The sequence below is a fragment of the Solanum pennellii genome, chromosome 7 (assembly GCF_001406875.1).
Source record: "Solanum pennellii chromosome 7, SPENNV200".
Classification (NCBI taxonomy): domain Eukaryota; kingdom Viridiplantae; phylum Streptophyta; class Magnoliopsida; order Solanales; family Solanaceae; genus Solanum; species Solanum pennellii.
Genome location: NC_028643.1, coordinates 45,166,091 through 45,238,179, shown reverse-complemented (window position 1 = coordinate 45,238,179; position 72,089 = coordinate 45,166,091).

The window sequence follows — 72,089 nt, the reverse complement described above, 5'->3', positions numbered from 1 at the left end:
TTATTAAAAACATTTTATGCAACAACATATGGCTAGAATTTAAAATAGAAGAATTCATCTTTTTGATCATCGTTGAAATCATAAAAATTGACTCCTTGATTGGAAGAGAATTCAATCATGAAATACTATACCGTAATTTTGATGAAAAACCCACTAAATTGATGGAGAAAATTATCTAAAATCAGTCTTCTTCCTTGGAGCATCAAAGCTTCATCAAAGTAGGTTTTTGGACAGAAGAGATGGAGAGGTTTTCTTTTAGAATTGATGGTTTTTATTTGAAGGGTGAATTGGGGTTTAAAAAGGTATAATAACCTGCAATACTAGTCCCTTAAATACCCAAAAGACCCCTGAAATTACAGGACCCTTAACGATGTCAAACTCAACTTAAATTTCCAGAATTATCATCGGGAAACAAGTTTGTGACGCGGAGCTGCTCCCGCATGATTTTTGAAATTAATTTGTAGAACAGTAGATTATTCCTTGTTTCCGCGAGGTAAAGGATAAATTTTTCCTTGTGAGGAAATTTCTACGACACAGACGTGTTCCTTTCATGAACAAATTCTTCTGCCTTGGGCAGCTTTGACCCACAAGTTGGGTCCTTCTCAAGGACCCTTAAAGTGGTCCTTGGGCTCTCGGAGGGTTTAACCCATATATGTCAGAATATGTGTAGGAATCATGTAAACTCAATATCACTCTCAAACCTTACTCAAAAACTCCACTACAAAACAGTACGACACACTAGTTCAACTTCGACTACTTTCCATAAATCTTGGACGTTTGACCTCCAAAATTCACTAAACTTTAAACAATGCCTAGAAACCTCAATAAATTTTTTTTTAGGACTTTAGAACCTCATCACACATGTGATCGACACTATTTCAACCTAAGTTATTTTGGAGGTTTTACAAAGATAAACATTATGTAATGGTACTTTAATCATCTACCACCTCAAACAAAGATTTTGGTATTAACACCCACATAATTCTACCTTCTTAGAATGTATAAAAGTTTATCTAGGAGTTGTTTGATAATATTGGAGGCTTCTATGATCACACGTATCTCATTCATAGAGTTTCTACCACATTCACCTCTCTTTAGTTGAGAGAGTTGTTCATATTCTCAAAGAACCAATCTTATGAAGTTAGTAGGTTCCCAAAGACATAGTTAAAAACTAAATTTATAATTCTATACTAAAAACTATAATTGAGTCATTTATAATTTAAAAATATGCATTGAATCTTCTCCAAATTCAATCCCACCCAATTAAATATTTCTAGGGTTCAAATCCCATAAATTCCCCATATGATTATTTTCTTTGAATCTATAAGGAAATGGTTGAAAATATGGATAAAGAACATTTACCGATAGAAATAAAATTCCCTAAATGTAAGTAAAGTGGATATTGGATTCTCTAAGTGAATATTGTCAGATATGACAAAAATTGTGTAGAAAATAGATTTAAAGTCACATTACCCGTTTGTAACCTTTATTTTGGCAAACTTCTGCGAGATATAGACCTTTTCTATGTTAACTTTCCTATAGCGGAAACCTCTATGATATAGTGAAGCCTTGACAACGATCTAGAACCCAACTCCTATTTTCTTATAATCTTCTAACTCTTACCCCAAGAAAACTTATATAGAGGTAATATGTTCCTAAAAACCCATAATAAGGAGACATTTCATTATATTTGAAACTAATTAATCACAAATCATCCAAAAATTTATTACAAGAGAGGGATAATAAAAAAAAAATGTACCTGATTCCATTAAAACTTGAGGATATTGCTATACATGTCTCATTCGGTTTCATAAGTGGCCTTCTCTACATGTGGTTCTTCAATTAGCCTTTCACAAAAGGAATCACTCTAGGTTTTTTAAACTTACAAACCTTCTTTTCTAGAATAGCAACACATTTATTCGTATAATATAGGATATCATTAAACAACATAGAGTCCAAAATAATTACATAATATCCATTACCATGAAACTATTTCACTATAGACACATGAAAAAATAAGTGAACAACTGACAAACATGGAGGTAGAGCCAATAAACAGGCTACCTCACCCACTTTCCTAATGATCTTTAATGGACCAATTAATCATAAATTCAACTTACCTTTCCTCCAAAACCTCATCTCACCCTTATGGGAGAAATGTTAACCAAGACTCTCTCTGTAACACCTCGGAAAATGGAAAATTGAATTAGAAAGAAAAAGTGTAGAAATTTTACCGATACAATAATCTATCCCATCTACAAACCGTAGAAGGTTGTACGAGCAGTAGGAGGCGAATCAAAAAACCTAAGGTGAGTTTGTATATTTATGTTTTTGAGTTTGAACCTACGACTTGAGATGATGATCAATAGAAGATTTAACGAGTCATAGAGGACACTCATAGGATGGAATAGAGATTTGCTTTAGGACCTCAAGCCAATGAAAGGTTATGAAAGTTTGTAGTAAGTTTCAAGAGTTGTGGGAAGGGTCTCGTAGAAAGTTTCCATACTAGGTAAAATTTTAGAGTTGAACTTATGTTCCGTGTATGGGTTCTATGGATCTTAGAGTTGACGATAGACCGTAGAAAGGTCTCATGGAAAATTATTGAATTATGGGTTTTTGTAGTTGGTTCTATGGTTGATCAGTACGGGTCGTAAGTCAAAATACTAGGACGATCCGTAGATATTTCTTAAGAGTATTTATGTCTTTTTATATTCATTTAATACTTATATTATGTTATTTTTACCATGGTCCTAACTCCTATAACTAACCTTATACCTCTAAAAGTATATAAACTCTCCCATTCTCTTAAATTTCAAAAACCAAACAACATACATATCCTAATTCTCTGTCAAGTTCAAAGAGAAGGCTATGGTTTCCATTTGTCTAGTCTCTTATTGATAATTTTTTTTTGGGCTTTCATAGTAAAGGTTTGAAGGGTTTTAAAAATGGGTTATGTTCACTCATTGGCCCCAAGGATTTCTAAATTCCTCCAAGTTCAATGTTATCACATTGATTAGGTTTTCATTCAATTCTTCATAGGTTCTAATTGTATTTTTTCAATTATTTGATTTTTTATCTTACTATGATTATTTTGACTCAATTACATGCTTTACAATTGATTTCATATGAAGCCATGCATTGATAATGACTTTTGACTAAATACTCTCAAAGACATGAAATTATGAAGAAACTATGAATCTATGATTGATGTATTCATGAAGAAAGTATTATTTATGAGAAGGAAGGTTATATTGTATTTGTTTTAAGATAAGAATGTATGAAATTGTGAAAAAAAATTCTAATATATTAAGGTATAATGAATTGTGAATGATTTTCTCACATATGCTTGATTCATTATTAAATGTGCTACTCTATTATATTTTAAGCTTGGATGAGTTACTTAATTGTTCTCTTCTTCGTATGATATTGATGTACCATCATTTACAGAATTTCTAATGCATTTAATTTAAGGGTTTTGTGTGTTTAGATCCTTTTTGTATTGGTTTTGATAGTTATATCATGTTTTGCAAGAAAGATGTTCAGGTGACAAATGAAAGAGACAACTGAGAAATTGCAGAAAAAGGCATCTACAGAGGTAAACGATGGATTGTAGATCCATTGAGGCCCGATAGAGGAGTATCATAGATGGGAAGCCGAGGATTGGATGAAATAAGGGAAAGTGACCAAGTGTGGAACCACGATGAACATTGACGGTCCGTCGATATTGATGGACCCAACTAGTAGATCGTAGAATGATACTGTGAGGGTTCCAATACTTGATGTTTGAAGATGCTAAGTATGGAGTCACGGAGGGGCATTGATGGACCGCCGACTGATTGACGGACCATAATGGTGGTCCTTCTTTTGATTAAGAGATAGTGATTTATGGAGGCTAAAATATTTTCTAAATCCTGGCTGACGGAAGAGACTAACGGACTGTCGATCCGTTGACTGTCCGTCAGTCTCCTAGATCGAAGACGCGTGTCTAAACAAATTTCCCTTATTATATTTCCTGTTTAATTAGGAGTTTTTTTTATATATAAATAGGGTATTAAATCTCCTTTTTGGAGTTAGCAGCTATTACTATTGTGCTATCTTTTGGCTTTGGAGCTTAATTCTTTGAAACTTTAGCATATGAGTGATTTCTAGATTTTATTTGAAGATTTTTGTTTGCAATTCAGGTTGGATTTCTGGGTTTCTCATTCTTATTACTTAAGTTAATAATTTCTTCCTCTATAAACATGAATTGTATAGTTGGTAATATAGGTAACTAAATCCATGATTAGGGTTGTGGGAACCATGAGAGATTAACAAAGTATTAATAGTAATTAAGCAATTCTTGAATAGTGGTTTTGCATGGAATGATAATTCTTTCGTTTAGAAGTCTTTTTAACGCGTGCACGCGTTAGAACTCTCCTTGTTTCTACTTGCCGGACAAAGGAGGTTGTTAATAAGAGGAGAATTATCAACATAGATTTAGTATAATACTATCTAATTGTGTAGTATCGATTGGTGAGAGGGTAAAACTAAGCCATACATTGATAAGATGTCTAGTATAGGTAAAGGTAAGGGATAGTAAATTTTACACACGTAGCCAGACCAAGGTGTGGGGTGAAATTCTCTAAATGTCGGACCAAGGATTTAAAGATACATAACTTATCACTTTGCATGTAATAAACTAGGAAGGGGTTGCTATTACTAGTATTACCGCGTTATGAGCTTGTTGGAAACACTTATACCCTATTACTTTCTCACCGTATATCAACTGAATTGATCTTTCCTTACTTAATACTCTAATAATATTAGGAATTTGTTTCACAAACCCTCCTACTTTACTTAATTGTTTCGAAAATACATTTCATAAAAAGATATAATTGTGGGTTAAAGTTAAGTCTAACCCATATTACTCGTGGGATCGACCTCAACCTACTAGTTGGGTTCTTTACTTGATAACGATCGCTTATAGCTCTTCAGGCAGCTGTAATTTGAGCATATAAAATATTGGCGGTGCTGCCAGGGAATAAGGCTTTTGTATTTATTTTAACTACATTATTGAACTTTAGTGAAATATTTTGTAAATTTTTATTTTTATTTTATTTTTTTCTCACTGAGGTTCTTACTCTAGTGTATGCCAAGTAAATGTTGAGGTGAACCACTCACTCTTTACGATACAGAATTAGGTGGAACCTTGCGTAGAATGAATTATCAAGGAGTCCAGATTAGTCCTACCGGATGAGAATTAAGTGGTGGAGCAGGGATGCAACCACCACGGGATGTCAATGAGAACATCCAGATTCTATCTTAAAATAGAGTGGGAGAAACAAAAAGGTACCAAGACCCCAAAAGAGCACTTATGATTGATAATGGAAGGGTAAATATAAATATCGTCGAGTCTGATGAACCTCTTGTTTTTCAACCTCTACCTCTATGGCATACGTTTATGGTGACTAGTAGCTTGATGCAGATGCTTACAACAAGGGGTTATTGGTAGGGCTGCCAGTGGATGACCCACATGGTCATATAGCCATTTTTGCAATAGTTGCATAGGTCGATCAGACTGAGATATGAATGTCATTGGGATGAGGGTGTTCCCTCTATCATTAACTAGAGATGCTGCTATATGGTTCATTTAGCTCCCCTATAAATGTATATATACATGGGATCAGTTGGGATATGGATTCCTAGTATGATTGTTTGCAGTGTCTAAGAAGCTGAACATGAAGGACAAGCTCAACAACTTCGTACCTCAACAGGGAGAGTCGGTGAATAATTCTTGGGAAAGATTCACTGCCTTAATGAGAGGTTTGGAAAATCACCATATCGATGATTTGTAATTGAAGGGGTACTTCTATCGGGGGAAGGATGAAAATGGTAAGGCAATGCTTAATACTATTGTAGGAGGTTTGAATGGCGAATGCTCTTGGGCGTATATCGCTAAGAAAGTGGAGAAGATATTTCACAACAACAAAGCTTCGGGCACTAGAAAGTCAGAGACCTGGAGAAACACCTTTGCTGTTCAAGCTACATACAATTCAACCACAAATGAGATTCGGGAGGAGATGGGGGTAGATGAGAACTGAGCTAGGATTGGTGCTAAAACATGTGAATGGAGGGGCAGAGAAGATGAATGCGGTGAACTATTTGACTAGACCACCACCACCGTGGGAGGAGTATTATTATTAAGAGGATATGTATGCGGTTAATGATTAGACAGGGGATTTTCGACCAAATGCCCATGTTTTTAACATGGATAATTAATCCAAAGTCAAGGAAAACAAGGTCAAAACTATGGAAATCAAACCTAAAAGGGCCAATGTGTCCACAATGGGAACTAGAATCGCGACAATAATTTCAACAAGAACAATTATGGCAACAAAAATGAGCGAGTTGGACGTTATGTTCCTGGTCAAAATAGGGACGCTGCCCCTAGGGATGCTAAGGGTAACGTGGCACAAATTAAGGATATGATGCAAAAGATTATCAAAAGATTCGATGTGACTGATGATAATGTGAAGGAAAAGAGGAAAAAATAATTCGGTATTCATCAAAAGGTTGGTGCCCATGTAGTGTAAATCAATAATTTTGAGCTATAGATGAATCATTTGTCCACCAAAGTGAACCAAAGACTACCAGGCACTCTCCCAAGAAACACCATCAAGAATCCAAAATACGATGGGAATTGTATCGAAGTGATCACCTTAGGGTGCAAGCAAACAAATGATCCACCTATGGGATGGATATTGGTACTAGAAAAGATACTGAGGTGACAGAGGGTAGTGAAGAGCACATGAATGCTACTGAGAAAGAAGAGGTGGTGATAGAGAAAGTGGTTTCCTTGTCGATTCCTCCACCTCCCTTTCCTCAAAGATTACCAAAGAAGACCGAAGAAGTAAATTACCGCAGGTTCATCAGTATGCTAAAAAAGCTATCAATCAATGTTCCGTTGATAGAAGCTCTAGATCAAATGTGTGGTTATGCAAAGTTTTGAAGTATATGGTTACTAAAAAGAGATATACGAGTTTTGAGAATGATGATAAATTGCAACATTGTAGTGCTATAGCTACAAGATCCCTTTGTATAAAAATGGAAGATCCTATATCTTTCACTATTCCTTGTACCAGTCGTTTGTTGTACTTTGTCAATGCAATGTGTGGTCTTGGTGATAGCATTAATTTCATGCCATTGTACATTTAGAAGAAGTGAGTATTAGGTGATCCAAAACAAACTACGATGCGGTTGCTCATGGTAGATCGAACTATGAAGCGGCCTATTAAAGTGCTCCATGACGTGCTAGTGAAAATGGATTCATTCATCTTTTTGGCCACTTTTATTATTCATTATTGTGAGGTCGATATTGAGATTCCCATTTTTATTGGGATACCATTCCCTTCCACGGGGCATGCTTTGGTTGACATGGAAAAAGGGCAGAAGAAATCAGAATTACCAATGAAGAATCGACTTTTGATATTTGTAGGTCCATGAAGTAGTATGGCAGGTCCAATCGATATCTACTATAATCGTTAGAATCTAGAGAGCCTCAAAGGTGCAAATGAGTAAATAATGGGTATCGACGCTTTCACAGCGATGATGATAAACTTTAAGAGTGAGTTCATTGAAGGGTATGAAGAGTTCGTGGACATACTTTATAAGTATGAATATCGGTCAAAGCCTAAGAAATAGTATTCGATATGAAAAATTATGAGGCTCCACTAGCGAGACCATTTGTGGAAGAGGCACCAAAATTTGAACTTAAGGCCCTAGCCCACATTTGAGGAATGTATTTTTGGGGATGTATGATACACTTCCGGTCATTATAGCATTAGATCATACTGGGTGTCAAGTCGCGTATTTGGTGTAAGTACTGAAGAGGTTTAAGCGAGCCATGAGGTGGACTATTCTAGTTGTTATTAACATCTCATCAAGTATTTGTTCTCAATAAATTTAGCTCATTCTAGATCATTAGAAAAGTATAGAACATTCAAGAAGATTAAATTTGCCAATGCAAGAGGTAGTGAATAAGGATATTATTATATGGTTGGATGATGAAGTCATCTACCCCATTGCAAACAATAGTTGGGTGTGCGCTGTCCAATGTGTTCCTAAGAATAGTGGGATTACTATGGTTTCAAATTCAATAAACAAGCTAGTTTCACTGTGACCAGTGATCTGATGGAGAGTTTGCATAAATTTCTAGAAGTTGAATGCCTGACAGAAAAGTACCATTTCCCTATGCCCTTCATGGATCAGATGCTGGATAGGATTCCAGGAGAGGGATTTTATTGCTTTCTTGATGGCTATTCGTGCTACAATCAGATCTCATCTCTCTGAAAGACCAAGAGAAGGCCATGTTCACTTTCCCCCATGGGACTTTTGCATTCAAGAGAACGTCATTTGGTTTATGCAATAGCATTGTCTGATGTCAATGTTATCTGAAATGGTGGATAAAACTACTGAGGTGTTCATGGATTATTTCTTTCTGGTGGTCGATTCCTTTGATCGTTTTAAATAACACCTAGCCGAGGTACCCAAAAGATGTGTATATTGTAATTTGTAACTGAATGGAGAAGTGCATCTTTATTGTGAAAGAAGGTATTTTGTTAGGCCATCGATTTTCGAGTAAGGGTATTGATGTTGATAGGGCCAAAGTTTAGGTCATTGAAAGGATTACACCACCCGTATACATAAAGTGTGATATAGGTTTTTTTGGGCACATTAGTTTTTATAGAAGGTTCGTAATAGATTTCTTGAAAATTGCTCACCCAGTTACACCTAGGAAGTTCAATGACCTAGTCTAGCTACTCACTTGATAAAATATGACTTAAAATAATGTTTCTAAGCTTAAACAGAGGTAATGAAACAAGTTAGGAAGTATTAAAATCAAAACGTCAAGAAACGATCACGATATCTAGAGACTAGTGAAAGTGAAGTAGTGTGCATTTATGTGTTTCAAGTGGTTTTATGAGTCGTATAACAGTAAAATTTTGTTTAAATGCTTACAATACACCTTGGAGTGTGTTTAGGTTCGAAATTACAGTGTGCAACCACAAGGGGAAACGACAAGCCATCATTTGAGAGACTCTCCGTCGTGGGGTCTCTATAACACTCCGTAAGTGCAATGCATAACATAGAGCCTAACATGTTGTTATAAGGTTGGTAACACTATTTTTAAGCCTAAAATAATGTATATAAACCATTTAGGAATTGTAAGAATCAAGACGTTAAGAAATGTCCAAGACTTGCGAAAACTTGTGCACCTGAATAGAAAGACATCCTTAGGTTGTGTGAAGATTTTGAGATGTTCTATGATGAATTCTAGAACTTGAAAAATTAGCTTTAAATAGGTAAAAATATGTATATAGAGTGAAAACATCTAGGTTCGACCCCCCAAGGGTTGCCCTAGGGGTCCACGAAGGGACCCCAAACATAGCTAAACAAGCTGCCAAAGCAGCATCCAAATTGCACTTTGCTGAAATAGGTCTGCATATTGGAATTGGTGTGCCTTGGGAAAAATATCAAATCTACATCAAGGTAACGTCGCGGACTCTTCTATATCAAAAATTAACTTAGAAAATCTTCCGAGAGAAGCTCCACGTCGCGGACTTGTTCCCCGACAAAAATCTAAAATTTGGAATTCAAGTTTGATTTCATTAAAAGGTAAAATTAAGTGACGGGTATTTTGGGTATTTTATGTGAGGTTTATATATTGATTTTAAATAATTTTTACCTCTTATTCACTCACTCAAACATATTTCATAAATAAAAACCCAAAAAATCTTATCTCTTTCTACTTTCTCTTTCAATTAAACCTCCATTGAAGGAACAAGAAATATGAATAAGACCAAATTCTCTAAGATTTCACATGGATTTCGTGGATTAAGATTAATTAAGGTATGAGTTCTTCATTCTTGATATTCCATTACCCTAGAGGTCCTTTCAAAGTTCTTTTCTAAATCACCCAATTCCAAGGGGTGTTCATTTTCTAATGGATTTTCTTATAAACTTGAAATTGATATTTGATTATGTCTAATTGTTACTACCCATGGATAATTAATTATATATTGTAGAGTTATTGATGGTGATTAATGGAGATTTTAATAGATCATATCATTTTTCCCAATTTCCCCAAATGTTATATCTTGTTATGAATTGATTGGAATTGAAGAATGTATTGATTGCTAAACTTGTTTTATCTATTTTAATTAATTCATAGACTTCCTAGGGAAGTGTATTATTTGGATTGAATCTAAGTCCTATTCCCCTAGACCTAGGTTATAACATCATGTTAAATTGATTAATATTGATTCAATTGACTTAGTTATTGTGTTAATTACTATTAAATGATGTTATTGAACCTATTGATGGATGAAATTTTATTGGTTGAGGTTAATACCAATGATGATGGATATTTGAAGGAGAATTTGTAAGACCTTATGATTTTGAACCCTTTACTTCAATTATGATGAATTCTAACTGGTAATGAATTTCAATTGAAGCATGCCTTATGATTATATTAAGTGGGTGTTGGTATGATGATGCAATTGAAATGTCTTTATTATGTGAAGATGTGAGATTATGTTTATGATTAAATGATATAAGGTTGGTTATGAATTGCCTATGTTCCTTATTATGACATAATGATATAATGTGTTAATCTTACATATGAAGGTTGCATTGAAAGTATATTCTCATGAAATTCCTAATGAGCTAATGATAGGAATAATGAAAGGGTAATTATCCTAGCATATACTAATATATAATAATAAATAAAGTCTTAAATACATTTAAAAAAGGGAAATTAGCTTAACATTGAGAGGACTAGAGAGGAGAGTCGTAAGGTAGGTTTACCATGATTCTCATGAAATGGTGACAATAATACAATTGTGCATCAAGAGGGTCCCAAGTATATCTTCTAGTTCTTGAACTATATTGCCACCATAGTCATACTAGATAGTGGATCTACCTAGAATGCTATGTTCATGTTTTTGTACTACCTTGGCACGTAGTCTACCTTCTTTCGATGTAGGGTTTCATGTCACCGGATTCCACATTTAGCTCAAGTGGTTTATGTGATTTAATGAAAGAGTCACGAAAGTAAAATGAAGTAATAAGGTGAACACTAACTAGGGCGACTTAAGTGGTTTGACTTTGTCTAGGTAGACGTATGGGACTCTACCTATACATTGCACTAGTTATCCTTGAGGGAAGTCCTAGAAGTTTGTTCTTATGTTATATAAAGTAAATGATAATATATATGTTGACTTTACATGTTGATGATTCTATATGATGTTAGTTTCATTTATGAACATGCTATTAGTCTATATTGCTAAATATGATGATGACTACTCATGATGCTATATTATATAAAGTTAGACATTGCTTGTTATCAATTTTTTGGTTTACTTTGTTGAGTAAGGTTATGGGGCTTTACTTGGTCATTGTACTTGTAAACTTGATGGTGGGTTATGAGTTAGGTTCTTGGATATGTTATAATGCTATAATCTCTTATACATGCTTTGTTGTTATAACCTGATGTTGGAGTTAATTTGGTTATGTGGTAACTATTCAATGATACATGTTGACTTGGTTATACTTGATGTTGGTCTTGTCTTGCATATGATCTTGTCTTAAGAAATATGTGATTATTGGCTAATATGGATTCTTTGTTATGCATAAGGCTTTTCATAGTAACTTATCATTGTTTTGAACAAATGTCCCCTTTAGAATGATTTCAAATATTTTATGTGCATACTCCCATACTTGGTACAAGTGTGTACTAACCCATATTTCTATTGTTCTACAATTATGTAGGTTGCGACCATTGATCTTCAAGACGGGCCATTTGAAGATAACTTGGAGTCTCATTCTCCAAGTTTGGTAGGTCCTCACATTCCGAGGACGATGCCACTATCTAGCTATTTGATATTGTTTTAGTTTTAATGACATTTGGTTCTTTCCCTTTCGTTTGAAGACGTTTATTTATATGCCTATATGTGTCCTTGTTACAAGGAAGTAAGGTCTATGCCCGAATGTTGTATTCGATTTGGATGGTTTAAATGTGAGACTTATCCTAGACTACCTATGATATTATATTGTTATACTTTGTATGTGAAATGAAAGTAGAAACTTATGTAGTGCTTCATATGTGAGGAGTCTATGGAAACTCCCTACGTATTTATTTTATGCAACCGAGAGGTTTATGTAAACCACAATGTAGAAGCAGATGAAAATTTTTAAATTTTTCGTAATTTATCATATGAAATATAATGACGAATGCTAAGAGGTTAGTCATAATCCTCTCCGAGGATGATGACACCGGTGACTTCTAGGGGGTTCCCCCCGGATCTGACAGTCTCGTTGGTCCACACTTAGAAGCCTCCCCAAAAATCACCCATAACCAGCCTCTGATCAAAACCACGAATGAGATGGATGGTCTGTGGTATGACCAATGGCCATTGATGTGGACTTGTCGTTTGGACCCCCGGTTCACTGTCCAATTTTGATTAAGTTAGAGGTGATTATATAATTAGTTAGTTAATTAATTTATGGTTAGCCATAGTTTAAATTAGTTCGTTTAGGACTATATAAGCCCCCTAAGTCATTACACTAATCTAACACCTCATAAATCCCCAAACCCAATTGGCTCTCACATTTCTTTGGTTTCTTTCACTACTCTAAGACACCATTAAAGAAGAAGAACAAGTTCATACTAGGGCATCAAGATTCATGTTTTCCTCCATCATTCTTCAAGAACTATCAAGTTAAAAGGCATGTTCACACTCGAGAATCATTTCCCCAAGAACTCTTCAAAGTTTGTTTTCAAAGATCTTAAATTTCCATGTTTGCATCCAATTTCGTGGGTTACTTTCAATGTTGAATTATGTTGTCTAAATTCTATCATTATTGATGATTTACAAGTTTTTATGTGTGTACTGATGTATTACTTAAATATTTTCCCTAAACTTCTATAAATGTCCATGAACACCCATCTTCCCCTAACTCTAGTTTATGAATAATGTTTATTATGATTGAAGGGGGTTGAAATTGAATTTTTTCTTGATAATTTACCAACATGTGATGATAATGTCTTAATTAAGGGTTAAATATTATGGAATGGATAGTTATATACTTGATGAGATTCTTTGAAGCCATATTTTAAACTTCTAAGATCATGAATACTCTATTCTGTTGATGTTGACCTATACTTGATGTTGTTATTCAATTAAAGTGAAAGTGATGACTCTATGAATGTATGATTAGTCTTTGATTATCATGAATGTCAGATCATGATAACGTAAGGTTATGGAGGACAGAAAGGAATTCTCTTGTGCATCTTATTAATGTGACTATGATGTAATGTTCTCACTTATTATTGGGTTGTGATGTAAGGAAGTTCTCATTGTATAACCTAAGACATATAATCATGTTATACAAGGAGTTAGTCTCCTAAGAACTATGATATAATCTTATGATTAAGGAAGACTCTAAGTAACTTCAAAAAGGGAACAATTATCTTACCACCGTGTAAACTTGACAATGAGAAGGGTACCTTCCAATGAGGAAGGTAGGTTCACCTAAAGTCTCATACGGTGGAAACTCCAATACTAATAAGCATAAACAGGGTTTCTAGCAACAACCTCCTAGTTCCTTAACTATGTTCCCCATAGGAAACCTTGCTAGTGGATCAACGTAGAAGCTATTATGATCTTTATGTATTACCTTGGCAAGTAAAATACCCTTCTTTCAGTTTAGGGGTTGACACAGGATTCCATGTTTAGCTCATATGGTCTATTGTCCATTATGGAAAAATTTTCCGGAGGTACAATGAAAGAATGAATTAAAATAAAAGATGCATAATAACTACGATAACTTGATAGGTATGATACTATAGGTAAGAGTATGGGAATTTACCTATACATTGCACATGTAGCCCTTGAGGGAAGTCCTAGGGTGATATTTGTACATATATATGTTATGAATGAAATGTTTAATGATGATTCTATATAATGGAGACATCATATGATGTTGCAATCACTTGACATACATGTTGTTGGTTTAGGTTGATATGTATGAGACTTTAGGTACTTGACATGAACTTATATGATGTAAATACAATGCTTATGGTTTATTTACTAGTTGACTAAGTTTATGTGGGGCTAGTTGGCTTGATTTAGAATTGTGAATAATGTATTATTATTTGTCGATTAAATATGTTATATACATGAGTTGTTCATTATGAATTCATAATGATGTATTGTTGAACATGAAGGTAAATATTGTTCATTGTTGTGATGTTGGACTTATATGTATGTTTGGAACGTGCGTAAAGTCCTTTTAGAGTGATTGTAACACTTCGAAATTGTAAGACATTTTATAGAGTGTAACATAGGTGTCAAAAGGTTTAGACACTGTTTTAAATTCTATTTTAATGAATATAAGTCATTTTAGGATGTTTAATAAACAAAACGTCAATGAACATCCATGACGTCCGAAAACTATTTCAAGGAGGTGCTAGTGTGTCTTAGCCTATTTGACTAAGTTTTACGAGTCAGAAAATGATGAAAATCGGTGGAAGCGTGTCTAGCTCGTATAAAAGTTGATTCATGATTGAAACATCTAGGCACGACTTCCTAAGGACCAACCAAGGGCCCTTGAGTAGGACCCTTACATTTTGGGGTCAAAGGCTTCCCATGGCAGTGTCCACAAACGGATGCAACCACGTTCCATTGTCCAATTGACGGGGTGTGGACTGATTCAGTCAAAGGAAATTTATACAAAATTTTGGATGCTTGAAAATGGAGTGTCTCTGAACTTATCGATGAGTCTGCAGCACACAGGTGAACAATGCTTGTCGATGGACACACGATCCGTTGATCGTGGTCTTGTCTTTGGAGCCACTGTTTTGCTGCACGTTTTTATTTAATTCATTGTCTTAGTTAGGAGGTTAATTAGGGATTAGGGGAGGTATAATAAAGATAACTAACAATCTATATAAAGACCCTAACCTAATAAGACTAACCTAAGCTCTCATAATTCCATAAACCCAAACTCTCTTCCTTCTATCTTCTTTATCTGTCCAAGTTGAAGAACACCTTAGGAGGTCAAATTTAAAAATTTCTAGGGATGTAATCACCAAATTTTTCTCCATCAATATTCATCAACACCAAGGTATAATATTCCTTTAACTTTTGGGACTTCTTTCCCCAAAGGGTTCGATCAAATTGATTTCTAAAGTATGAAATTCAAGTGGGTCTTTTCCAATCTCAAAATTGATCGCGTGAATTGATTTTTTACAGATTATATTTTGATATTATGAATATAATAACATGTATTATAACTCAATTATGTTATTTCTTGATGTATTTGTCTTGTTTGTACAAGGTGACCTATTCCCCTTAACCGTGAGTTAAGATCTTGATATAAATTGTGTAGTGTTAGTTCAATTGACTTGGTTATTGGTTAAATAACTACTCTATGATGTTATTGTATCAATTATGAATAAATTAATATGAATTATAGTCATATCATTCTAGTTCTTGACTAATTGATCTAGATTATGACTTTGACCTAAGTCTTTTATCTTAACCTATGAACTAATGATGGACTATGATGTAATGGTTTAATTAGCTTCATTATTATTTTGGTTTTAACTTTTTCATGATAATACACCCTTATTGGGTTTATATAAGGGATGATGGTAAGACCTCGATGGTGGATTATGAAGGAGACTTGGTAAGTCTTGTGATCTCTTTACTTTAAATATGGTTAATTGTGATTAAGTGATGATGTTGTATTAAAGTATACCTTATGTTAAGATTGATAGGGTTGGTATGATTTTGAATTTAAATGTCTTGACTATGGTTTTTGACTTGTTGTCTAAGATGTAAATGTCATAAGGATGGTGTCAATTTACTAATGTGCCTTATCATGATGTGATTATGCAAATGTGCTAATCTCACTTCTATGAATTGTAATGAAAAGACTAGACTCATGCAATTCGTATAGAGATATGATGATGTTGATTATAAAAGGGATAGACCCTATGACCTAGATAAAGAGGGTCCCAATTATATCTCCTAGTTCTTGAACTATGTTTCCATCATTAAAATACTTGCTAGTGGATCCACGTAGTTGCTATGTTCATGTTTTGGTACTACCTTGGCAAGTAGTCCACCTTCTTTGGGTGTAGGGTTCCATGACACCGTATTCCACATCAGCTCATGTTGTGTATGTTGGTTAAGGGAAAATGTTCCCAAAAGGTAAAATTAAGTAAAGAAATGAATCCTAACTAGGACAACCTAAGGGGTTTAGCTTAGTCTAGGTAGGGGTATGAGACTCTACCTAAACCTTTCTAGTTAGACTTGAGGGAATTCTTAGGAGGATGTTTATATTTATGTATATGCATTTAATTGTACATGATATGCATATGGTAATCTGGCACATAGGTGATACTATATGATGATTGGTTTCATTAGTGAATATATATTTCGTCTCTAATTCTAAAGTATGATGATAGGTATACTTAAATGTCATGCTATTTGATGTTAGATGTTGGTCATGATTCTTATTCGGTTTACTTGATTGAGTAAGTTTATGGGGCTTTGCCTTGTCATTGCACTAGTTGACTTAATGAGGGTTCATGCGTAATTGTTTTGCTTTGGTTATGTTGTAATGAACTCTAATCCACCCTTGTTGCTATTATAACTTGATGATAGAGTTGCCTTGACTGTATTTTCCATTATGTAATATGCATGTTTACTTGACTAGGCTTAGTATTGTTGGCCTTGTGATGTACATGCTTTTGATTTAATGAATATGTAATATTGATTGGCATGTCCTTATTGAATGTGCATAAGGCTTTTCAAAGTAAATTGCATACTCTAATGAATTATCCGTTTTTAGCATGAATTCATGATGTGTGTGCATATGGTCTCATACTTAGTAGAAGTGGTGTACTAGACCCATTTTATCCCTTTTCCCTAACATTTTAGGTTCCAGTCGTTGAAGGGCTTTTTAGAGGACTTTGATGGAAGACTTAGAATTCTCACTCATCGAAGTTGGGTAGGTCCCCACTTTCCAAGGTTAATGCTAGTATCAAACTAATGAAATTGTTTTAGTTTTACAACTCTTATGTTCTTTCCTTTTCATTTGAGTACTAAACATTGTATAGCCTATGAGGCCTTATTACATTTATGTATGGGCTAGGCCCAAACTTTTATACTCTTGTTAGATTGTTATGAGATGGGACATCCATTTGAGACTATGTTATATCTTGTATATATGTGCAATAGAAGTAGAAGACTAAGTAAGCTTCCTAAAATAAGGGTCTTTGTATACTCAATTTAAGTATTATGTGTATGTAGATGTCTATGTACACCTCAATGTAGAATTAATGAAAAACTTCTTCGCTTTTTTTAACCTAAGAATGTAATGATGTAAGATAAGAGACTAGTCTTAGTCCTCAAACAGGACGCCGACGCCGGTTACATTTAGGGGGTGCTCCCCGGATGTGACACACATGGTATAAGAGCATGAGGTTCTAAGACCCTGAAAATAACTTAGATAAAACTAGAGTCTAACATTGTTCTCATGATGGTATAAATTCATAAAATGGTTTATAATGTGTGTTTTAGGTAGTGTCTAAGAGTTTAGGTGCATTGGAAGTAAAAAGTCAAGGAATGACCATTACGTTCGACGACTAAGTCACCTTTGTGCATCATATGTGGTTTTATGTGTGATTAATGAGTTTATAAGGTCCTTAAATAATTTTTTTAGTGTATATAGGTAGTTTTTCAAGTTTATGAAGTTTGTAAATCAAACGTCGAAGAAGGTCCATAACGTTCGAATGGTTTACCTTGGAACGACCTGTGTGTCTACGTATGTTTCATCAACTTTTACGTGTTTATTTTTGATGAAATTCATGTGGTAGGTCCAAAACTCGTATACAAACATATTAGGTTTGGAAATATCCGGGTATGATACAATGTAGGACCTGCAGGGGCCCTAAAGAGGACCCCTACTAAGAACTCAACACTGCAAGGCAGTGCCAATAGATGACCCAAACGACGGCCTGTCGATAAGGTGATGGCCCGTCGATGGGTCTGGTCGATGGAGCCTCAAAGGTGGATGTTTGACGAGTTGCATGAGAAACCAGTGAGACCCCATCGATGGGGCGTGGGTAAGACTATGGACCGTCGATGTGTGCATCGATGGTGCAGTCTGTTTCCTTCTAGCCTTACCGTTAAGTCGAGGGGTGAACTTGTAAATTAAACCCAAGCCCCTATAAGTCTTTGGAAGGTTGTTTTGCGTATTTACAGGTATTTTAAGGGTATATAAGTCATTAAACTCTCATTATATCCCTACAACCTAAATCAAAACATATTCCTTCCAAAAGTTTCTTCAAAAACCTCCATGAGAGTTCAAGGTGAAGATGGAGCTTGAAGATGGTTCTTCAATGGAGTTTCTTCTTAAATTATGATTGGGTTCTTCCAATAAGGTGTAGGAGTTCTTCATCTGAGGATCTCTATCACCTTAGATCCAATTTCAAAGATAATTTTCAACTATTTGAAAAAGATGAAAAAGTCCAATTTCTACTCTAAGTCTTGTGTTCTTGCATAAATGGTTTTCAAACGTTAAGATATGATGTAAATGATGTATAATTTAAGTTCCCAATGAAATTATCCATGAACCCTTTACCTTGACAATTCTCTCAATTTGTCTAAAATATGGATTATGTGATCATGCTTTGATATTGATGATTTCTAGTGTAGATTGTTGTGGGATTTTGATTCATGTATACATTATGATTGATTGGTTTATAGTATGATTCAATTTGATCAATTGAATATTGAACATTCTTAGATCTATTGAATGTTAAGATTATATAATTGATATTGATTTAATACTTGTGATTTCTAATGTAGTTTCTATAGGTTATCTAATGATGAAATAATTGTATCAATATATATCTAGGTTGTAGTTCATCGAATATTGATATAGTTGTATTGATATGTGGGTTATTACCATGGGTAAAGGCCTTATGATATCAAATTGGATGATTTAGCTTCAAAATTCAATTTGTAATATGGAATGGGGGTATGTTGCCCTAATTCCTTCTTGGGGAATGTTGCCCTAATTCCTTTTATTTCATGTTAATTAGACTATATCTATCTTATGATTGGTATGTTCCACTTATGGTGTCAGTGTTATATGCTTTACTTGGAATTGATGTGACCTTGGTTGCGTTACTTTATGAAATGCGATGATCATGGCCTTATTGGCACTACTTTGAATATCATGATGATTTGTATGGATTATATTATGTGAAATATGATCATATTTATCTATATGTGAAGTAATGTGAAAGCATGTATTCTCTCTATTATGTTAGGAAATCATGTAGACTATGACTATACGGTTGTTTCTACTTGGGTATATGAGTCTATAATGGTTATATTTATAATGATATTATAGTATATAAAATAGATTAAGGATGATAATGGTTATTCCAGTGTGCTTAATAAAAAAAAGGTAATATGTGTTAAATTGAAGTATGTGGTGTCTTGTCTTTGTTGATCTGTGTCCCTTATTTGATGCTTGTATGAAAGTGAATATGTGATGTCCTGACTTAGGATGCTAAAGTGTTTTAGTCTTGAATGTATGAATAGTATGTGATACCTTGAATGATGTTTAGAAGGTCCTTTATGTAAAACCTTGAACCTAGTGGTAATTTTATGAATGTTGAAGTCGAAAGCCGTAACACTATCCTTTATGTAAAAGAATGATGGACATAAGGTTGATTGGCTAGAACGACATCATATCAAACCTTAGGAAAGTCATTATCAGATTCTTGTCTCCATTTAAATGTATCCTTACGAGGACCTCTTTGGTAGGGTAAATGTGATTGGGTTATGAACTTGATATGGAAACAATTTTTTGAACCTTTAATTTGAATTACTCTTTGAGAACGAAGGATAGAACCGAGTGATCATGGTAAAGGGAGTAGTTCTAATTAAGTATGAGACTAGATTACAAAGCCTGTCGTTCATATTCCTTAACTATGTGCCTACATGGGATGTGTCCAAGTTCTACCATTGGCAAGTAGAACACCCTCATCGAAGTAGGTTAGAACTCTGGATTCCATGTGTTGCTACCATGGCCTATGTCATTTATTGCCCATTCTCATCATATGGGATACGTACTAGCATTAGAGAAGTTCTATGAAGTTTAGGTGGTGGTATGGGACGCTATCTAAATATTGCATAATAGGTTTTGAAGGTGTTAGTGAGAGTCCATAGGTTTTGTCCAAGACCATTACTTTAATGTCCTTTATTTGATGAATGTCTCTTAATGAACTAATGAATGTAATGACTTAAGTCAAGTGTAACGTTCCTGAAAATGTACTTGTCTAGAAGAGTCTATTAGGCTTTAAGAATATGTATTGGGGTACATAGGCATCCCAGTGCCTAATATTGAGTAAGATTGGGCATGTTAGAGAATATTGGCTTAAGGTGTTAGCCAATTTCTATGTATTAACAAGTAACTTAAAATACACTTTGATGTTCAAATGCTCCAATCCAAGCTTGTTTAGGAATTGTACCTTCAATGAAGACCCTAAGCTAAAATTTTTGTATTCTTTACACATATTTGGTACGAGACATCCAAGTGTCAAGCCTAGGTACCATAGAAGATGATCATGTAGATTAAGTAGTGCCCAAGGACATAGTGAGGATCCTTGGGAAAAGAAGTGAACTTTCAAAGTGCAACTACAGAGTGCACGGTTAGGAAAGTGCACGGAAACACATGTGCAAGCACATGTGCTACCGGCCAAGAGACCAAGCGACCAAACCCAACCGATTCGGTTAGAGCGGTTACGGGGCCGTCACGCCTTGGGACAAGTAATGTGCGGTCGAGCTTCCTAGCCAATCCTAGAATCTAACTAACTTACCTAATTATAGAACTAACCTAGGACTAACTTAGATGAACTAACTAGTGTGCCCGAAATCCTAAGACCTAACCGTGCGACACTGCCAAGTAGCTTATTAAAAAAATATCCTAGACCAAACCTAGGATAGTCCAAAGGGGTTTGTTATGGTCCTAGTGTGTTAGGGTTACTTTAGTAATTACAGTAGGTCAATTAATTAAATTAGAAACTTAATTAATTAATTTATATTCATGGTCAAACCCGAAACCCTTATAAAATTTTTAGAATTTTGCTAAGTCAAATGCTGTCCTATTTTAGTCAATTTAGCAGGAGCATTTTGGTAAATACACAATTGATTTATTTAATTTAGTTAATTAGCCTAAGTTTAATTAGTCAATATAAGTTATATGACTTAGACTCACGTTTATCCATTAGAAACTCACAATTGAAATTAGTGAACAAACATAAGAAAATAGAAAAAATACTCTCAGTTCTCCCTAGGCGATTTCAACGCAACTCTTCAAGATTTTCGTTCAATGTACAGGGTTATCTTCGTAGATTAAATTATACACTAACGTATAGGTTTCTCTCTTGGATTCCTTTACCCAGGAGGCTTTTCAAAGGTTTTGAATTCAAGAAAACCGAAACTAGGGTTGTTCCCAATGAAATTGTCGAATGTTCATCTCTCTAGTTTTTCGTATTTTTGATTCTAGTAGTATGTATAAGGCAAATATCGAGCATGTTGGTATATGGTGCTAACTGATCATTATGTGTATGTTTTGTCATTTGATAATGTCGAATGTGACCTATAGGTTAGATCCATATGAATAGAGTATCATTTACATGAGATAAGAAATGTTGTAATGCCTAATTGTGTTCGAGAAGATGAAATTTTTATAAGTCATTTCTTAAATTCAGTTTATTGTTTGAAATTAATGAAGGTTTAGAGTGTTGTGTGTGCTTACAATAGATATGTTTGTAAGTTTTCAGAATGCAATGTTTCCAAGAAGAAATAAGAATGAGAATCAAAGCTAGTTAATGAATCTTCAATGCCAAATAAACTTTATAGCTTGGCCAAACTAAGCACTGAATTGTTCTTATAAGCTAATCAAATTTTAAAATTTGGCTTGCTTAAAATGATGAGATTATTATAGAATATACATGAAGTTAATTGACCTAGCTAGTTATAATATCATGACAAGTGTTTAGTGAATGTTTGGTTTATGAATAAATTGGGCAGCAATATTATTTCGAAAATACGTAATAGAATTGGCCAATCACGAAGTCATACCAATCTTATATGGACAATCTAAATTATAATGTTTCTTGTAAGGACAAATACATGTTAAATATTGACTTTACAAGATGTAACCCAATGAACTCATAACCTAGGGTATGCCAATGTTTTGGACAAGCCCTAACAAACCCTATCTAAATGATCTTTTGAACATAGTAGCACATTGAACAAGTCCTTATAACTTTCATGAAGAAAGGTACTAGACTACCAAATAACATTGAATGAGATAAGGTGAGTAATGAAATAACTAAAAGCTTATGAGTTATCAAATTGACCTAGAATGGGGTGTTTAAGGAAGTGAGACAAGTCTCACTTGCATCTAAACATTATGTTAAATATATTCACATAAAAGGGTGTTAGAAATAGTGAGACAAGTCTCATTCGCACTATAATGATGATGTAAGATTTAAGTTCACATTCATCAAGTATTTAAAGGGATGACAAGTCAACCATTGATCTAAGCATACCTCATACTAGAAGAAATCTTCTATAGTGTATGAGTCAACTCTAAAAGTTTTAAAGAATAATAAATTGAGTTGTGCACCGATAGACTAATAACGAGCTTATGCAAACACATGTAAGCCTCACGATATGAGACTACCACCAAGGTGTATAAGGATCTCCAAATTCTCATAGTCTTTGATCTATGTCGCCAGCTTAGGTTACTATCTAGTTGATACACCTATGATTTTTAGGAAGTATTGGGTTTCACTTTGGCCGGTGAACCACCTCTTTTCAGTGTGGGGAAGACATTGGATATCATGTTAGCTCACATGATCTATGTCGGTGAAGTGCTAAAGATTTCTGTAAGAAAGTAATAAATAAAGCATGAAAGATCTAGGAAGATGTGGGGTGTTTGGATGGGATGACAAAAGGGTGAGGTTAGACTTAGTAATGATGTAAGTCATTCTTAGTCATTAAATTTAACTATCCCAATTGAAGTCTTAAAAAAATATCCTATGTCAACCTAGCATGTTTAAAGTTAACATGCGACCAAACAACAACAAATGTAAGTTTAAAGTGAACTACGTAAGCAAAAGCATAAATATATGAAATCATTAGTGTTTATTAAGAATGAAGTTTTAACAATCATTGATTTTTGCTAATAAAGGGAGCAAAACATAATTACTTATCAATTGGAGTATGAATATGTTCCCCAGTATCTTCATGTTTTACAAATGATCAAATAATGGGTTTAGCCAATAAACATTGGCTTAAAAAGACTTCATTCCCATTTTAACAATAATGGAAAGAAGAACTTGTCAGTAGGTTAGTCAAATGGTTTCCTTGGTCTTTTGGATTACTTACATGAGTCATTGTAGTAATGGGACTATGATGAATTTTTGCACTCGTAAGTAAAACATAGGATCAAAGGAGATCATTGAACTACACAACCAAAGGAAGAAAATACTGAAAAATAAACTAAGTCTTGGAGAGGGAGCACTCGGCCTAAGCGTACAAAAATATTAAATTTTGCTTAAGTTGTTCTAAAAATTATGTTCATGATTCCAAGGTCCTATGTTAATATGTAAAATGAGTTGTGTGCTTTAAATGCATTAAAATATGTCATATTCATAGCAAGATTAATAAATAACGAATTAGGAAAGTGAAGTGACTTCACTTTCCAAAAATGGTATGTTGCTATAGGAAGAACTTTCCTTGATCATACCTAAACCTTATGTGTTGTGCATGCGCCCATGCATAGTACAAGTGTGTAATAACTCATATACAATTACTATTTTTATAAGTGCAGGTCCTTGAAGGAGATTGAAGATCAGTTGAAGCTGTTTGGACTAGTACCTCAAAACTTTGGTAGGTCCTCTTGAGTTCGAGGATGCCTACCATTTGTCTCAAGACTTTGGTAGGTCCTCTTGAGTTAGAGGATTCCTTCCCTTTAATCTCTTGATTTAGTAAATTAGACATAGCTAGTGGATGTTGTCCCTAGTGTTTCCTTCCAAATATTTGTCCAAACATTTGTATTAAGGCTGGTTTGGAAAATATTAATGATATCATGAATTCTTCATTTCAATTGTTCAATCTATTAATAGATGGTTTATTATTTCGAGCTGTTAGTATATCACACTTATGCAAGAATTATATGAAGTCTAAGTACAATTCAGTAAATTTAAAAATTCTAAATTTTCCGTTAAATTTAACTCTATGATTGTCATGAAAGCTAAGAAGAGGCTTGTCTACAACCTCTAAGAGGTTAACGAAGCCGGTCCCATCTAGGGTCTAGGACCTGGGTGTGACATTAATAATGTATGTTAAATCAAGTAGTACTTATCTAGAGTAATTAAGAGTTGTCTAATTAAGGTGTGAAGGGGGCATAGGAATTGTCACTTCTTATCTTACCTAGATAAGTCATATGAATGACTCTTGTTAGGGAAGTTAATTGATTATGTACACATGATCTAATCCTTAGGTAATCCTCAAGATTACATAGGTAATCTTGAAGAGGTCAATCATGGATATTATATTCTTGATTTACTTAAGTAACTCTTTGAATATACTTTGGACGGAGAATGTCATATTATCTATGTGTATGCTAATGTGTTATGTGAGAATTATCCTATATTGGAAAGTCTAGAGTATCTCTTAAGAGTGTGTGTAAGAAATTATATGGGCGGTCTCTTCACAACTCACTCAAGAGAATCTTAGAATCACCTTCGGTAAGAGGATCTCATGTTCATATGTTTGATGTCTTGTAAATGTATGTTGATCTAATTATGGGTTGTCAAAAAGATCTTTAAGGTGTGCTAATAGAGGGTGTATGTGCGGTCTCTTTTAGTATTACTTAAGAGAGTATTAGGATATCTTTTAGTGAGGGACTTATGTGCAAAAAAGGTGTGCAAAGTGAATCCAAATAACATCACTGTAACAGTAAATGTAGTTCACATTACAGTGAAGTGAGTTCACTAGAAAGTGTTCTGAAAATGTGACTTTTTCCTCAATGATTTCTTATGTGTTTCTAAGTTGTTGAATTTTGTTATTATTTCTTATAGTATGATGTTTTAATCGAAATTCAATAAAAGCATGTTATTTACTAAATTTCCCATTTTTCATGGTTTTTGCATGGCTTCCATACTTAGTACATCTAATATGCTAACCCATTCTTTTCCCTTTTTGACTAAAGTTTAAGAAATTGGAAGTCTTGATGTGCCATGGAGGATGGAAAGGTTTCTAAGTCTTTGAAGATAATGTATTGGTGAGTCCTCATCGATTTGAGGACAATATCCACAAGTTCCTTATGTAATAGTCTTTATTTTATGGTCTTGTATGGGAATAGTCCTAAATGTTGTATACTCTAAAGTTTTTGTTCAAGTAAATATTGTAAAAGTTTAATGTTTTAAATGAAAGTCTTCTGCTTGCGTATTGTTTATGTAAGAGTTCTTTGTGTGTAAAGAATGTTTTAAATTTTTACTCATTTTAGAATATTTATTATGCAATGAATAATATGAGAGGCTTATATGAGACTTCTTGAAATCTCATTTGCCGTGTGACGATGCAAGGATGCTCTAACTTCTAGGGTGTACTTGCGGGTTATGATAGAGGTTGAATTTCTTTAGAGTCGATCTCTCACTTAACCTTGTCTATGTAGATACGTATTCATAATTGTGAAGCGCGCCACACTTATAATGAAGAGTGTATCAGATTCTTAGGAAACTCTCACTTCTTTGGAAATCCGACATCGTGCCACTAGACTCTTGACTCTATGTACCTTTAGCATCTAATCCTTTTATTGTGAATATAGGCAATGAATATGCTAAGGAACATGGAACAAAGACTTGAGGAAGAGATTGACAATGCGGGAGCTCCTCCCTGAGGCAATGAAGTCCCTCATCTTGAAAAGAAGAAGTTAATGATGACCAATATATGGTCAATCCACTTCCTTTGACGAATGGTGACATAAGGGATTCTCTTATCCACATGGACCAAACCATTACTACTGAAGCATTTGCACTCAATACCCAGCTAAAGCCATGAAGGCCAAAGTTTATCGGGAGGGTGTACCCGGAGCAAACCAACATGTTTCTACCATGGCCTCCAGTTTTAGGGATTTCACTAGGATTAATTCCCCCTATTTTCTATAGGTACAAGGTTGAAGAATACCCCAAGAGTTCATTGATTAAATCTACAAGATACTCTATGCTATGGGGTTGACTACTAGTGAGAAGGCAGAGTTAGGCACTTACCAACTCAAGGATGTGTCCCAAACTTGGTACGTCCGAATGGAACAACAATAGGAGTTTGAGAGGTGGACCGATGACTTGGAAGGTGGTCAAAAAGTTTTGTTGATATATTCTTTCCTAGGGAGAAGCAGGAAGCTAATGTGGTGGAGTTCATTAACCTTCTTCAAGGAGGTATGAGTGTACTTGAATAATCTTTGAAATTCACTAAATTGTAAAAGTATGCTCCTTCATTGGTTTCCTATTTTAAGGATGAAATGAACCTCTTTGTGACGGCAGGTTGGATGACATGCAAGAGGAATGTCATTCGTCTATCCTACATGTTAATATGAAATGTTCTCATCATATGGTTCATGCCCAACAAGTAGAAGAGACAAGGGACAAGAGTAAGAGTAGAGATGCATAGAGGGCAAGGTCGTTCGATGGTGGATCTTCAAAGGGTAAGCTTGATATGCAAAACTAGCCTAGGTTCAAGAAGAGGGTTTCCAACCAAGTTCCTTCCATGTTCCATAAGGATAGGAATTATAGCGTGTCTAAGTCTAACTCTCAAAAGGGTAAAGGTACTATCTCACTAACCAAGAAGCTAACTTGTGGAATGTGTGGGAAGAAGCATTAATGTGATTCTCTTAAGGGAACGGATAATTATTTTCGTTGTTGTATAATATTGCACAAAGTTTGAGAGTGCCGAAATGTGAAGAGGCAAGACAAGAAAGAGCGGGCAATAAAGTGTTTCTAATGATGCTCGGAAGAAAAATTGCTTTATGCTCTCCACTTTAGGGGTGAGAAAAAACTTCCCCCGACGTGGTTACCACTATTTTGAAAGTCTTTTCCATTAATGTATATATTTTACTTGATCTCGGTGCAACCTTGTCATTTGTTACACGTCTAGTAGCTAAAAAGTTTTACATTTTGCCCGATATCTTGAATGAATCTTTTATGGAGTCTATCCCGGTGGGTGAATCGGTTGTTGAAAAAAGAGTATATACAAATTATCCTATAATGTTTCCCAATAATGTTACTCATAGTGAACTAGTAGAACTTGATATGTTTGATTTGGTATCATACTGGGTATGGATTGGTTGCATGCTTGCTTTGCCACTATAGATAGTAGAACAAGGGTGGTGAAGTTTTACTTTTAAAATGAGCCCGTTTTAGAGTGGAAGGGGGGAATTCTATTCCTAATGGTTGTATCATTTCTTGTTTTAAAGATCGTATGATGATCTCTAAAGGGTACTTATACCATATAGTAAGAGTCCAATATAAAGACTGCGAAATTCCTCCCATTGAGTCGGTCCCCGTAGTGAGGGAATTTAGGAGGTCTTTCTTAATAATCTTCTTGGTATTCCTCCCTAATGGGAAATTAATTTTGGCATAGACTTGTTACCAGATACAAATCCGATATCAATTCCTCTTTATCGAAGGACTCCTGATGAATTGAAAGAGTTGAAGGCTCAAATTAAAGATTTAGTAGACAAATGCTGCATTATACCTAGTATTTCTCCATGGGGTGCTCCAATTTTGTTTGTGAAGAAGAAGGATGGGTCTCTTAGAATGTGCAATGATTATCGCCAACTCAATAAAGTCACTATTAAGAACAAGTATCCTCTTCATCAGATTGTCGACTTGTTTGGTCAACTTCAAGGGGCTAGCTACTTCTGTAAGATTGACTTGAGATTGGAGTATCACCACTTAGGGTGAGAGGTGAGGATATACCAAAAATGGCATTTCAGACTAGATATGGCCTCTATGAGTTATTAGTAATATAATTTATTCTCACTAATGCCCTGACGAAATTTATGGATCTCATGAATAGGGTGTTTCGAAGTTACTTAGATTCATTTGTCATTGTCTTCATTGTTGACATATTGGTATATTCGGAAAATGAGGGTGATCACATAGACTATTTGAGGGTGGTGCTGAAAGTGCTTAAGGATAAACAATTACTTGACAAGTATAGCAAATGTGAGTTTTTGTTAAGGTAAGTGGCGTTTCTTTGTCATGTCATCTCTAGTAAGGGAGTTTAGGTTGATCTATTGAAAACAGAGGCGGTTAAAAATTGGCCTAGACCATTTACTCCAACCGACATTAGAAGTTTCTTAGGTCTAGCGGGTTAAAATAGGAAGTTTGTTGATGATTTTGTGTTCATTGCATGTCCCTTGAATACTTTGACAAAAAACTGTAAGAAATTTGAGTTGTCGAAGGCATTTGAGAGAAGCTTCCTAATCTTGAAAGATAGGCTTACTTTTGCTCCTGTGTTGACTTCACCATAGGGTACAAAGGTTTTCGTTGTGTATTGTTGTCACGACACACAAGTACACTCTATATGTTAGGGCATCCTTCTGTCGTCACACAGCAAATGAGACTTCAAAACGTCTCATCTAAGCTTCTCATATCATTCATTGCATAATAAACATACTAAAATAAGTAGGAATTTAAAACTTTCTTCATACACGAAGAACTCTTTCATAAACATTACACAAGCGGAAGACTTTTATTTAAAAAATTAAATATTTACAACATCTACTTAAATTATCTAAATTTTGGAGTCTAAAACACTTGGGACTAAGCCCATGCCAGACAATAAAATAAAGACTATGACATAGGGACATGTGGATATTGTCCTTGAATCGATGAAGACTCACCAATACTTCATCTTGAAGCCGTAGAATCCTATCTGTCCTCCATGGCACACCAAGACTTCCAATTCATTACACTTTAGTTAAAAAGGTAAAAGAAGAGGTAAGCACATTATATGTACTAAGTATGGAAGATATGAAAAAACCATGAAAAAGGGACATTTAGTAAATACCGTTCTTTTCATGAATTACGATTAAAACATCATACTATAAGCATAAGAATACATTTAATAACTTAGAAACACATAATAAATCAATTAAGCAAAGAAACTAATTTTTAGAAACCTTATAGTAAATTCACTTCACTGTAGAGTGAACTCAATTCACTGTTACAGTGAAGTTCCTTCACTTCACATTAAACACCCTTTAGCATGTAATCTTCTCACTCAAAGCTATCCTAAGATTCACTTAAGTCACACAAAGAGATACCTCCCATACACCCTCTCTAGATGTCCTTAACGACCCTCAAGATTACTTATAATGTGTCACATACACACTTAAGATACATTAACATAAGAACATGAGATTCTCCTACAAAGGTGACTCTAAGGTTCACTTGAGTGAGTTGTGAAGCGACCGCCCATAGAATCCCTTACACACACAATTAAGAGATCCTATAGACTACCAAAGATAGAATCATTCTCACTTAACACATTATCATATAGGTGATATGACATTCTCCTTCCAAAGGCTATGAAAATACTTACTTAAGTTATTAAGGAAGATAACGTCCATGATTGACCTCTTCAAGATTATCTAAGTAATCCTTAATACTACCTAAGGCTTAGATAATTTCCACATAATTAACCTACTACCCTAATTAGAGACATTGTTAAGACTTATCTAGGTAAGATAAAAAGTGACTATTCCATGCCCCCTTAACACCTTAACTAGACGACCCTTAATTACTCTAGACAAGTAGTATTTTATTTTAACATACTTTCTTAACTTAAGTCATTACATTCATTAGTTCATTTAAGACTCATTCACCACATAAAGGACATTGAAGTAATGGTCTTGAACAAGACCTAGGGACTCTCACTAACACATTCAAAAGTCTATTGTGAAATGTCTACATAGTGTCCCATACCACCACCTAAACTTCATAGAACTTCTCTAATGCTAGTAAGTATTCCATATGATGAGAATAGGTAATAACCGACATAGACCATGGTAGCAACTCATGGAATCTGGAATCCTAACCTACTCCAATGAGGGTGTTCTACTTGCCGAGGTTAGAGCTAGGACACAACCCATGTAGGCACATAGTTAAGGTATATGAAGGGCATGCTTTATAATTTAGTCTCTTACTTAACTATAACTACTCCACTTACCATACTGACTTGGTGCTAACTTTCATTCTCATAGAGTAATTCATATTAAAGGTTCACATAAAAGGGTTACATAACAAGTTCATAACACAATCACATTTACCCTACCAAAGAGGACCTCTTAAGGCTACCTTTCAATGGCGACAAGAAGCTCATGATGACTTTCCTAAGGTTTGATATGACGCCATTCCATGAAATCAACTTTAAGTCCATCATTCCTTTACTTGAAGGATACCAGTACGGCTTTCGACTTCAACATACATAACCTTACCACTTGGTTCAATGTTTCACATAAAGGACTTTTTTATCATCATTTAAGGTCACATGTTATTCATACATACAAAACTAAGAGAATTTAGCATTCTAAGTCAAAACAATAATATTCATATTCATACAAGCATCAAGTAAGGGACACAAGTTAATCAAGACAAGATACCACATACTTCACCTTAACACATATTACTAGTCATTATACAAAAACATAGGAATAACCATTATCATCTTTAAGTCATCCTACACACTAAAATATCACTATCAATATAACTATTATAGACTCATACAGCCAAGTCGGAAAAACCATGTATCAACCCTAAGACTACGTATATAAGCACATAGTCATAGTCTACTTGATTTCCTAACATACATAAAAGAATACATACTTTCACATTTCATCACAAATAGATATATATACTCATACTTCACATAAAAAAATATACAAAACATCATAGTTCTACAAGTAGTGCCAACAATGACATGATCATCATATTGCACAATGTGACACCGACAAGGCCACATCAATTCACATAGCACCGCCACCATAGGTGGACCATACAAATCAAAACATAATTAAATTCATATTAACATAAAATTAATTGAATTAGGCCATTATACCCCCACTCCATCTTATCACTTTGATTCCAAAGCTAAATTATAAAATTCGATACCACAATGCACTTACCCATTGCCATGAACATCAATTCAATACATAAACCATAATATTCAAGGAAATCTAAGTTAATTCAATATAGATTTATTAATCTAAAACCAATTAGATATCAATTGAATATATTTCATACATTGACGGTAGGTGGTGTCACCCATGTCCTATCGATGAGGTCTCGTTGGTTGCACCTATAACTCCCCAACCTGTTGGACAAGTTGCTCCAACGATGATACCCATCGACGGGCCGTTTCCTGGTATACTGGCCATCGTTTGTGTCTCCAATTGCCACTGCCTCGTAATTTGAACTTCAATATTAGGGTCCTTCTTTACGGACCCTTGTGGGTCCTACAGAGTCGTACTCGGATGTTTACACCTCAAATATGTACATATATGAGTTTAGGACCTATCACCTGAGTTTAATCCAAAAAGTACACGTAAATTTTGACGAAAAATACTTAAACACAGAAGGTCGTTTGAAGGCAATCCTTTGAACGTCATGGATGTTGTTGGACATTTGACCTCCAAAATTCAAGAAACATGACACAATGCCTATATAAAAAATAGTAAATAAATTTAAGGACCATATAAGCTCATGAATCACACATAATAAATACAACCACATATGAGGCACGTAGGTCACTTAGTCGTCGAACGTCTTGGTCGTCCCTTGACGTTTGACTTCCAATGTATCTAAAACCATAGACACTGCCTCAAACCCACATTATAAACAATTTAGAAACTTAGACCACTATTACAACCATGTTTGTCTCTATCTTCATCTATGTCATTTTCGGTGTCTTACAATTGTGATGCATCTCGAGTGGGTTTAGGGTGTGTACTTATGCAACATGTGAAAGTAGTAGCCTATGCTTCCAGACAACATAAGGTGCATGACAGGAACTATCAAAATCATGATCTTTAGTTAGCGGTTGTGGTATTTTCCTTGAAAAGATGGAGGATTACTTGTTTGGTGTCCATGTTAATGTGTATACCGACCACAAGAGTCTCTAATATATGTTTACTCAAAATGAGTTGAATATCCAACAAAGAAGGTGGTTGGAATTGTTAAAAGATTAAGACATGAGTGTTCTCTATCACCCCGGAAAGGACAATGTGGTGTTTGATGCTCTAAGTCATATGACCATGGGTAGTGTGTCTCATGTAGATGAAGCAAAGAAAGACCTAGTGAAAGATTTTTATAGGTTCGCTAGATTGGGTGTTAGATTTGAAGATTCTCCGAATGGTGGTTTTATGGTGAATTATGATTGTGAGTCATCTTTGGTGGTTGAAGTGAAGTCCAATCAACTGCTTCACCAACCATTGATGGAGTTGAAGGAATCGGGTCTTGGTAATCATAATGAGTCATTCTCCTTAGGGGAGGGATGGTGTCTTGAGGTATTAAGGAAAGTTGTGTGTTCCCAATGTAGATGGTTTGAGGAACCAGATTCTTGAGAAAGATCATGGGTCCCGTTACTCCATTCATCCGAGATAGACAAAGATGTACCATGACCTTAGGGAAGTATATTGGTTGGAAGGTTTGAAAATGGACATAGTGGAATTTGTTGCAAGGTGTCCAAATTGCGAACAAGTACAAGCCTAACATCAAAAGTCGTGTGACTTTTTTCAAGAAATCCAAGTCCATACTTTGTAATGGGAAGACATATATATGAATTTTGTGGTAGGTTTGTGTCGGACACAAAAGTAATATGACACCATACGGGTGGTTGTGGATAGGTTGACCAAATCCTCTCACTTTATTCCCTTCAAGTCTACTTATTCTGCTGAGGATTATGCAAGGGTCTTAATAGATGAGATTGTTTGTCGCCATGGTATTCTGTTATTTATCATATAGGTTAGCGGTGCACAATTCACATATAAGTTTTGGATGTCCAAGGATGGGGATTTTCTTCATAATTCTCCATCAATTAACAAGGTATGGCATTCCTTTAACCTTTGGGATTCCTTTCTCTAAAGGGTTCGTCCAAATTGATTTAAAAAAGAAGAGTTTTAGATGGGTTTTATTCTATTACGAAATTGATCTTTGAATTAGCTTTGAGTATGATTTATTTACATAATTATGATTATATTATGATGTATTGTAATTAAATTATGATAGGTATTTATTAATTAACCTAGGTTGTTAAGTAGATCATGAATTAGACCTAAGTCCCTAACCCTAAGCTATGAACTAGTGATAAATTATAGTGTAGTGATTCAATTGACTTCCTTATTGTGTTTATTACTATTTTGTGATGATATAGCACCCATTGTTGGGTTGAATTGGATGGTTTATGTTAAAACCTTGATGATGGATTGTGAAGGAGTTTGGGGCAAGTCTTGTGATCTTAATCGTTTACTTCAAATATACTTAGTTGTGTTTAGTGATGAAGTTATATTTACCCTAACATTGTGATAATATTGATTAGGGTTTATAATGAATGTTTAATTGGAATGTAATGAATAATGACTTGTGAGTTGTTGGCTAAGATGTAATTGTATAAGAGTGGTGATGACTTACCTAAGTGCCTTATCATAATGTAATTATGTAAATGTTATGACCTTAAATGTATGAATTGTAATGAAAGGAAAATACTCACAATTCCTATTGATCTATAATGATGACTATATAAGGGGTAGAACCTATGACCAAAACTAAGTTAAGATAATTAATAAAGGCTTAAAGACATTTCAAAAGTGAATCTAGATTAGCTCCGAGCGAACAAGATTGAGTAGTGTCCCTTCCCACCTAGGGAAGGTCGGATCACTAACGTACTCATGAGATTTGAGACATTAATGCATGTAGCAAAAAGTGGGTCCCAACTACATGTCCTAGTTCTTGACTATCTTTCCCCCATAGGAATACTAACTAGTAGATCCACCTAGGTTCTATGTTCATGTTTTAGTACTACCTTGGTAAGTTGTCCAACTTCTTTCGGTATAGGGTTACATAACACCGGAAACCATATTGTCTCATGTGGTCTATGTCGGTCAAGGCAAGATGTTACCAAAAGTAAAATAAAGTAATTAAGTGGACTCTAACTAGGACGACATGAGTGGTTTGACTTAGTATGGGTAGGGGTATCGGAATCTTCCTATACATTGAAGTAGTTAGCCTTGAGGGAAGTCTTAGAAGGATTTTCTAATATAATTATATTCTTATAAGTTTAAATGATACGTACATAATGATCGTACATGTTAATGACACAGTGTGATTATTGGTTTCACTTATGAACATGTAATTAGTCTCAATTGCTAAAGTATGATCATGTTTGCTCTTAATGATATAATATGTGAAGTTGGGCATTGCTTATAGTTCTTGTTGAGTTACTTGATTGTGTGAGGTTATGGAGCCTTACATAGTCATTGAACTAGTGGACTTAATTGGGGTTCATGAGTAATGGTCTTGCTTTGGTTATAATGTTATGAACTCTAATACATGTTTGTTGATATTATAACCTTATGATATGGTTGTCTTGATTATGTGGTCAATTGTGTTTAAATGCATGTTGACTCGACTAGACTTAAATTTTTTGTCTAGTGATATCACGAACCGAGACCACACCCTAGAAGATATGACTCTCTCGGAGTGCAACCGGCATACTTTACCTATCGGAGGTCTTGTACAAGCCATTTTCGTATCGTTCAAAGCATATGCATAATTAAAAGTAGTGCGGAATTAAAAATTTTCACAAACATTAAAATATGTTTAATAACATGTTTCATTAGAAATCATAGGAAATACTAAGTTTCAATCTCATAAAAACTAAGATACTAGAATACTTGGGACACGGCCCATACAATACTAATATAGAAAGTACCTGGTATATCACAGTACTTCAAAGAAAATAAAAGACATCTATATATGCCCTCGAGTCAATTGAGGATATACTTAAACTTTGATTGAATGACTCTAAAATCCAAGCTCTCCTTCACCATACTTCTTACCTTTCACCTAAACCTTTAGAGATAATAAAATGTATGGAATTAGTACAATCATTTGTACTAAGTATGGCATTATGCTAAAATCATGAAGACGGACATTTATTAGAAATATGCATCTTTCCATTAAAAGTCATATCATAATCATAAGAATAAAATTTATCAACATAGAAACACAAAATAAATAACTTAGACCATTTATCATATTTTTCAAGCAACATTACAGTGACTTCAACTCACTGTTGAGTGAATTTCTTCATTGTTACAGTGAAGTTGCTTACCTTCACCTAAGACACCTTCTAGCATATATTTCTCCCACTAGAAGCTATCTTAAGACACAATTAAGAAACACAAAGAGAGACCGCCCATACAACCTCTCTAGGCACACCTAAATGACCCATAAGACCACATGTAATGAGATCAACACACACTTACAAGACATCAAACATATGAACATGAGATCCTTCTATTAAAGGTGATTCTAAGTGTCACCTGAGTGGGTTTTGAAGCGATCGCCCGCACAATCCATTGTACACACATTTAAGATATCCTATAGACTGCATAAGATAGAATCACTCTCACTTAATACATACAACACATAGATAATGTGACATTCTCCTTCCAAAGGCTATCAAAAGACTTACATAACTAAATCAAGAAGATAATGTCCATGATTAACCTCTTCAAGACTACCTAAATAATCCTTACAACTACCTAAGGCTTAGATCATGTCCAAATAATCAAAATCTTCCCTAACTAGAGTCATTCTTAATACTTATCTAGGTAAGATACAATGTGACCATTCCTATTCCCCATTCACACCTTAACTAGACAACCTTTAACTACTCTATATACGTATTTATTCATTTAACATGCTTTATTATCTTTAAGTCATTACATTCATTAGTTCATTTAACACTCATTCATCATAGAACGACATTCAAGTAAAGGTCTTTGACAATACCTAGGGACTCTAACTAACACCTTAAAAACCTATTTTGCAATGTCTAGATGGCGTCTTATACCACCACCTAAACTTCATAGAACTTCTCTAATGCTAGTAGGTCTCCCATACGATAAGAATAGGCTATAACACACATACACCATGATAGCTAGACATGGAATTCAGTGTTCTAACATACTTCGATGAGGGTGTACTACTTTCCAATGGTAAAACTTGGATAGATCCCATGTAGGAACATGGTTAAGGAATATGAAGGGTGTGCTTTGTACTCTTGTGTCATACTTTAACTAGAGTTGCTTCCCTTATCATACTCACTCCCTGCTAGCCTTTGTTCGCACAGAGAATATTTACATTAAAGATTCATATAAAGGGGTTCCATATTTAGTTCATAACCCAATCACATTCACTGTACCAAAGAGGTACACTAGGGATACCTTACAAAAGAAGACAAGAAGCTCATAATGAATTTCCTAAGGTTTTATATGATGTCGTTCTATCTAATCAACCTTAAGTCTAGCATCCTTTACATGAAGGATACCATCACGACTCTCGACTTAAATATTCATAACCTTACCACAAGGTTCAAGGTTTAACATAGAGGACCCTCTTAACATCATTTAAGGTCAAATGTCATTCATACATACAAGATTAAGAGGTATTTGCATCCTAAGTTAAGACATCTCGTATTCACATTCATGCATGCATAAATTAAGGGACACAAGTCAACCAAGAAAAGACAGAACATACTTCGCGTTAACACATATAACATGTCAGTCTAGAAGCACATTGAAATAACCATTATCATCTATAAGTCATCCTATACACTACCATATAGTCATAAATATGAACATTATAGACATATATTCATGTAGGAATAACCGTGCATCATCCCTATGGCTTTACACACAAAGCCATAGTCGTAGTTTAACATGATCATCTAATTTGCATCAATAAAAGAACACATATACTTTAACATTAATTATGATGTAGATAGACATTATAAAAAATCCCATAATCAACTACACAAATCATCATAATACTTAAAGTAGTGACGATAACGCCATGATCATCATATTACATAAAGTAACGCCGACAAGACCAGATCAATTACGAGTAAAGCACATAACACCTCCACCATAAGTAGACAATACCAATCACAACATGATTGAAGTCTAAATAACATTAAATAAAGGTAACTAGGGTAGCGTACCACCACTCCATCCTTAACACTTCAATCCAATGCTAGACCATCCAAATCAATACCATAAGGCCCTTACCCATGGCCATGACAATAAATTCAATATAAAAACTATCATACTAAATGAAACTATGTCAATTCAATATAAATTCATCAATATAATAAAACCTAGATATCAATTGAATACAATTATTACATCAATCAATATCCCATAGAAAACTATACTAGAATTCATAAGCAATTGGGTTTTTGGAATTATGAGAGTTGGCTTTAGTTTAATTAGGATAGGATCTTTATATAGATCATCAACTAACTTAACTAAACCTCCCTTAAACCCTAACTAATTAAATAATCACCTAATTAATTAATTTAACTGACCTAAAATGTAGCAGCAAAATAGTGACATGACGTACGAGACCCCGACCTACGGGTTGTACGTCAGTCAACGGCCAAGCCCTCCTGCGTGCAGCACATCCATCTTTCATGGTCAGAGACTTTCCAAAAGACCCCCTCACGAAATTAACTAACTGTACAACGACGGTGGAAATCAATGCCCCATTGATTGGACTACGTCTCGTCGCCTGCAACTCTTGAATGGCCATTGTCCAACACAACTTTTAGCCACAATGCAAGGGTCTTCCTCAAGGACCCTTTGGTTTGTCCTTGGGTAGTCGTACCCGGACGTTTCAACTATAAACCAACTCTAAATATATGTTAGACACCTTCTCAACAAATTTCATTATTTCTGACTCTTGAAACCTTTTCAAATAGACTAAGGCACACTAGCACCTCTTGGACTAGTTTCCAGACGTCATGGACGTTCCTTAATGTTTTGATTCTTAAACCTCCTAAATTACTTATGTACATTATATTTGTCCTAAAAACAGTGTTTCACCTCTTAGACTATCATGATAGGATGTAGTTTAGGATTTATACTTTTGGATTATTACATAAATAGGTAGCACCCCCTAGACGTAACCGACATCGTCGTTCATCAACAGGACGATGACTAGCCTCTCAACATTTTTCATTAGATTTCATTGGTTAAAAAGTGAAAAAAATTAAAACTTTTTGATACATATCTAATAGTGAGATTTACATAAAACTCTTGCATACTACGTGTGGAGTTTACTTAGACTCCTCGCATATGAAGCATACAAAGGCTTCTCATTTACACAACGTAATTGAAACAACGGAGTTAGTTCAATAAATCATCTCATATTGAACCATCTAAACGAGTACAAATCATGGACTTAACCAACACAAATTAAACATGCCAACATAGGCTTACATACATAGCCAAATGATAAAGGAATGAAGAATGTCTTTTTGACAATATAACTTCAAAACTAGAATGTAGAAATAGGTAACAATCCCCGAACATGAGGACCGACCAACACTTAGGGAAAAGAGTCCAAGTCTTCTTCAATTGGCCTTCTAGGAACTCAATGACCGGAACCTACATATTTGTAGAATATATAGAGATATGGTTGGTACTCAACTTGTACTAAGTATGGAAACATATGCATACAAAACAATGAAATCATGCTTATAGGGGCTTTTGTTAAAAACATGATAATTTACTTTGAAAAGCTTTTATACATAATCAAGAACAAATATTTATCAAGATAATATGCAATACAAAAACAACATCATCATGAAAAGTCTAGTCAACATGTGTATTAGCATATTAAAGCACATAACCCAAAACAACTCCAACATAATGTTATACCACAACAAAGCATGTATAAGAGTTCACAACATTACAACCTGTGCCAGACCATTGCACATAATCCATTACAAAGTTTACAACTGCAATGATAAAGTGGAGTCCCATTACCCGCAAATGATCAAGTAAACCCAACAAAATATCATAAGCAACAACTAACTTTATATAACATAATCATCATGAGTAGTCATGATCACATTTATCAATACAGACCAATATATGTTCATAAGTGATATTTTCATCACATAGGTCATTAACACGTGAAGTCAACATTTACATATCATTAGAGTCATAAAAACATCAGAACATCTTCTTAAGACTTCCTCAAAGCCAACAAGTGCAATGCATAGGTAGAGTCCCATACCCTACCTATACTAAGATGAAAACCATAAGTTATATTAGTTAGAGTTGACATTATTACGTCCATTTTACTTTAGGGAACAGTTTCCTTAACCGACATAGGTAACATGATCTAAATAAGGAAACCGGTGTGATGAAACCCTACTCCGAAAAAAGATGGTCTACTCGCCAAGGTAGTACTATAATATAAAAATTACATTTTATGGGGATTCACTAACTAGTATTCCTATGGGGGAAACATATTTAAAGAACTAGGAGACATACTTGAGACCCTCTTTATGCACAATTGCATCATAATATCTATCTCATGAGAATCATTGTGAACCTAGTTCCTGAATTGGAAAGGGACACCTTTCATAACTAGTTGACTCGGTGCTAAGATAAAGTTCCTTTTTGAAATGTATTTAAGCCTTTATTAATCATCATTGCTTAGTATATGTCATAGAAGACTAAACCATTGTATAGTCATAACATTATCTCATTAGGAATTGGATGAGAACATCCTTTCAATAAAACCCTCAAATGCGAGATCAACACATTATAATCATTATATCATAGTAAGACACTTAATTGATCCACAATAAATCTTATATCAACATAAATTAATCATAATCTCACAATCCTTATATTCAAGACATTTCAATTACATTCATCATATCATCACCTATCTAATAAAATCAAATCAATAATTCAAGTGAACATCATCATCAAGTACAATCCACCACAATTGAAGTAAGAATACAAGATTATAGGTCTTATCAATTTACCTTCACAAGCCTTATTCCATGGTATTACAATTAACCAACAATATTCATCCATTAAAAGACTGAATAACATCATCTAATAGTAATTAACACAAGAACTAAGTCAATTACACCATCAGTATTCAATTCATCATCAATTTATAACCTAGGGTTAGGAAAATAAGGTCAATTCATGATCTCTTTTATAGAATTAGGTCTAACATAAAGAACTAACCTAATTCACAAATAATCAATCATATTATATGCATAATAATAAAAAACAAAAAGAAAATACAATTTGAAAGATCAATTTCAGATGAAGAATGCAACCCATGTTTTTATCAACTTTTGGAAATCAAATTTGAAGAATCCTTTGGGAAAAGGAGTCTCCAAGGTGAAGATCTTCAATATATGAATATTGATTGAGTAAAACTATATATCTTTCAGCCATAATACCTTTTACCTTGGTCGTCCACGGATCTACTTTTGGGAGATCGAAAATAGAGAGAAGGAAAAGGATTTTGAGTTTTGGATTTAAAGGGAGTTGGGTTAGTTTAGGGAGGTTAGGTCCTTATATAGTCCATTAATTAAATTAATTATACCCCCTAAAACTTAATTAACCACCATATAACTAACTTATTAAAATAATCAACTTAGAATTTGACAGTGAAAAGCAGACCTGACCTACGAGACCTTGACCTATGATCTGTAGGTAAGGCTAAGCCATCGTACTGCACGTCCATCGACAAGATCAAAGACATGTTTTGTAGGAACTTTTAAATATTAGGATAATGGGTTGATGGAACCATCGACGCCCCATTGATCAGAGGATGCACATCGTTCGGCTCGTCGATAGCCACTATCAATTGACATTTTGTGGTCATTTTTGAAGGGTCCTTCTTAAGGACCTAAAGGGTGGTCCTTGGGGAGTCGTACCTGGATGTTTTGACCCTAAAAAATACTCTTATACATGCTTAATACCTTTATACTAAATTTATTGCAATTACGACTCTTACAACCCCATGACACATGCCAATGCACACTAACCTCCAATTCACAATTCACCGGACGTCATGGACGTTCCTTAACGTTTTGACTCTAAAACATCCTAAATGGTTTATATACATTATTTTAGTTATTGAAACAGTATTACTAGTCTTTTTTAAATATCTGAGGCTTTAGATTAGGTGTTAGACTTTCGGAGTGTTACAATTCTCCCATCCTTGGTCAAAAATCATGCAAATACAACGGATCATGGACATGGCACTGATCCTATTATAACAGAGCACAACGACACCGCCCTGCCTCGTCTTCTAATTCCGCTAGTAGGGCTCCCAAATCATCTAGGTACACACCACCCATAGTAGCTGCGGTTGCCCCGCAGGACAGAGTCTAGAAACTAGGGGTTGAGATGGAAACTTTTCCATTACATATCCATCCTTGGATATAGAAGTCCATAGAAGAGGCTACGAACCACATAGAAAAAAGGGTAACCAAGAAGACAAAGTAACCAATCAAGGAAGTTCACAAATGTCTGGACACGTTTGAGTTGAGAGTCCTGGAATGACCACCCCCTACCACGGACCTTTCTTCCATTTGAACGAAGTTGACAAGTCTATGAGCTGATATAGATGGAATGTTTTAGATGTGTGAGGATGAGCCAGAGAATGCATCGACAGAGTTCGGTGAAGATAGTTTCATTGATGCCTTTTTAGAGGAACCTGCAGAGACACAACGTAATCCAACCTGTGCTCTGTCACAACCCGAAACAATACCTAGAAGTTAGGGAAATATCTCGGATTGTAACCGGCATTGTCGAATTCTCAAAGTTCTTAGACAAGCCTCTTTCATATCATTCATTGCATATACATTGTGAAAAGTAGTGTAGAATTAAAAATATTCACAAAACATACTAAATTCTTCAATATCTCTTTCATATAAAAGTAATAGGAAGTACTATGTCTCAATCTCATCATCTTAAAACATAAGAATACTTGGGACACGTCGTATACTTAAAAATATGAATATAGAAATACTTAATATATTACAATACTTTGAATGAAAACGTAAATACTTATATGCCCTTGAGTCAAGTGAAGATATACTTCAACATCTCTTTAACGATCTTTTAAGTCCAAGTATTCAATTCTCAAAGCTGCCCACCTACCATGAACTATGTAGATATATAAAAACATGGAGTTAGTACCATCACATGTACTAAGTATGGCTGTATGCATAAAAATCATGAAAACGAACTATATTAGAAATATGTATCTTTTAATTTAAAAATCATATTTTTACAATAATAACATAATAAATCAATTTAGAAACACATAACATACTTCTAGCATGTAATTGCCGCACTTCTAGTCATACTAAGATTAACTTAAGTAACACAAAGATAGACCGCCCATACAACCTCTCTAGATGTGCCTAAAAGACACTTAAGATTACCTATAATGTGTCACATGCATACTTACTAAGCAATCATAAACATCAAGGTGAGATTCTTCTACCAAAGATGAACTCTAAGTCTCACTTGAGTGAGTTTTGAAGTTACCTTCCATGATATCCGTTACACATAAACATAAGATCCAATAGACTCCCTAAGATAGAATCAAGGTCACATAAATCACCATCACAAAGATGATATGACATTCTCTTCAAAAAGAATATCAAAAGACCTACTTAAGTAAATCAAGAAGATAACGTCCATAGTGACCTCTTTAAGTTTACCTAAGGAGTCCTTAAGACTACGTAAGGCTTAGATCATGTCCACAAATTCAACAAACTTCCCTAACTAGACTCATACTCAAGACATCAAAAGATAAGACAAGAAGAGATCAACTCTTATGACCTCTTCACACTTTAGCTAAGAAATCCTTAAGTCACTTAAGATTAGGTACTCATTTATTTACATACTCCTTGACATAATTCAGTAGATCATTAGTTCATTAAGGCTCAAACATCACATTGAAGACATTCAAATAATTGTCTTGAACAAGACATAGGAACTCCACTTAACACCTTCAAAGTCTATTGTACAATGTCTAGATATTGTCTCATTCCACCACCAAAACTCCATAAACTCCTAAAATGCTTATAGTTATTCCATATAATGTGAATAGGCAATAACCGACATAGACTATGATAGCAAGACATGGAATCCGTAGTTCTATCCTACTCCGATGAGGTTGTTTTACTTGCCAATGGTACAACATACACACATGTCATGTCGGCATATGTTTAAGGAATATGAAAGGGCAAACTTTTTATTCTAGTCTCATACTCAACTAGAACTAATTTCTCCTACCATACTGACTCGGTTCTAGCCTTCGTTCTTATAGAGTAATTCATACATTAGGTTCACATAAAAGGGTTCCATAACAAGTTCATAACACAATCAAATTTACCCTACCAAGGAAGGTCCACTAGGGCTTACTCACAATGGTGACAAGAAGCTTATGATGACTTTCCTAAGGAATCATATGATGCCGTCCTATCCAACTTACCTTAATTCCATCATTCCTTTACTTTGAAGGATACCATTACGGCTTACGCTTCAACAATCTTAACCTTACCCATAAGTCAAGGTTTTCATATAATAGACTCTCATATCATCATATAAGGTCACATATCATTCATATATTCAAGACTAAGATTTCTAAGACCCTAAATAAAGACATCACATATTCATAACCATATATACATCAAGTAAGATATATAAGTCAATCAAGACAAGACATCACATACCTCACTTTTAACACATAATACAAGTCATTCTAGAAACACCTCTAAAAAAACCTACTATTTTCAAGTAATCATATATGTCATCATAACTTCATTAATATACTGTACATAGACTCATAAAGTCAATAAGGAATAACCAATACTTAACCTAACACTGTAATTATAATGTCAGAGTCATAGTCTAAAATGATCACTTAAGGCAGAATAAGTGTATATGACTATATGACTTCACATGTAGGTAGATAACATCACGCTTCACACAATCAAACTAACAAAATAGCCACATAACTTCAAGTAGTTGCCAATAAGGACATGCTCATAATATTGCAGAATTGTAACGCCAAAAAGGCCACGTAAATTGCAAGTAAAACACATAACACCGCCATCATAAATGGACCATAAAATTCACAATAGAATCAAAGTATAATTAATATCAAATTAAATAAATCTGGACATCATACCTTCATTCCCTTATTCACACTTCAATTCAATGCTAAATCGTCCTACTAAACATCACAAGTCCCTTACCCAAGGCCATAACCAACAATTCAAGAAATAATCATAAAATCCAATGAAATCTCAATCAATTCAATCTAGGTTAAACAATCTAGGATCAATTAGATAATAATTGAATACAATTCATATATCACTAGAAACCCCATAAGAAACTACATAAAAATTTATTAATATTAGCTTAATATCAAATAACCCACATTATAGTCGAAAACTAGGGTTCATCAATTTACATGGGTTCATAGGTAATTTATATTTAAATGATCAATCCAATATCAATTATATCATAATTCAATGCTTAGAAATCATTCCAAGAACCCATGGTAGAATCATGAAATTGGACAATTCACTTTTAGAAAACTTTGAAAAACATGTTGACAATTCGGCTCCTTGATGAAACGATTTTCAAGGATCAAAATATATACCTCAAGGATGATAATTCATAACTTTAATTCAAGAATTTCGACACAAAAACCCCTCACCAAGCTGCCTCTTCAATTGGGTATTCAATGGAGGTTTTGTAATATTTTGTAAGTGTTTTGGGTTTATGATTTTGAAGAATGAAGTCTTCCATCTGATTACCCTTAATATACATAATTAAAATACCCAAATGACCATTAATAAACCGTCCATGACTTAATTTAGAAGTGGGGTGAATTTACCAATTCACCACCTCAACGGGCCGTCAAATGCCTCCGTCGGTGGCAAAAGTAGCTGCAGAAGCTTCCTCTCTTCACCCTTTTCTAAGTCCCACACGAAGGGACCATTTGACGGGGCGTCACAGCAACGACTGGGTGTGTCAGGGACAGCCTGCACACTGATGGCCCTTTGATGGTCCTTGGGGATAATTTCCCAGACATTTCAAACACAAATATGATCTTCCATAAGATAAACACCAAGCACATGAATTTCATCTAAAACGAACACGTAAAAGTCGACGAAACTCGCCTAGACGTACAAGGTCGAGTCAAGGAATATCTTTCAAACGCCTTAGACGTTCTTGGTTGTTTGACCTCCAATCTTCCCGAAACATTAAACACTGTCTATACATGATATAATAACTCAATTACCTTGAGACACATTGCAACATATATAAATACATTGAACCACATTTTAGATATTTAGGTGACTTACTCATCGAATGATAATTCCTTTACGTTTGGTTTCCTAAACCTCTAATACTTTAGCTACTACCTATATACCATTTATTTGACATATTTAGTACCTTATACCATCAAGACAAACATGTGAGGCTCTATTTAACCTATGTCATTTTTCGGGATCTTACAATCTCCCCCACTTGGACAACATTCGTCCTCGAATGACATTTGCCACTCTCCGAACACTTTCAAGATTAGAGACTCAACTAGAAGCTAAAAACCATTCCATACAAAAGATAATCACAATAAAAACACCAATTTCACATAGTTATGTGATTAACAACAGAACAAGAAACTAGAAAACAATTATATAACTCATTATGCTACAAAACTCACATTCTTTATTCCAAATAATAAAAACTCATTTTATACTCATAAAAATCATTTCTAACCACATTACAATATTTTTAGGCAAACGAATCAATTTGTCATTTTCTCAAAAATATGGCAGCATGCAGTTTCTAGAGAAACCGTGACTTTTAAGCAAATATTTTTCAAAAATCCACATTCTAAGAAATTTATGATATGAACATGCTAATATGCAAAGTAACATCATATAGATATATCTTACAACATAATCATGGCTTAATAAAATACACAATGCAAGAAGTTAATGAAATTCAATTTCAACCAAACTCCGAAACATCATGAACCAACAACAATTTCAAGGACTTCTATCCCATCTACAAACAATATTCCCTCACATAGAAGGAACTCATATCTTAATAAAATAATGAGAGATTACCAAGATCATCATCACTCTCCTTCTCATCCGGCTTCTCCACTCCAGAACGTAGTGCATAGAAATGCCTCTTTCTTGAAGCATCATCTATTGGAACACTAGGAGCAACTTGCTTACCCTATCTACCTCTAGAAGCAATAGTAGGACAATCTCTCATTTTGTGACCATCTTTACCACAACAAAAGCAGCTCCTGGAACTCAATAGACACTCACCATGATGTTTCTTGCCACAATATTCACGAGTAGGCTTGCCATCTTTGGAACCACCTCCTTTCTCAACATTGAACTTAGCACTCCTAGATTCTCCTTGGGATTGAACCTTCTTACTAAACCTAGTTTGCTCTAGATCACTAGCACCACTCCTTTTCAAACTTATAGCCATCCTACTAAGTTTAGACTCTTCAATTGATTGTTCATACACAATGAGTCTAGCTAGGGTCATATCATCATGCAACATAGCGGTACGACATTATTCCACCTATAAGTCGGCTACCTCAGTCACAAAACGACTCATTTCATCTCTTGGATTAGACAAGAGAAGGGGCATACCTAGACAAAGTTGAGAATTTCAAAGAGTACTCCGCAACACTCATATTGCCTTGCTTGAGATTGATAAACCCCTCCACCTTATTTTCTATTCTCTCACGTGGAAGATACATACAAAGAAAAGCTTTCTTAAATTCATCCCATTCAATAGGAACCGATCCTTCCGTCCTTTATCTATCCATTGGGTGTACAAAATTTGAGAAACATCCCTAAATTGGTATGAAGCCAACTCCGCCTTCTCCGTAGATGTAACCCCCATAGCACTCAAAACTTTATACACTCCATTAAGAAACTCTTGGGGATCCTCATTTACCTTAGATTCATGAAAGATAGGAGGATTCAGTCTCACAAAATCTCTCAACCTATATTTCATAGTGCTCTCCAAAAACTTAGGCATCATATTCAAATTAACTTGCTTAGGCACGACTAGATCTATAGCAATCAAAGCCTCTCTAATCTACCTATTAGACATCTCCTGAACCTCAATAACTCATTCCACATTAGGAATAGGATAACCTGGGGGAGACACTTACGAATCTTGAGCACCTTGAACTCCTTGCCCGTCTTGAGAAACTTACTCAACTTGCTCAACTTGAGGGGGAACCTCCTCATTCACCCTCTCCTCTTCCAACCTTCTAGTGGCCATCCTTATATAGTATTCATCTCCTAGAAAACACAAGGAAACTTATAAGAACAAATAATCATAACATTTACTCTACTACACTACATAGGAGTAGAAAATAAGAAAAACTCTATCGTCATATAGCCTCTCTCCCATAGATGTGTCGCAAATCACACCGATGGTCAAGACTCAACTAGACATGACTTGACGACACTTCCAGATTCCTAATACTACTTTCACCATCAAGTGCTTTGGTACGATGCTATGTCACAACCCAAAACCACACCCTAGAAGTTAGGGCACAATCTCGGATTGTAATCGGCATCGTCAAACTTTTGGAGTTCTTTCACAAGCCTCTTTCATATCAATCATTGCATCTACATAGTCAAAAGTAGTGCAGAATTAAAACTTTTCACAAAACATAATATAGTCTTAAAAATATCTCTCATATTAAAACTAATAGGAAATATAAAGTCTCGATCTCATCATCTTAAGACACAAAAATACTTGGGACACGGCCCATACTTAAAAATATGAATATAGAAATACTTAATCTATTAAAATACTTTGAATGAAAATATAAAGACGTATATGCCCTCGAGTCAAGTGAGGACATACATTTACTTCTCTTGAACAATCTTCTAAGTCGAAGTCTTCACCTCCCAATGCTCCTCACCTACCATGAACTATATAAATAGATAAAAACATGGAGTTAGTACAACCACATGTACTTAGTATGGCATGCACAAAAATAATGAAAACGGACTTTATTGGAAATATGCATCTTTTCATTTAAAAATCATATTTTTATCATAATAACAGCATAAATAAATTTAGAAACACATAAGATACTTCTAGCATGTAATTTCCTCACTTCCAGTCATCCAAAGATACATTTAAGTAACACAAAGAGAGACCGCCCATACACCCTCTTTAGATGTGCCTAAACTACCCTTAAGATTACCTATAATGAGTCATATGCATACTTACTAAGCAATCATAAACATCAAGGTGAGATTCTTCTACCAAAGGTGAACTCTAAGTCTCACTTGAGTGATATGTGAAGTGACCATCCATGATATATGTTAGACATACACTTAAGAAATCCAATAGACTCCCTAAGATTGAATCATTCTCACATAAATCACCAACACATAGATGATATGACATTATCTTCCCAAAGGCAATCAAAAGACCTGCTTAAGTAAATCTAGAAGATAACGTCGACAGTGACCTCTTTATGTTTACCTAAATAGTCCTTAATTCAGCGAACTTCCCTAACTAGAGTCATACTCAAGACTTCCAAACATAAGACATGAAGAGATCATCTCCTATGACCTTTTCACACTTTAGCTAAGAAATCCTTAAGTCACTTTAGATTAGGTACTCATTTATTTACATACTCCTTGACATAATTCAGTAGTTAATTAGTTCATTAACTCTCAAACATCACATAGAAGACATTCAAATAATTGTCTTGAACAAGACCTAGGAACTCCACATAACACCTTCAGAGTCTATTGTGCAATGTCTAGATATTCTATCATACCACAACCTAAACTCCATAAACTTATCAAATGCTAATAGTTATTTTAGGCAATAATCGACATAGACGATAATAGAAAGACATGGAATCCGGAGTTCTATCCTACTCCGATGAGGTTGTTCTACTTTCCAGTGGCACAACATTGACACATGTCATGTAGGCACATGTTTAAGGAATATGGAGGGCAAATTTTTTATTCTAGTCTCATACTTAACTAGAACTTATTTCTCACACCATACTCACTCGGTTCTAGCCTTCATTTTTATAGAGTAATTTATACATAAGTTTCCCATAAAAGAGTTCCATAATAAGTTCATAACCCAATCAAATTTGCCCTACCAAGGAAGGTCGACAATGGCTAACTCACAATGGAGACAAGAAGCTTTTAATAACTTTCCTAAGGATTAATATGATGTAGTTCCATCAAACTAACCTTAAGTCCATCATTCCTTTATTTTGAAGGATACAATTACGGCTTACGCTTCAACAATCTTAACCTTACCCTTAAGTCAAGGTTTACACATAATAGATTCTCATATCATCATTTAAGGTTACATATTACTCATATATTCAAGACTAAGAGTTCTAACACCCTAAATCAAGACGTCACATATTCATAATCATTTATACATCAAGCAATATATACAAGTAAATCAAGACAAGACATCACATACTTCACTTTTAACACATAATACAAGTCATTCTAGATACACCTCTAAAACAACCTATAATCTTCAAGTCATCATAACATCATTAATATACAACACATAGACTCATAATGTCAATTAGGAATAACCAAGACTTAGCCTGACACTATAATTATAATGTCAAAGTCATAGTCTAATATTATCACTAAGGCAACACACGTATTTATGATTATATAACTTCACAAGTAGATAGATAACGTCATGCTTCACATAATCAAAGAACACAAATAGCCACATAACTTCAATAAGTTTCCAATAAGGCCATGCTCATAATATTGAATAATGTAACCAAAATAGGCCGCATCAATTGCAAGTAAAATACATAACACTGCCATCATAAGTGGACTATACCAATCACAACAGAATCGAAGTATAATTGATATCCAATGAAAAAAATCTGGCTAGCATACCTTCATTCCCTTATTCACACTTCAATTCAATGCTAAATCGTCCAATTCAACATCATAAGGCCCTTACCCATGGCCATAGCCAATAATCAAGCAATAGTCATAAAATCCAATGAAATATCTATAAATTCAATCTAGGTTTAACAATATAGGATCAATTAGATTACAATTGAATACAATTCATATATCATTAGAAAGCCCTTAAGAAACTACCTAACAATTCATCAATATTAGCTTAATATCATGTAACCCACATTATAGTCAAAATTTAGGGTTCATCTGTTTATTTATGTTCATAGGTAATTTAGATTGAAATTATCAATACAATATCAATTATATCATCATTCAATATATAGAAATCATTTATGCGAGAACCCATGGTAGAATCATGAAATTGGAAAATTCACCTTTAGAAAACTTTGAAAATATGTTGAGAATTTGGCTCCTTGATGAAACGAGTTTCAAGGATCAAAAGACACACCTCAAGGATGTTATTCTTTACTTTGATTGAAGAATTTTAATACAAAAACCTCTCACCAAGCTGCCACTTCAATTTGGTCTTCAATGGAGATTTTGGAATATTTTCTAAGTGTTTTAAGTTTATGATTTTATAGAATGAAGTCTTCCATGTGATTATCCTTTATATACTTAATTAAAACACCCAAAAGACCTATAATAAACCGTCCATGATTTAATTCAGAAGTGGGGTGAATTTACCAATTCACCCTTAAGTGGACAGCAGTTCCTGTGCAGGAAGGTAGGTCGTGCGAGGCCTACCCTTGACGTGGCGTCACCACCTCGACGGGCCGTCACAGGCCTCCGTTGGTGGCAACAGTAGCTGGCCAAGCTTACTCTCTTTACCCTTTGGCAATTACCACACAACAGGACCCTTTAACAGGGCGTCACAGCCACGACTTTCCGTTGACTACTCCGTCGCCAGGGTCTGCGTGGGACAGCATGTACACTGATTTTGGGTCCTTCTTAAAGGACCCTTAGATGGTCCTTGGATGTAATTTTCCAGACGCTTCAAACCCAAATACGATCGTATATAATTTTAACACCTCGCACATGAATTTTATCGAAAACGAACACGTAAAACTCGACGAAACACCCCTAGACGTACAAGGTCAACTCAAGGCATCTCTTTCGAACGCCTTGGACGTTCGTGGTCGTTTGACCTCCAAGCTTCACGAAAATTTAGGAACTTCCTATAAATGCTATAATAACTCAATTAAGAACCATAGAACACCATTAAACGCACATACACACATAGAACAAAATTATAGACATTTAGGTGAATTAGTCGTCGAACGTCTTGGTCGTTCCTTGACGTTTGACTTCCAACACCTCTAATATTTCAGCTACTACATAGAGACCATTTATTTGTCATATTTAGGACCTTTTACAATTAATATCAACATGTTATGGTCTAGTTAACGTATGTCAGTTTTGGGGTCTTACATGCTCATGGCAAGAGGTGTTGTTTTAGCGATCTCGCCTAGACCATTAATGAGGCTTGAGCAAACAAAAGGGAGGGTCCATAAGAGGAACAGTCTAGGATTCTTCCATAGTAGATGTAGAAATTCGCCAGAGGAGGGTTAGTGAGGTGGATGCTAGGGCATCAAGTTCTGGGCTTATGAGTGGAGATGTGAGCACTAGTAAGGGTGGGGCCGAGCGGCAGATAACACTACTGATGGTCTTGTCCTTGTTGATGCGAATACTAATTAGGGTTAAATATTTATGGATCAAGCGGGCTCTGGGAAACTGGACCCACCCGCTTGTTGGTAGGTGTTCGGCGCTTTACGCCACAGGTTTGCTTCACCAAATCCTTCACTCTATTAATTTTTTTGTGCATTGGGGACAGCTGCACTCTATTTTGTTGGGGGATAAACGGATTGTGAGTGAGAGGGTGAAGTGTGATAAACCTAAATCCTCTCTAGGGGTTTTCTTTCTTCTGTTCTTTTTCCTTAAGAGACTTTTTTAAATGCCTTTTATAGCGACATGTATTGGGATTGCATGTGAGGAGCAAGAAAGATTGAAGCATGATGGTTTGTGAAAAAATGAGACCCGTCCAAATTTTGTGACATATTATTGAATGTGTAGGCTAAGATAAGTTGAATGTGCTATCTCTAATTATGACATGATAATGCTCCAATTGTAGGGACCAAGCAAAAAGATGAACTAGGTAATATGATAATATGAATATTAAATGATGTTTCGAGTGGACGTGAGAAATATTGATTGTTCAACAGTTGGTGCCAAAAAGAACTTGCCCGGTTAGTCCGTCTAAGATAATATACTCTAGAGTATAGGAAGTAATCATAGTCCCTTGTTAAAAATAGACCAATATTAGTCTAAAGGAGTATGACCAAATGACGAGAATGTTCCCTTTGATCCAGATGATTTGAACCTAAAATAGAAAAAATCTTTTTAACTCTACATCTTACTTTCAAGAATCAAAATTTTTTCCAAGTCCTTCCTTGGACATGTGCACTTTGACTTAAGAAAAAATCCTAAGTTGAGGGTGGATAATACAAACAAAAGTGACTTCCTTCTTGCCCCTGGCCTTGCATCGAGTATTGTGCACTTCAACTCAAGGAAAATCCATAAGATGAGGGTTGCTATGCAAGAGAAAATTTACAGAAAAAATGGCTAGAAAAAGATTTAAAGTTGAAAAGAAAACAAAAGTGAAAAAAAAAAAGAACGAGTGACTTTGCAAAAGTAAAATGAATAAACAACAGAAAAAAAGTTAGTGTAAGATAAAAAGAGCAGCAAAGTTAAAAGTTGCATCTACGGTTGAAAAAAATCAAAAGGAAAAAAGAAAAAAAGAAAAAAAGGGTAGGGTGCTCAAGATAGGGCAAAAAGAGGGGGAAGGCCTAATTTAATGTCATGGAGGGTAGAAAGTCACTAAAATGCAACCAAATGTACCACACCTGACCCCGAGCCTATGTCACAAGCCAAACATTCCTATGGCGATTATAATTTCTAGTTTTGAGAATCTAAGCAGTGAAAATAAGGGAAAGCCTACGACATTGAGCACTAAATGTACTTGAGCTTATTTCTGAGCCTGAGTGTTGAAATAAATCCTTGTACTTAAAATGATACTCATTGAGTGAAAATGGAGGATTTCGTTTGAAGTGATGGCACTATTGACATTATGGGAGAATTGGTACTGCGATGGTAGGAAACTAGTGAAGGTGTTTGTTGAGTGGTAAATCAGTGCCATGTTATGATCCTTATGAGTAATCTTGTTGAGTCTGAGACAGAGGGTTGCACTAAAAAAAAGAGAGTCGTGATAGAGATCAATGTTCTTGCATGAACTTAAATTGTCTACTTTTATACAACTGTTGTTTAGAGTTGTAGTCTCTTGAGGACAAACAACAAAATAAAGTTTAAAGTTTTGATGTACCATGAGTATACGACGTTTCTAATGCATTTACTAAAGGGTTGTGTGTGTCTAGAGCCTTTGGTATTGATTTTTGTAGTTTTTATCTTGTTTTGCAGAAAATATGTTCAGGCTCCAAATGAAAGAGACATGTGAGACATTGTAGATAAAGTCATCTACGGAGGCAATCGATGGATCGTAGATGCATATACCCCCCCCCTCAATAGATGAGTATTGTAGATGGGCAGCCCAGGCATTGCACGAAATCAGGAACATCTGACAAAGTGTGGAACCACGATGAGCATAGACGGTCCATAGATTAATTAACAGACCATATTGGTACAATGTAGAATGATACTGTCAGGTTCCAGTACCTCATGTTTGAATATGCAATGTATGGATTAACGGAGGGGCATTGACGAACCGTCGACTAATTGATGTACCGTACCAGTGGTCTATCATTTGATTCAGAGAAGGTTTATTTTGGAGGATAAAATATTTTCTAAGTCCTTACTAAAGGAAGAGAATTACGAACCGTGGATCCATTGACTATTCGTTAGTTAGTCTCATATCTAATAAAACAAACTAAATAACTTTAAATATTTTATGAGTCTTTTCTTATGATTTTAAGATGCATTGACTGTGATAATGATTTATTATTCTTCGTTCAATGATTTAACTAAATTTACATTGGTCATACATATCATGTTTTTAATATGTCATCTTATGATCATGTTTCATATTTTTATGCATATTCATCATACTTTGTACATTCCATGTACTAATGCATACTTATGTCTACATTGTTATTAAAAGTTTTGAATAGCTGCTGAGTCATCACGTATCGATCACTAAGGAACCTTTTTACTTATTTCTTGTGTTTTAGTTTTCTGACAATGTACATGATATATGGTCCACGTCCCAACCACTTCTTTACATGCATTAGAATGACTTGTTAAGATTATGAGTAGACTCCCTTTTTATTTAAAACATTCCTATTTATTTGAGATTCTATATTTTTATGTATTATGTTGTGTATATGTATGTCACTGGCTTGATTAAGTCCTCTCGAGGTCTTATACACAATGTTACTTTGAGGGTGTACTTCGGGTCGTGACAAACTTGGTTGTTAAAGTAAAATGTATTAGAAAAGGTCCAATGATGTCTAACAAGTCACATTGAGTTGAGTCTTTCTCATAAGTGTGAAATGCTCCAAATTTATGAATAAGAGACTATAAAGTATTTTTTGGAAACTTCACTTCTTTCGTTACTCTAATGTCGTGCGATATAATTTATATCTATAAAGATCTTTCTCCAAACATATAAGTCATGCCAAATTTTGAGTCTCTTTGTACGTTTTGGCTCAAGTTATGATTTCCCAAGAAAATACAGAACTCCTTGCTCTTGTAAACACAAATATGGGTGGAGTGACGAAAAGGATATGGGAATTTACAAGGATGAATCCAATAGAATTGTATGGTTCCAATGTTGATGGGGGGATCCTCGAGAGTTCATTGATAATGCGTACAAGATAGAGTTATGGATTGTCTTTTGTGCAGAATACATGATTGGCCACTTATCAACTTCAAGATGTTGTTCAAGTGTAATTTGATCAATAGAAAAGTGAGAGGGCGCTTGATGTAGGTCCTCTTGATTAGGAAAAATTCAAAGGAGATTTTCTTAATCATTTCATTCCTTTTGAGATGAGAATTACAAGGGTGATTGAGTGTATAAATCATATTCAAGGGGAATATCTGAGTTAAATAGTATGATTTGAAGTTCACTCAATTGGCCAAGTATGCACTGACTATGGTTGGCAATTCTAGGGCAATGATAAGTAAGTTTGTATCGGGTATTTATGATTTGGTTCTTGAATTGTGTAGCACCACCATGTTGATTAAGGAGATGTATAGTTTTATATTGATGATAAATTCCCAATAAATGGTAGAGGAATAGCTCAAGGAAAGGTCAAGAGAGTCCAAGAGAGAAAGGACCGACAATGATGACTTTTCTTATTGTAGGTCCGCTAGACTAAGTCGTTCTAAATTCTAGTAAATAATTTCTAGACAAGGTTCTTCATATTCATTAAATCCCATGTATAACAAATATATTGTGTCTAACCCCAAACCTCAATTAGGTGATTATAATGGATTCCCGTTTGCACAAGGTGTGGAAAAAAGTATGATATCAAATGCCTAGCCAGTATGGATTGTTGCATTGGACGTGGAAAGAGTTGCCAAAAAGTGAATAGTTATTGGTTTTAAGATAATAAAGGGAAGGATGGTAGGAAAGATCATCCTAGTTATTCTGTTTCATGTGCTTGTTTTTAGAATACATTCGATGCGCATCGGTCTTGCAAAGATTATGAGGGTTCTCTGGAATTTTTACCGGTATGTTTAAAGTATTCCATTTTGATATGAATGGTTTGAAAGAAAAAAATGATATGTTATCCTTTTTTACTCCTTATGTTACCATGAAACTTGATGTTTGTGGTAAAATCCTTTTACCTAAATAGGAGGAGGTAATTTAGAAATAACTTCGACTTTAGCTTGATCCACTTGCATTCCCTTTCCTTATATTTTATGATCCAAAACAATGCGTTCTTTAACTTTTAAATGATATTTCTCCAAATATATCAAAACATTTGTTTCCACATATCTTCTTAGTAGCTTCTCATGGTGGTCAAGACATGCTTCAAATGAATCATCAGCAACTAAGAAACAATCCATAAATACTTCCATTGAGTGTTCAACCATATGTGAAAAAAAATAGAAAGCATGCATCGTTGTAATGTTGCTAAAGCATTGCACTACCTTAATGGCATTATCTTGAAGGAAAACGTTACATAAGTACATGTAAAATTCATTTTTTTCTTGATCTTCCGGTGAAATGGAAATTTTTTCATACCTAAACTAACAATCAAAAAGCAATACCATCGACACTCGCAAGCCTATCAATTATTTGGTCCATGAACGACATAGAAAATTGTTTTTCTTCAGAGCATGAAGTCAATTTTCTGTAGTTGCATGCAACACACCACTTGGTGACTGGTCTTATTTTTCACTTGGAACTATCATAATTCCTCTTTATTTGGTAGAAATTGCACGAGACACACCCACATTCTATCCATAATATGATATGCCGCAAACCACATCAAGTCATTTGATGATTTGTTTCTTTACCACTTCTTGCATCAGTGGATTTAATCTCCTATAATGCTCCACCCTTGGTCTACATCCACTATATAATTGTTTTTTTGGTGCAAATTTCTGGTTGAATCCCCATATTATAAGGAATTTTCCATCCATGATTTAATGTATCGGTTCAATACATGAACAAGTAATTTAACTTGACACTTCAGAACATCTGCAACAATGATGACCAACATGTTGATACTTATCCCCAAAACTACATAACGAAGTTTAGATTGGAGCACTTTTAACACAAGCTTTGGTGGAACTTCAATGGATGGTATAGCCCGGGGAGGGAGGGGGTTGCCTGATATTAAAGATCAATGTCGAGTTCCAATGGATTATTGGAGTAATAACTTACCCCCAATTAAGCAGCTAATTTTTTAAAGGATGGCCGCAAGAGGTCCCTTATGCAAAAAACATCATTTACAATGGCTACTGACTCATCCATCACATAAAGGGTTGAGACCGCATGAATGTTACTTGGTTATTTCATTTATTTGCACACACGAAAAGTAACATCCTCATCATTGACCTAGAACTTCAATTCACCACTATCAACATCCACAAGTGCCCTTCCGGTATACATAATATAATAGGAACCTTCACATCAATCTCACAATGCAAAATAAAAATGTCCGTTTCAATGATGAATTTATCCACCTTCATCAAGATACCATGAAGTGTTTAAATAGGATGTTTAAGAGACATATGTTTCTAGAGGAGATGCATTGTTATGAATTTAATTTAGCCCAACCAATAATTTTTTAACATGGCATACAACATCAAGTTAATACTCGCCCCAAGTCACTCAAATCATTGGCAAAGTGAAGAATCCGAATACACGGGATGGTAAATTACCCCATATCCTCTTTTTTTGTGTAATCACATAATTGGTTATAATGATACTACAATTATGAGAAACCTTAACCTTTTCAATTTCCATACTTCTTTTCTTGGGGAATAGTCCTTTCATGAATTTCGTCTATCCCAATATCTCTAATAATTCTTTCATTAAAGGAAGGTTTATAGATAATTGAACATCAACATAAAATTTTAGAACTTTACATCTTCATCCCTATTCTTGTGATTTTGTTGCAATGATCGACTGAATTTGGGCTATGGCGATAGGCTTTGAAGAAGAAGAAACTCTCTCTTGAGGTGGTTGTTTCGGTCATCCTCGACTTCTTTAGGTGTGTCGTTTTTCTGTGTTTGGTTAGATTCCTCTAAATTAATGGAATCATCTCTCTTTTTCTTAGATTTTTATTCATAATTCAGTTTCATATAACCATGTACTACTTTCCTACTCCAAGATAAAAAACCAAACCATTGTCATGATTAAGTTTTGAATTTATCATCATATCACTTTTAAACTTCTCTAGCAGCTTGGACAATAACTAGGAAGGAAGTAGAATCATTTAAAATTCGAGTAACTTGATAGATTTCCATTTTAGGGGTACACAGTCACGTGCTGAGCAAAGAGGTATATATCACACTCATTCACAAGCGCAAGGTGCGGCATCCGCCTGAACGGGTGATAATTTACTTTATTATTCAAGGATGAGAAATAATCCTTCATTACATTGACATTTCATCAGATCCCTCGACCCTATCTAAAACGCGCAATAACAATTCATCCACTTGAAGGTTTCTTGAATTGCCCCTAGATCATTGGTTGTCACCTATTTGCATGTAATTCACATCATTGTCTTCCTCTATACCCCAAAGGTCAATTTGGTCAACCAATTCTAAATTGAAACTCCTCCGTCCATCCTCACTAAATATGTTCCAACCTTGATTGACGCCCGACTTTAAACAGCCAGAGCAAGACCATTTATCAAGGCTTGACACTCTTTTTACCTCTTTACTTCCATCATCACTCTCCAAAAACAGTTTTCTCAATAATTCCATTTGGGACATCATCATGCTAATATTTTATTCCAACAAGATGGTGAACCACACCTTTTTTTGACTAAATCTAGAGTGTGAAAAATATTTTAGCAACATATTGTTTGGGAGACCATGAGTTGGACATTGGGGCACAAACTTTTGAAATCTCACCACGTCTCATGAGTAGGTTCACCATATACTCTCTTAATGTTCTGAATCCCATCAATTTTCCATCTCCGAGGGAGGGAAAAAACTTATTGAAAATCCTCGGTTAGATCTTCCCATGAACTGATAGATTAACCTAAAACTCGGCTAATAATTTAGTTTCCTCACCCATTAGATAAAAGGGAAACCAACAAAGTCGAACAGACTCTTCCTTAATATTCCCCAAGTATAAAGTACCACATACATCAAAAGAGATTTAGAAATAGTCATGGGGATACTCATGAACAAGCCTTGCAAATACACCCTTCATTTGCAAAAGCTGCAACAAAGTTCAAGTTAGGTGAAATACCATGTTGCAAACAAGTGCATGCAATTGAATAGGACATGCGGTTTCCAAAAGATCTTCATTAACATTGTGCGATTTACCGATGTCATTATTTTGTCCAAGTTTTCTACAATTGGACCCATTAACAATCATTTCATCACTTGTTCAACAGTAGCCAACAACAAATAAAAGTAATAGATTTATCTAAAACAAATCAGTACACAAATAAACTTCAATAATTGAATTATAATATCAACTCTCCTATAGCCACACAATTTTCGATAACTCTCAACTACACATCATCCAATCCTATGTTTTGGCAGTCACAATCAAGTATAAATCCAACGAAGAGTTGGGATCGATCCTACAGGGAGTGATATGGCAGAGAATTCAATTATGAAGTGAAAGGAGTGATCAAGTCAGTTATAGTTCAAAGTTCATTGGTTTGACAACTAGTGTCAATTGAGGGGGCGTTCAAGTTAGAATTATCAACTGCAAAAATAGAAATTTAATCAAGTAAAGTAGGGTCCTTGGGGATGTTAAAGATTAATTGCAAATTTTGGTAAATGGGTGATTATTATTTACAAAAAGGCGTTAAATATTACTGGGTAGGCTTGTATTTAAGAGTAAGATCCATTATTGAATCAACTATGATGAATCAAGAAAGTTCTCTCGAACCTTGACAAGCCTAACGAATACGAACATCCAAAAATTCAATTAATCTACTCTCTCGAACTAGATTAGTATAATTGTCTAGACCCACTTTATGAAAATGACACCATAAAGACCCAATCACTATAATAATAGATTGATGGTCTTAATTCTAACACCGCTTTCTCAAGAAAGCATAAATTACTAAGCAAGATATGTATTTTCAACTACGATTCAGAAATGATATCTCAACTATCAATTGAACCCACTTCAAATAAACAAATACATCAGTAAATATTAATACATATAATCTAATTGAGATAATTAATCAAATAATCACACCCCAAAAAATTGGGGTTTTTATCTAAATAATATAAAAAAAGAGGATGTTACAAAGTATGTTCTCAATCAGTTTGGGTAGCCAATTGAAGGTCTTCTCAATGCTTAAAATGAGTTCAAAATCTATATACAACCCTTAAATTCTATATAAAAACGCTAAGAAAAATGATAAGGATCAAAAGATCAATGTAGGAACTCTAAAAAGCGTAGAAATGCGCCCAAAACATCGGAACTCTTAAAACTCTTTTAAAAGTGTCATTTATACTATCCCATATTTTTTATAGGGATTTATTCGGTGGAATCAATCAATCATTCGGACTAGGTAGGAGATGTGCCAAATCTCCCTTCCATCGCCTTCTTAACATGGTTTTTCACCATTCTTCCTCTACAACCTTAGGCGATAAGGATCTCCATCGTCAATCCAGTTGGCGGTTTGCTAGAATGACATTTCCATCACCAAATGGCTTTTTCCTATGGATGGCAATCTATAACATTAGGTAAGTTTAAGATCCACTCGTTGAGTCACCAAGTGGTCTTTGCAATCTTTAACCTTGCCTTTCTTGAACTATTTCAGCTTTTCTGCTCCTTTTTTATTAGTATTGTGTTTTCCATACAATTTTGCCATTATAGCTTCAAATAAGAACTTTAGCATTTGTTAAGTGCGTAAAATTTGAGTTCAGGACACTAAAACTATCGATATCTATTCATAAATGAGTCGAAAACCACGACTGATCAAAACCCTTAACATATACATTGGCTTTCACTCTAGTAAAACACAAGATCAGTCTGTTCAACAAATATTTCTAAAAATTGTACTACTCAATACAACATGAATTCCCACAAGAGGTTCAAACTACCCATGCAATGTTGAGTTATGCAATACAGGTCCCAAAATGTTACTAGATATCATCAAAAAGAACTCACACTCACAATGCTTGCTAAGAGCAAGTTCAATCCCTACAAAAGCATTGGAATATCCTAACACAAAGAATTATTCCATACTCACACAAGTCTTATCAAAATTTAAGAATTAAGGATCAAAAACAATTGTCACATTCTGAAAGATAAACACATGCATGGCTCTACCCATAGTCTTGCATGTATTATTCAACCAACCTGAATTTCAGCTCACTCAAGATCACAATTGTCTTTCTAGGACTGAAATAGGACTAAGGGTAAAGGTATGATCATACTGTCTTTGTATCTTCCACCTTCATGATGCATGTCATGCATTTCATCTTTTTCACTTTTTGATTCACTCTTTCTTAATTTTCTGAATCCCCGCTATGTTCTTTTAATCATGTCTCATTAGAAACCTCTTTTCTTTTCTCCACTGTACAAACTTAATTTTAACCATTCTTTTCTTTTTTGACCCTTTTATTCTTTCTGTTATTCTTTTAACATATGAAGGGGTTTCATATTTATCAACATAACTCCTCAAGGGAGAATTTGTCAAACTTCTTAACTTTGCACCTTTTTCAACCACAACCCACATTAGACTTTTGGCCTAAGTTGCTTTTTAATAAATGACCGATTCTACTTGATGTTTTTAGGTGGGATGATAAGAGGTCAAATGTTCTCAATTTCATCAAAATAATGGGATAGTCTCAAACATCTCCAATAATTGTTCACACTATCACAAGGTTGTCACAAAGAGGTATAATAACAATTTTGCTTCACTATTCACAAATTGTTCCTAAGATCATCTATATCATCCACCTAGATGAGTTGATTAGACTAACGATTAAAGATCTAGGTACTGTCACACATATATTTCAAGGTAACTTCACCACACATGAAAGTTAACACAATCAGCAAACAAGACTCTACAATATTAGTTCGGGTGCAACGATCCTTACAAGAATCTATTCAACAATCGACCATTCACAATAAGATGCTAAGAGTTCAAGTATTACATATGAATTTCAAATTTTTCGCATTGGAATTGTACACGCATCTTTTAATAAAGACAAATATTCAACTCATCGGTATTGATAACAACCGTCCTTAAAATTTGCAAGAGAACAACTACATTCACAAACATCAAAAGGTGGAAACTTTTTAATTTGGGTCATAACTAACACATTAATATTAAAACCATAAAATGATAGTCACAAAATGTTGGCCTTTATAACAAGCTATCAAAAATATTATCCACAAAAACAACCCAAAAGAGGCAGGTATGAAAGTACCTCATCTTTCCAAAAAAAAACAAGAAATTGTCCTTAAATGTTACATAAATAAAAACACTATCTAGGAAACTGAAAATGTTTTCAAATTCCCATCTCAAGCTATGCCGACGGTTAATTTTGCATATCAGTGACTCCTTCTGTTTGTCTCGGCTCAACTCCATCCTTTACCCCACTAGAGCCTACCACTCATCTATTCTTTAGAGGTGCCTCAAAAACTATTTCCACCATGCCAACCTCGAGGTCTTCAGAATCATCATACACCATTACATCTCTTACTAATAAAAAAATTGGATTTAGCGATAGAAAATATTTGTTCCTGAACAAAATATTATGTTGCTAAACCCACTTAGCAACAAATTGACGACAGATTTTTGATTGCAACTAGTAAAATAATAATTGACTAGCGGCAACGTTGGTCACTAAATTTTGTTTTAGTAGTGTCTTGTACCAAGAACCTCCTCATCAGTGTCGAGAGCCTCTAACTCATCATCATTATCAGCCTAACAATAAGTTGGTCCTAGTAGTTGAAGGGATTGAAGGAATGGTTGGATAATCAGTACTCGGGATCTCGGGAAGTTCCACCATGCCAAATAACATAGAAAGATCCATTTATTTCAACTTATCCACATCACGCCTCGACCCAACAATATCGGCCTTCATTGTCATCACATCCCTAGGCTCACCTTTACCTTGCTCAGAAGTTTCTACTCTCACAGTGATGGAATATAAATACAATCTATGTGCATCAATAAACTCTCGATGCTCTCTTAACTCAGCCCGAATAGATGCTAAGGAAACAACAATAACTCACTTAATCACCCCAAATACAATAACCTCTACCCAAGAGGCAGGTATATAAGAATATTGGGCCATGTTTCCTTTGTTAAACTACATAGCTTGGAACAAAGGGGTTTGAGAATCCGCAACAGCAGACGAACTTGGAGCAGTAGAAGGGGTAATAGTAAAAGTAGGGGTTGTAATTGTCGAAGTGGGGGGGGGGGGTACCTGAAGGCATAACGACCTAAGATGAAAGGGATTTGTTTATGTGTAGCATCTCCACATCAACCATTCGGGTAGTTTCCACTCGTGAAACTCTCATATCCACATCTTACCTTTTGTTGGCAGGGCACTCTTTCCTTGATCTACAATTGTGTGATATCTGAAATAAGAGGATATAGCTAACACATCAAGTTATTTAGGGTCTTCTTCTATATCTGATCCACAAATATGTGGATTATTTTCAGCCTGAACCCTACGACGTCATGTGATGTAAGTGTTGCTGAATTTTAATCTTGTACCTCATACGATGACATGATCTATAGGTGTAAGAGAACTACATTCTCTTCCAATTAGGCGCAAACTTCCCGTACACTGTACAAAATTTACAAGCCCAAGAAGGAATGCAGATGTGTTTGGACTGAGTGAAAATCTCAAATTTTTTGAACTTGATAGTGTTCCACACCTCCGGGTACTTGTCTACTACTCTGTCTGTAGAAAGTCACTTCTTATCTAGAATGGTTCTCAACCTGATAACTTTGAATTTTTTCTGTGATGGAGGTTAGGATTATTGAGCTTATGGCACATAAGGTACATTTTTTTACATCCTATATTGGAGGTGGAGGAGGTGGAGGAGGCACCAGGAGACTGACAATCAAACCCCAAGTTTTCGTCACTTTTCGACTCTGAAGTAGTTAGGTGGGTGTCATAGATTCCCATTATGTTTTTGCTCTTTGCAGATCTTGGTTGCACAAGCCCTTTTCATTTGTCTTTTCCCTTGTTGGATGAAGTTTTGCTCGAGTATCCTGTGCGGGAAAAACACCCTCGTTTATAACAATGGCCCATGAACGGTTGCGGAGTGGTTTATTATTTCTTTTTATCTTTAGTCTAGTGATCTACATTTTTGACACACCTCATCAAATTCTAGGTGTGATGTATCCTTAAGTAGTATAAAACCCAACAAAGATTTGGGATCGAACCCATAAGGAGCGGTGAGTCTTCAAAGTTTAGTTATAAAATACAAATGTGATCCAAATATTTATAGCAATAGAAATTATAAGGAAATACAAATTCAAAGGGGGTGAAAACAAATGTCAGATTGGGGGTTTTGGTTTGCAGTTATCAACTACAATACATTCAAAGAAAACTTTAAATAATAATAGGGAGAAAAATTCTAAGGATGTGATCGATAATAGGCAAATATTAATATATGGGTAATTGATATGACTAGTCAGCAACTAAATATAAGTGAGTAGTATAGACTAAAACGGAGATAACATTCTCTCAAACAACTACCCAGAATCAAATTTGTTTTAAACAAAAACAATCATAACAATTAAGATTATCCAGCACCTTAATTTATTCACACTCTCAAGATAAACTCATATACACCCAAAACATACAAACCATTAATAAGAAACCTTAGTTTCAAAATCTCTATCTTTCGCAAGATAATAACAAAAATTTAAAACTGCATTTGCAACTACAATTCATTTATTAATCCTCAGCTAATGACTAAACCCACTTCAATATAACATTTAAACTAGCTATTAACAATATCCGTCAATAAATAAAACCCATAATCACATGATAACACCCTAATAATTGGTGTTTTATACAAATATCTTTAAAAGATAAACAATGTTCCAAAATCGGTTATATATTAATTGGGTAAAAGGATTAGGACACCCCGAAATTCCAAGGACCTAAGCTAGAGCCTCACATTGTGAATAATTAGTTAACATAGTTAACATGATATTTCTAGATCTAAACTAACGTAATTATCCTTTTTAGAATGTATTAGAGCATAAACGTTAAGAAATGATCATGACATCCGCAAATGAGTCTTGTGTGTGCTAGTGTGTTCTAGTTTGTTCTTCATGCTTTGGTTGTTGTTTGTAGTTTAAAATAATATGAGGTAACCCTAGAATATAGATGGTCATGTTCAGGGTAAAAATATTAAGGTATGACTCCCCAAGGGACACCAGAGGGGTCCTTGAGGAGGACCCAAACATTGGCTAAAAAGCTGTCAAAAATAACAACAATCCACAACCACCATTGACAGACATCCATTGGTTTGACAGGGTGTTGAATGAATTAGTTAGTTGAGACTTAGTCTCCTTACCAAAAGCCTACACATCCACCTTAATCAATTGACGAATGACTAGGACAGACCGTCAATCTATCCCCGGTCTCTGGATAGTGGCTTTCAATGGCCACCTACAACTCTACAATGTTTTGTCCATTTTAATGGTGAATTTGTAAATTCATCCTATGTTAAAAATGAAATGGTGGACTGTTATTTACCTATTCTACGGCACGTAAAGATAATTAAAACATAAGAAACCCAAATAAGAACTCATTCATAAAAACTATACCCTTCCCTCCCAGAAGTTCTCAAAACTCCTTGGAAGAAGGTCAAATTGGAGCTACGATTGAATATTTGTATTGATTTGTTCTTCAATTTCATGTACTTTTAATACTAAGGTGTGGTGACCTTTAATTCTTGAATAAACTCTAATGAAATAAGCCTTCAAAGGTTTTCAAGAGTGTATCATTGATCAAATTTCCCAATTTCTATTCTAAGCATTAGTTTATTCAAATGTCGTCTATTCAAATGTTCATGTGGTCGTGTCTTATATGATGAAATGTGGGGGGGAGGGGGTCTAGAATTTATAAAGGCTTTATATGTGGATTGTTCAAGATTTAGGGATATTGTGAATATGTTGTGATCCCTTGAAACGCAGTTCACTCAATATCAATATTGTTGATTTTATGTAATTATGGGTACCAATAGGTAGACAAATAACCTTCATCCATGGCTATGAGTATGATGTGCTTATGGTATCAACTGAAAAGTTAATGTAACACTTCGAAATTCCATAACTTAGACTAAATCTTAACCTATTTAATAATGTTTAAAATTATATTTACAGACTTATATTAGTGTAATAAGTTCATTTAGAAAAGGTTATAGCCGAAATGAAAAAGAATGACCTTGACGTCTGGAAACTAGCTAAATTAAACTAGTTGACTTCCCTATGATTGATGAAGGTTTCGAAGTTTCAAAGGAAGTACAAAACTTGAAAACAGACCTTGGATCGGTAGTATGCAGTACAAAGGGTCCAAACCTCCGGTAACGACACTCCAAGGACCACCCAAAGGTTACTTGGGGATGACCTCATCATAGGAAGGCAGCCAACCAAAGCAGCCTGTGCAAGCAAGATTAGGGCATGAGGTTGATCTGCACAGCCTAAACGCAGGATACCTTCTCAAAAAATTAGGGTCAACCTCGCGACACAAGGATGACATGAACCTCGCTGCCTCAACCCAGAAATTCAAAAAAACAATGGTAATTGGCCCCGCGAGGCGAAGTGCAACGCCCTAAAATCAGCTAAGGTTAACTTGAGTCTCGTGCGTGTTTATCTTGTTAATTTTAAGTCAAAATGAGTTTAATTAGTGTTTTTAGCCAGTATTTGAAGGTGTACTTTAGAAAGCACTTGTGTGTCTTCATGTTTTTTATTGAGTTTTGCATGTTTGTTTTAATCAAAATTTATGTGGGATGTTCCTAAGACCTATATGACTTAGCTTAGGGGATTAAAGTCCGGGTAAGAATACATCTAGGACACACGAGGTGTCCTTGAAGAGGACCTCAACACTTAGACAAAAATTGCCAAAATAGTGTCCATCGACGAACCAATCAACAGCCAGTCGACAAGGCGATGGCTCGTTGACCCGGTCCATCATTTGGACATAAAATTTTGCAGTTTGCGAGTTCCATACCAAACCCACGATCCATCATTAATGGTACATCGACTCATAGACGGTCCGTCGTTGAGAGACGTCGAAGGGGCCTGCAAAGACTGTCTAGTCTGCTGCCAACTTGGAGCGTTTTGTATAAATTCATCCCAAGTATTTTATAAAACCAGAACCATATTTATATTGTTTTTAAGTTTTATTAAATTATTTTTATTTCCTATACCTATACAAGACCCCTAACTTCAAATATTCAAACTCTCTCTATCTCTAAAGAAAACTCTCTCAAAGTCACCATTGGAGCTAAGACTCAAGCAGGGAAAGAAGGGTTGCTTTTGATGTGTGTCTTCACCAAAAATTAGTGGTTTCCATTCTATTTAAGGTATTGTATACATCGTTTAACCCTGTTTTGTTCAAGAAGTCCTTTCCAAAAGATTTCAAAAAGGGTTTCCAAACTCTAGTTTCCTCTATCTTTTATTTTAAGTATGGGTCTTATTGTAAAATTGTAGTAATGATTCGAATGTGTTTATTATAGAATTAATTGATGATTTTAATGTTAAAACCCTAATGAACTCATGTTTATGCATATTTCAAACTCTTGGTAAGAAATGGGTTAAATGACCATGTTTGTATAGGTTTATGAACTTTGGCGTTCTTGTGATATTATTATTATTTATATCATTAACTAAGGACCTTATTATGATGAATATTGAGAAATTGGTAATAGGTGGTGACGGATTGTTCATATGGTTAGTTGTTTATATTGTATGATTCTTATTATAAATTGCTCTTGAGTAGTATGGTCCACCTTGTTGGTCGCGGGTTTACTTGATGAATTTGGTTATGTTTAGTTTGTATTATGAGTGTTGCTTTGATGTCCTAATATGTTTAAATAAAATAGTAATGAAGATGGTTCTTTTATTGTGTTTTGTGAAGCTTGAACTAGATGTTCGGCTTAGGTGATGTCTAAATTAAGTATATGATTATGTGAATCATGTAAATTGTGGGATTTTATGAATGAATGTATAAATCATTTATAGAAGTTAATATAAATGAAATGATGCTTATATGTAAGATGTGCTCACAATTACACACAAATACTTAAATGAATGTATAAAGCTAAGTTGAGTAAATAGAGGAGTTTTGAGGTTGACACTCTTTTTGAGTTTATACGAAGTGTTTAGTAGCAACTTCACTACATCCTAAAAGCTTTTTAGGACAGGTCGGAGGATGAATGACCTTCATGAGTTGAGATATGGTGTTGACTAGTTATCCTTAATCCATAGTTTATTATTTTTAGAATATGTGGGGGTTATGTCTAGCATCGAGAGGATATGAAGAAGAGGTGGTTACACTTCATGAGTTGAGATGTTGTATTCCAATGTACCTCTTGAGATAAGTACTCCTCGTTAGTAAATAATTAGTTACTTAGTAGAAATCTTCTTATCCCTTAAATATGCGCACGCATATGTGTAGCTATTGGGGAAGTCATCTGATAGGGGTTAATATCGGGATTCCATGTCTAGATCTCATGGTCTATGTCAGTTAAGCTAACTCCCACAAAAGTAATGAATGTCTTAAGTCTTCTACAGGAGTGTTCCACTTTGGGTAGGTAGTGGAATGAGATGCTATTTATCCATTGCCCTAGGTAGGCATTCTGAAAGGGGAGTCTTGGTGAGTCTTATTTGAATTGAATGAACTAAGTCTCCTAACAGAACATACTACTTAGGGTAGGTGGTTTTTTGGGACGCTATCTATCCATTGTAATAGGTAGGACCTTCCAAAAGGGGAGTCTTTGTGCCAAGTCTTTTAAAAGACTACACTACTTAGGGTAGGTGGTGGTATGGGACACCATCCGAAAGGGAATTCATGGTGTGTTGTTGGGTGTTCTTATATTGTATTGCCATTGAGTGGGTGCTTGTTCGCCAGAGGTGAATATGCCCAAAGGGAGGTAGGCTTGAGGGTTTCTTTTGTATGTATTCAAGGAGTCATATGCGTACTTCCTTCATGTCTTACATAAGTGAGTCTTAGGATGATTAAGGATGATTTTAGATAGGGAAACTATGACAGAAATGATGCTTACTTTCTCATTGGCAATACTTTGGAAGTTTACCACTTTGGAGTAACTTTAATTCCCTTTATGGTTGAAAGGATTCACTGAAAAATTGGGATTACTTTACTGTAAAATGTTTTCTTTTACTAAAATTATGGAAATTCCTCTCTAAGTATTAATTAATGATTCTTCTGTTGTTTTACTTCTATATTCATGAATGTTTTACTCAATTAGCATGAAAATGTGTTTTTACTGAAACACCCCTTTTTGCATATGCCATACATTGTATATTATTTGTACTAACCCCATACTTTTCTATACTCTATAAGTCTAGGTTGTAAACAAGGTTGAAGGCTAGAAGGTGACGCTTCTGAAATTTTCTCTCAAGGCAAAGTATGTCCTCATATATTCTAGGGCATAGTCCTTTTCTTACTTTCTTATTCAAAGACTTAATATGTAATTTTTTAAAAGTAAAGGGCCGTGTCGCTAAGATATTATGTCGTGTCATTAAGTGGCTTTTGACGATGATATTCTCTAAGTATTTATGATTGATTTCCTTTGATCAAGTTTTTCGTGAAAATTTTTAATTCCACACTACTTTTGATATCTTATGTAATGATTGATAGTTAAAGGGATTGTACAAGAACCCAAAGGGTCAAGTACGCCTTCCCACAAACTGAGGGTTCTCCCTAACTTCTAGTTGTACTATCGTGTCGTCACACAAAGCCATTTCCCAGATTCGTTAAACTCGTAATTTTAGTAATTTAACTTCATAAAAACACCCATTTAAGTGAAGGGACTTTTGGGTATTTTTTAGGTCAAATATATATGGAAACTAGGTTTGTTTTACACAACATTTTACGCGTCCAAATTAGATTCAAACGCAATTATCTATCTCTCTCAAGAAACACTCTCTTTCTCATACTTCATTGAAGAACAAGAATAGCTTAACGAAGAAGACTAAGGCTTCGAGGTTTCCAGTCAAATTTTGTAGATTATTCGTCAATAAGGTATAGGACTTTCACTCTTGGGATTTCCTTTCCATAAGAGGTCCTTTTAAAGATTGTTTTCAAGAATTCAACCTCTTAGGGGTTTTACTATACAAAACTAGTTTTCTTCCTAACTCTAGAATTATGACTTTCGATGAAAAATAATGATTTTCTATAAATGATTTAACGCAAATTTTTGAGTATTTCATTTATTATGTTTGAATCTTGTGTGAGACATGATCTCTCTCCCTAAATAATAGTCTTTATTGGGTTGTAGCTACTAGTTAATTACATGTAAACGTTGGGATTTGAACTTAAACTTGAATGAACTCCTTAATAATTTGTTCCCTTATCCTACCTTATGAATTGATCTTGTATATGAATTGAGGAGTTTGTATTGACTATACTAATGAGTATTTCACTATGTTATTCTTATAATTATTAAAAAGTTGAATGTAAGTTCTTGAATAAGGTATCTTTGAACCAAAAGGTAAGTATTCTAAAGTTATGGTTACTCTATAATGTTTATGTTAGCCTATGAATGATGATAATATGCTAATGAAGTATACATGATGTTGCTATGAATATATGTTGGGAGATGAATGCTTAAATGTGAGATCGTGATAAGAATACGAAAATGCAAGTTTATGATATCCTCTTGTATGCTTTACACAAATTGATTATGTTATGTTAATATTACATATGAAGGGTTATGATGACAGGAAATTCTCATCTAATCCTAAAGAGATCATGATCATGTTCATACAAGGATTTAATCTCCTATGACCTATGATATGTTTATGATAAAATAAAACTTAAAGGTTATTCAAGTAAGGGACTTATGTTAAGCATTGATGGACTAGATATGAGAGGTGTCCCTTCCCTAGTTGGAAGGTAGATTCACAATAACTATCATGAGATAGAGGATGCCATGTAATATGGAACTATTGGTATCAAATAAATCTCCTAGTTCTTGAAATATGTTGCCACCATATGATACTAGCTAGTGGATGCACCTAGAAAGCTATGTCTTGTTTTATTCTACTTCTTCCGGTAGACATCCTTCTTTCGGTGTGGGGATTTACAACACTAGATTCATGTTTAGCACACATGGTCTATGTCAGTTAAGGCAAATGTTCCCTCAAGTAAAATGAAAGACAAGCAAATAGATGTTGACTAGGTTGACTTGAAGAGTCTACTTAGTATAGGTAGGTGTATGTGACTCTACCTAGACATTGCACAAGTTGAGTCTAAGGGAAGTCCAAGGAGATTGTTGTTATGTAATATGATAACAAGAAAGATATGATGTTTATTTTACATGTTGTTTCTCTTACAGGAAGTTGGTTACGTTGATGATATGTTATTGGTCTATATTGGTTTATGAGGTAATGACTACTTATCTTACAAGTTACATGAATCAAAACATTACTTATGGTCTCCTATCTTATCTACTTGGTTGTGGAGTTATGGGGCTTCACATGACTATTGCATTTGTAGGTTGGGGATGGGATCATTGGTAAGTGTTTTGTATGTTATGTGTATATGACCATTTGAATATAAATTGTTAGCATGACTCTATGATGATATGTCTTTTATAATGATCATGCTTTATGTGGATGGCCTTAACTTGTACATGTTCTATGGTATGTGCAAGCACTCAAGACATTCATATAAATTAGCATGCTTTCCAAAGAAATGATAAATGATCCTTTGTTATGCACGTCCTTAATTGTTATGTGCATATACCCATACATAGTACATGTGGCGTATAACCCCATAACTTTATATTACTACAAATGTAGGGCCGACCGTTGATGATTAATAAGGTTGATTGAAGAAGCTTGGAACTCTTTCTCCAAGTGTTGGTAGGTACTCATGTTCGGGGATGCAATCTCTTCATACTTAAGCTTATGA